This window comes from Ranitomeya variabilis, chromosome 4 (genome assembly GCF_051348905.1).
Source record: "Ranitomeya variabilis isolate aRanVar5 chromosome 4, aRanVar5.hap1, whole genome shotgun sequence".
Classification (NCBI taxonomy): Eukaryota; Metazoa; Chordata; class Amphibia; order Anura; family Dendrobatidae; genus Ranitomeya; species Ranitomeya variabilis.
The window spans coordinates 186,365,512-186,437,600 of record NC_135235.1 but is presented as its reverse complement, the minus strand read 5'-3'; the positions used below and the strand labels follow the sequence as shown (position 1 = coordinate 186,437,600).

Here is a 72,089-nt window from a genome sequence, read left to right as displayed (position 1 = left end):
ATATCGATGAAGCATCTGGCATCATAACTGGATAATCCTCCTGATGAACTGCTAAAGCGGGGAAACGCGTCGAGGAGACGTTAAACCGGCACACGCTAAGTCATCCTTTTGATATGAAATCATCTATTAGCATACCTTATACCCCTTATTGATAGGGGGGATATATTGTTAGATATGAGATCATTGTAACATCGGTTTTAAGGTTATATTGCCTTTGATTATGAGTTTATATGAAATACATTCTACATGCAATATATGCGGTGCGCGGGAAAGATAAGTAAAACCGGCACACGCTAAGTTATCCTCTGGGAAGAAATTACCCATTTGCACATTATATACCCCCTCCTACTTTTGGATGGGGGATACTTTATATATATTAAATATGGGACCATTCTAACACTGGTCACTAAGGCTTATTGTTTTGAGACCAGGAGGATACTGACATATGCAATATATGCGTTGTGCTGGGAACATTTATATGTATTTATGGGGGTGTTTTTGGAGATCTAGGTCTTTCTGTGTGTTTTTTTCTATTTATGTTTCACCACTACTCCCCACCTATATTGTTTTCTCACGTTTTATCTAAAGGGAAAGTGTAGGGGAGCAAGGGATAGCCTACGTTGAGCGGGGGCGCCAAAAAATCGCCTCTTAGGGTGCCAACCCCCGCAGCAAGGCAGATGTCAGTGGTAGTTGTACCTAGGATCTCAATAGGTCATTAGGATATTTGGTGACTTATTCATCTTGTTGTAAATTTTCGTTAATGGGTTGGGGTTTTATATATATCAATAATAAAAAATTGTTTTTAAGGGATTACATGTACGCAAAGTGAACAGGTACAAGCTAAGAGAGTCACTTCAATATGTAACTAACAAATTAAAGCTGCACTTTGAGACAATATAGCATGCAAGTATGGAATATATGAATTTGGAACTGCATTGCTGCTCTAGAAAAAAGTGAAAATGAAGATACTTAGCACATATATCGGCCAGTTCATGCATGCCTAACATCCATTGAAAAGGTGATCTTTTTTGCTGGGAATCTAACCAAATATGATTCCTCTATCGAGCTCATAGCCTACAATTGTATGGGTGGTAGGATCAAGATGTGATTAAAACCACCATGCACTAGTCCAATTTTTAACTAGGACAGACTATAAAAATCGCAGCATGTCTGAGTTTGATCCAATATTCAGAGGGCATTCAGCCATCCAAGTCAATGAGCCAATGGAAAACATCGGACCACACTCAGATGTCAGATTTTCACAGCTTCAATGTAGATGGAGAATTTTTTTTCTCCATCTATTCCACATCCAAGAGAATATGATCACATTATGGCTACGTTCACATTTGCGTTGTTGTGTGCTGCGTCGGCGACGCAACGCACAACGCACACAAAACGCATGCAAAACGCAGCAAAACGCAGCGTTTTGTGATGCATGCGTTCATATTTTTAGCGCAAAAGAATGCAACATGCTGCGTCCTATGCGCCCTGACGCTTGCACCAAAAAAATAAATGCGTCACAAAACGCAACACAACGCATGTCCATGCGCCCCCCATGTTAAATATAGGGGTGCATGACTCATGCGTCGCTGCGGCTGCGCCCGACGCAACGCAAATGTGAGCGTAGCCTATGATCATACTCTGATCAAGCTTTGATCAGAGTGTGATTAGCATAATCGACCCGACTATCTCGGATGGTTAGCCTAAAGCGAGCATTTTTAGCACTTGTACACAGATGTTTTACAATGCAAATTTGTACCTAGTCATAATCAGGATGTTATAGGCCTTAACTGTACCTCCATAGGCCTGATAAAGTCATACAGAACTTTTGTTGACAAATTTCATATGAATTAGATTGAAGTATATTGTGGCATGCTACTTTAGACTCTAAGGCCGTTGATTCATCACTTGCGTTTTTTTAAGTCACTTTTCTTTTTTGGCTTTTGTGATTTGTTGCCTTGTCTTGCACCTAATTGATAAAAATAAAGCACACGGTTCATGAATTTTGCACACAGTCAAAATTCTTTGTATTTTTGTCTTTAACCTACTGACGATCTTATTATACCCGAAAAGGGTTGCATCTCCCAAAATGACCCAAGAATTGCACAAATCTCTAAGTGTCCAAACTTTTGCATTGGTCCGTTTTGCTTTTTGTAATTTTTAAAATGTAAAATCTTGCCTGAAATACAAAGTACATTTGTCATCTTTACCTTTGTGTGCAATCTATAGTGTGAGTATGTAATATAGTGTGTGTGTATATGCAACATATAGTGTGTATGTAATATAGTGTGTGTGTGTATGTGCAACATATAGTGTGTGTATGCAATATAGAGTATGTTTGTCTGTGTTTGCAATATATAGTGTGTGTATGCAATGATGTTCGTCCTTCGTTTTCGAAGATGACCATGACTTCAGGGTTAGAAGAGAATTAGTAGTTATGGGTCCGGAGGTGGCTGATGAGTCCAATCCGGGCCCTGAAGGTTCGCCCACATACTTAAAAATAAGGAAGCTGATGTGGTCAGTACACCAGATTCTACTTGTGCCTTGCGTACAGCGCGCTTTCTTTTTGCGTCAAAGATTTTCCTATCTTTAGCTGCACGTGCTCCTGAGGTGATCCTGCCCCGCCAACCTGGACAATCCAGGGCAAGCTCTTCCCATTCAGTCAACACTTCCAGGTTTTTAAGAGACACCTTAAGGCAGTCTTTATAGCGCTTCTTCTGCCCCCCAGCTGCTCGCTTTCCTTGGCACAGATCTCCGTACAGCAGTTGTTTCGGTAGTCGGCTGTCAGGCATTCTGACCACATGTCCAGCCCACCTGGCTTGGACTTTCAGCAGGAGAGTGTAAACGCTGCAGAGCCCAGTTTGTTCCAGAATTGCCGTGTCCGGGACATTGTCTTGCCACTTGATGTGGAGGAGTCTGCGGAAGCAACTCATGTGCAAATAATTAAGCTGTTTAGCATGCCGGCTGTACACTGTCCAGGTCTCGCTAGCATAGAGAAGTGTGGTGGGCACCACCGCGCAGTAGACCTTCAGCTTGGTGGTAAGGCTGAGTCCCCTTCATTCCCAGACGTTCTTACGCAGTCTCCCGAAGGCGGCACTGGCTTTGGCGATTCTGTTATTAACCTCAGCGTCTATGGTTACTTCATACTGTGTATGCAATATATAGTTAGTGTGTGTATGCAATATGTAGTTAGTGTGTTTATGGAATCTATAGTTAGTGTGTATGCAATATATAGCGTTTGTGTCTGTGTTTTCAATATATAGTGTGTGTATGCAATATATAGTTTGTGTGTATGCAATTATAATGTGTGCATGCATACAGTGTGTGTGTGCAGTATATATATAGAGTGTGTGTATATAAGTCATGGCCAAAAGTGTTGGCACCCTTGAAATTATTCCAGAAAATGAAGTATTTCTCCCAGAGAATTATTGCAATTACACATGTTTTGTTATACACATGTTTATTTCCTTTGGGTGTATTGGAACAACACAAAATAAAAAAAGAAAAAAATTCAAATTAGACATAATTTCATGCAAAACCCCAATAGTGGGCCGGACAAAATTGTTGGGAGAAATATTTCATTTTCTGGAACAATTTCAAGGGTGTCAACACTTTTGACCATGGCTATTGCCCAGCCAGAGCCCTGACCTAAACCCAATTGAGCATCTGAGGAGAGACCAGAAAATGGCTGTCCACCAACGGTCACCATCCAACCTGACAGAACTGGAGAGGATCTGCAAGGAAGAATGACAGAGGATCCCCAAATCCAGGTATGAAAAACGTGTTGCATCATTCCCAAGAAAACTCATGGCTGTACTAGCTCAAAAGGGTGCTTCTACTCAATACTGAGCAAAGGGTCTGAATACTTATAATTAGTGTTGAGCATTTCGATACCGCAAGTATCGGGTATCGGCCGATATTTGCTGTATCGGAATTCCGATACCGAGTTCCGATATTTTTGTGATATCGGAAATCGGAATCAGAAGTTCCCAGTGTATGGTTCCCAGGGTCTGGAGGAGAGGAGACTCTCCTTCAGGCCCTGGGATCCATATTCATGTAAAAAATAAAGAGTAAAAATAAAAAATATGGATATACTCACCCCTCCGGCGGACCCTGGACCTTAGCGATGTAACCGGCAGCCTCCGTTCCTAAGAATGCAGTGAGTGTAGGACCTGCGATGACGTCGCTGCTTGTGATTGGTCGCGTGAGCGGTCACATGAGCGGTCACGCGACCAATCACAAGCCGCGACGTCATCGAAGGTCCTTCACTCTGCATTCTTAGGAACGGAGGCAGACGCTTGGACCGGTGAGAGGCAGGGGCCGTCCGAGGGGTGAGTATATCAATATTTTTTATTTTAATTCTTTATTTTATACATGAATATGGATCCCAGGGCCTGAAGGAGAGTTTCCTCTCCTTCAGACCCTGGGAACCATTACGATATTTTGTGTCCCATTGATATGCATTGGTATCAAGTATCGGTATCGGCGATATCCGATATTTTTTGGGTATCGGCCGATCCAATCCGATACCGATATCTTTGCATATCGGAAGGTATCGCTCAACACTACTTATGACCATGTGATATTTCAGTTTTTATTTTTTAATAAATTTGCAAAAATTACTACATTTGTTTTTTTCAGTCAAGATGGGGTGCAGAGTATACATTAATGAGAAAAAATGAACTTTTTTGAATTTACAAAATGGCTGCAATGAAACAAAGAGTGAAAAATTTAAAGGGGTCTGAATACTTTCAGTACCCACTGTATATATACACTGCTCAAAAAAAGAAAGGGAACACTAAAATCCCACATCCTATATATCACTGAATGAAATATTCCAGTTGTAAATCTTTATTCATTACATAGTGGAATGTGTTGAGAACAATAAAACCTAAAAATTATTAACGTAAATCACAACTAATATCCCACGGAGGTCTGGAGTTGGAATGATGCTCAAAATTCAAAAATTCCAAATCCAATTCAGTGGAAATGCCTTAAGACAAGGAAATGATGCTCAGTAGTGTGCGCGGCCTCCATGTGCCTGTATGACCTCCCTACAATGCCTGGGCATGCTCCTGATGAGGCGGTGGATGGTCTCCTGAGGGATCTCCTCCCAGACCTGGACTAAAGCATCCGCCAACCCCTGGACAGTCTGTGGTGCAATGTGACGGTGGATGGTGCAAGACTAGTGTTGAGCATTCCGATACCGCAAGTATCGGGTATCGGCCGATACTTGCGGGTATCGGAATTCCGATACCGAGATCCGATACTTTTGTGGTATCGGGTATCGGTATCGAAACAACATTAATGTGTAAAATAAAGAATTAAAATAAAAAATATTGCTATACTTACCTCTCCGACGCAGCCTGGACCTCACCGAGGGAACCGGCAGCGTTCTTTGCTTAAAATGCGCGCTTTTCCTTCCCTCCGTGACGTCACGGCTTGTGATTGGTCGTGTGCCGCCCATGTGGCCGCGACGCGACCAATCACAGCAAGCCGTGACGTAATTTTCAGGTCCTTCTAGGCATTCAGTATTTTAAAATTACGTGATTGGTCGCATCGCGGTCACATGGGCGACGCGACCAATCACAAGCCGTGACGTCACGGGAGGCAGGAAATAGGCATTCAGGACCTGAAATTACATCACGGCTTGCTGTGATTGGTCGCGTCGCGGTCACATGGGCGGCACGCAACCAATCACAAGCCGTGACGTAATTTTAAAAATGCGCGCGTTTCCTGCCTCCCGTGACATCACGGCTTGTGATTGGTCGCGTCGCGGTCACATGGGCGGCACGCAACCAATCACAAAGCCGGAACGTAATTTTAAAATACTGAATGCCTAGAAGGACCTGAAAATTACGTCACGGCTTGCTGTGATTGGTCGCGTCGCGGCCACATGGGCGGCACGCGACCAATCACAAGCCGTGACGTCACGGAAGGAAGGAAAAGCGCGCATTTTAAGCAAAGAACGCTGCCGGTTCCCTCGGTGAGGTCCAGGCTGCGTCGGAGAGGTGAGTATAGCAATATTTTTTATTTTAATTCTTTATTTTACACATTAATATGGTTCCCAGGGCCTGAAGGAGAGTTTCCTCTCCTTCAGACCCTGGGAACCATCAGGGATACCGTCCGATACTTGAGTCCCATTGACTTGTATTGGTATCGGGTATCGGTATCGGATTAGATCCGATACTTTGCCGGTATCGGCCGATACTTTCCGATACCGATACTTTCAAGTATCGGACGGTATTGCTCAACACTATGCAAGACATTATGTCCCAGATGTGCTCAATCAGATTCAGGTCTGGGGAATGGGCAGGCCAGTCCTTAGCTTCAATGCCTTCATCTTGCAGGAACTGCTGACACACTCCAGCCACATGAGGTCTGGCATTGTCCTACATTAGGAGGAACTCAGGGCCAACTGCACCAGCATATGGTCTCACAAGGGGTCTGAGGATCTCATCTCGTTACCTAATGGCAGTCAGGCTACCTCTGGCGAGCACATGGAGGGCTGTGCGGCCCTCCAAAGAAATGCCACCCCACACCATTACTGATCCACTGCCAATCTGGTCATGCTGAAGGATGTTGCAAGCAGAAGATCACTCTCCATGGCGTCTCTAGACTTTGTCTTGTCTGTCATGTCTGTCACATGTGCTCAGTGTGAACCTGCTTTCATCTGTGAAGAGCGCAAGGCGCCAGTGGCGAATTTGCCAATCCTAGTGTTCTGTGGCAAATGCCAAGCATCTTACATGGTGTTGGGCTGTGAGCACAACCCCCATCTGTGGACGTCAGGCACACAGGCCATCTTTATGGAGTCGGTTTCTAACCGTTTGTGCAGACACATGCACATTTGTGGCCTGCTGGAGGTCATTTTGCAGGGTTCTGGCAGTGCTCCTCCTGTTTCTCCTTGCATAAAGGCTGAGGTAGTGGTCTTGCTCCTGGGTTGTTGCCCTCCTACTGCCCCTCCACTTCTCCTGGTGTACTGGCCTGTCTCATGGTAGCGCCTCCAGCCTCTAAACACTACGCTGACAGACACAGCAAACCTTCTTGCCACACAACTCGCATTGATGTGCCATCCTGGATGAGCTGCACTACCTGAGCCATTTGTGTTGAGTGTAGAGTCCGTCTCATGCTACCACAAGTGTGAAAGCACAACCAACATTCAAAAGTGACCAAAACATCAGCCAGAAAGCATTGGTACTGAGATGTGGTCTGTGGTGCCCACCTGCAGAACCACTCTTTTATTGAATGTGTCTTCATAATTGCCAATAATTTCCATCTGTTGTCTATTCCATTTGCACAACAGCATGTTAAATTGATTGTCAAACAGTGTTGCTTCCTAAGTGGAAAGTTTGATTTCACAGAAGCTTGATTTACTTGTAGTTATATTCTGTTGTTTAAGTGTTCTCTTTATTTTTTTGAGCAGTGTATGTATGTATATACAGTATATATATATATATATATATATATATATATATATATATATATATATATATATACTAGATGTTTCCAGCCAGCTAACGCTCGGCACGCTCATTGCTACCTAATTAACGCTGCTGGTGATTAAGCTAAAGTAAATAATGACAACATTCAATAGCGCTTACACACGTGGTAAATTAACTTAAAATGAAGTTAATAACAATAGTGTGGTGATGTGTTGGGGGCGGGATTATGTGTGGTGATGTGGTGGGGGGCGGGATAATGTGTGGTAATGGGGTGGGGGGCGTGATTATGTGTGGTAATGGTGTGGGGGGGCGGGATTATGTGTGGTAATGGGGTGGGGGGGAGGGATTATGTGTGGTAATGGGGTGGGGGGGGCGGGATTATGTGTGGTAATCTGGTGTGGGTGTGGGATTATGTGTGGTAATGTGGTGGGGGGCGGGATTATGTGTGGTAATGTGGTGGGGGTGCGGGATTATGTGTGGTGATGTGGTGGGGGGCGGGATTATGTGTGGTAATGGGGTGGGGGGGCAGGATTATGTGTGGTAATGGGGTGGGGGGGCGGAATTATGTGTGGTAATCTGGTGTGGGGGTGGGATTATGTGTGGTAATGTGGTGGGGGGCGGGATTATGTGTGGTAATGTGGTGGGGGGCGGGATTATGTGTGGTAATGTGGTGGGGGTGCGGGATTATGTGTGGTGATGTGGTGGGGGGCGGGATTATGTGTGGTAATGTGGTGGTGGGCGGGATTATGTGTGGTAATGTGGTGGGGGCGGGATTATGTGTAGTAATGTGGTGGGGCGGGATTATGTGTGGTAATGTGGGGGGCAGGATTATGTGTGGTGATGGGGTGGGGGGGCGGGATTATGTGTGGTGATGGGCGGGATTATGTGTGGTGATGGGGTGGGGGGTGGGATTATGTGTGGTGATGGGGTGGGGGGCGGGCTTATGTGTAGTGATGTGGTGGGGGCGGGATTATGTGTGGTGATGTGGTGGGGGGGCAGGATTATGTGTGGTGATGGGGTGGGGGGGGCGGGATTATGTATGGTGATGTGTTGGGGGTGGGATTATGTGTGGTGATGTGTTGGGGGGCGGGATTATGTGGTGATGTGGTGGGAGGGCGGGATTATGTGTGGTGATGTGGTGGGCGGGCGGCATTATGTGTGGTGATGTGGTGGGCGGGCAGGATTATGTGTGGTGATGTGGTGGGGGCGGGATTATGTGTGTTGATGTGGGGGGGTGGGATTATGTGTGGTGATGGGGTTGGGGGGCGGGATTATGTGTGGTGATGGGGTTGGGGGGCGGGATTATGTGTGGTAATGTGGGGGCGCGGGATTGTGTGTAGTAATGTGGTGGGGTAGCGGGATTATGTGTGGTGATGTGGTGAGGGGGCGGGATTATGTTTGGTAATGGAGGGGGGGCGGGATTTTGTGTGGTGATATGTTGGGGGGCGGGATTGTGTGGTGATATGTTGGGGGGTGGGATTATGTGTGGTGATGTGTTGAAGGGGCGGGATTATGTGTGGTAATGTGGTGGGGGGGCAGGATTATGTGTGGTGATGTGGTGGGGGGGCGGGATTTGTGGGGGGTGGGATTGTGTGTGGTGATGTGGTGCGGATTGTGTGTGGTAATGTGGTGGGGGCGGGATTGTGTGTGGTAATGGGATGGGGGGCAGGATTATGTGTGGTGATGTGTTGGGGGGCGGGATTGTGTGGTGATATGTTGGGGGGCGGGATTATGTGTGGTGATGTGTTGAAGGGGCGGGATTATGTGTGGTGATGTGGTGGGGGGCGGGATTTGTGGGGGGTGGGATTGTGTGTGGTAATGTGGTGGGGGCGGGATTGTGTGTGGTAATGGGGTGGGGGGCAGGATTATATGTGGTGATGTTGTGGGGGGTGGAGCTACTGTGCAGGGGGCGGGATTAGCGAGTAATCACGATGCCTCTTATATATATAGATATATACCTATCTATATATATAGATATTGTATTTATAAATATATAAATAGTGTGTGTATATGATATATATATATATATACATATATATATTATTTATATTTTAGCACATGTAAAGCGCTATGGAATAAATGGCGCTATAAGAATAAATAATAATAATAATAATATATCATACACTGAGTCCTATGGATTTAAAGAACTCTCATTGAAATCTCAATTCACACTTATTTTTGTTTTACCAGATTTTTTATGTGCACTATTGCATTAATAAAGACACTAAAATCCGTAAGTATCTCTCTTTGGTTATATATATTTTTTTCCTTATAGCATTCCTAAAATCTTTACAGCACATCAGACCGAGTCCAAATATGTGTTTAGCAACGGGCGCCAAAATTCCTAAAGCCGCTCTGCTTATGGAAAAGCTGTCCCTGATAATATTGTTCATTGTTCCTTCTGCACTTGAAATATGCGAGTATCCAGCTGCCGCAATTGTGAGTACAATGTTTTCACAATGTTTGCTATCTGTCAGAAAACACACATTTTTTATGATAAAATTAAAGCAATTAATCAACTTTAAAAAATTGATGGTCAAATTTCCTGTTATAATTTTAATCTACTATATAATTGTCTAAGGGTCACTTCCGTCTTTCTGTCTGTCTGTCTTTCTGTCTGTCTGTCACGGAAATCCCAAGTCGCTGGTTGGTTGTGGCAAAACAGCCACGACCAATCAGCGACGGGCACAGTCCGGCGGCAAAATGGCCGCTCCTTACTCCCCGTAGTCAGTGCCCGCTCCATACTTACCTCCAGTTAGCGCTCACACAGGGTTAATGGCAGCGCTAACGGACCGCGTTATGCCGCGGTGTAACGCACTCCGTTAACGCTGCTATTAACCCTGTGTGACCAACTTTTTACTATTGATGCTGCCTATGCAGCATCAATAGTAAAAAGATCTAATGTTAAAAATAATAATAAAAAAAAATAGTTATATACTCACCGTCCGTCGGCCCCTCGGATCTAGAACAGGCCTTTCCCACTCCTCGGGACGCTCCGGTGACCACTCCATGCATTGCGATCTCGCGAGATGATGATGTAGCGGTCTTGCGAGACCGCTATGTCATCATCTCGCGAGACCGCAATGCACTCTTGAGACCGGAGCATGCGAGGAGCGTCAGTAACTGCTTCGCCTGGATCCAGGGGCCAACGGAAGGTGAGTATATAACTATTTTTTATTTTAATTATTTTTTTTAACAGTGATATGATGCCCACATTGCTATATACTACGTGGGCTGTGCAATATACTACATGGGCTGTGCAATATACTACATGGGCTGTGCAATATACTACGTGGCTGTGCAATATACTACATGGGCTGTGCAATATACTACGTGGGCTGTGCAATATAGTACGTGGGCTGTGCAATGTACTACATGGGCTGTGCAATATACTATGTGGCCTGTGCAATATACTACATGGGCTGTGCAATATACTACGTGAGCTGTGCAATATACTACGTGGGCTGTGCAATATACTACATGGCTGTGCTATATACTACGTGGGCTGTGCTATACACTACGTGGGCTGTGTTATACACTACGTGGGCTGTGTTATACACTATGTGGCCTGTGTTATACACTACATGGCCTGTGCTATATACTGCATGCGTGGGCTGTTATATACTACGTGGCTGTGTTACATCCTATGTGGGATGTTATACACTCTGTGAGCTGTGCTATATACTATATGGCTGTGCTATATACTCCGTGGGCTGTGTTATATACTACGTGGCTGTGCTATATACTCTGTGGGCTGTGCTATATACTACGTGGCTGTGCTATATACTATGTGGCTGTGCTATATACTACATGGCTGTGCTATATTCTACATGGCCAGCCGCGAACAATCAGTGACAGGCGCAGTCCGGCCGTGAATTGGCGTGGGATTTGAACCACGCTTCGCTAATTGGTCGCGGCTGGCCGAGTCCTGTGTATTCAATGTATTATTCTAAAATCTTCATAAATAAACTACATACATATTCTAGAATACCCGATGCGTTAGAATCGGGCTACCATTTAGTTAGACATAAAAGGAGTAGTAATGCATAGAAGCCAAACTTTCTCTAAACTGTACGCACAATTATTAGACGAGTATTTTGACCATATCATCATTTTTATGCAGATTTTCCAACTCCAACTCTGCTGTTTAAACCGGAATGCTTATTGGATGAAGCAGACCAGGTGGTGTGTATTTGTGTAATGAGGGGGTGTGGCCTAAGGACACAGCACCCTTTCAATCAGGGTGTGCAGAATTATTAGGCAGCTTGTTTTTCTAAGGCAAATGGGTAAAAAAAATATTTATCTGGCTCTGAAAAGTAATAATTGCTACAAGTCCTACAGATGGATGCAGCACTACTGAAATTGATATTGTTGTGTGATCACAGTGCCATCAAAAGTTTTGTTGTAAATAAACAACATGGTCCCAAAAACATATTGAGAAAAAAAGACGCCATTAACTGCCAAAGATTGAAGAAGAGGAAATATATGAGAAGCAACCATGAGGCCATTATCCTCCAGTGCTTTCATATTCTGGAACTGCAACCTCCCTGGAGGGCCCAGAAATCAAGGTGTTCAGTGCTCAGAGACATGGCCGAGGGAAGGGAGGCTTGATCCTGACCACCGCTGATTTAGATGCGTAAGTGGAAATGTCAAGACTCGGCCAAGATATGTCTGAAGACAGATTTGTAATGGTTTTATGGAAAAATGAGATGAGAGTGACCATTGACAGAAGACATGGACATGGCTGCCACCAGGAATTTCAGGGCCCCATACTGGCAAAATTTTCAGGCCCACTTGAGACTGTGCCCAGGCTTTACCCCAGTTCAGCCTCCACTCCAAACCTTCCACAGTCGTACTGCCCACACTTAGAAAAACTCCACTTCTGCACCATGTCCTCACCAATCACACATGAACAGTTCCCATCGAACACCAGACAGAGCCAGCAGCTTTTGTATTGGCCAAAAGATTTTTCAAGCCACTACCGTGACAAGGTAGACTCTTTTGGCAGGATCCTACTCTGCTCTAACCTATTAAACATTTCTAAAAATATCCAATACTTTTATTAGGTAATCTTTATTTATTTTTCTTTAAGGGAATGTGTCACATACATTTTTTTTAAATTACCAATAATACCACATAGGTACTCTATGACTAAGGGCACACTAGTGCCTGAAACGCGTCAGCGTGTTTCCTGCTAACGTGGAGATTTTATTTTTTGAATGTTGAATAAAGCCTTGAAGAAATGTTAAAACAGAGGTGCCTTCCTCCTTCATACATTTTTGTGGATTTCTCTGCGGGTCAGCAGCTTTTCACATGGCACTCTGCAAGATAAATAAGGCACGCAACAACCTAGTACGGTGAGATCACTCTTTTCTTGCATTTGATTAATAAAACCACATACATGGAACAACTACTACCACACCATGACCACACTTCTGCCTTCTCACTCTGTACCTCCATGCTCCCCCAATTCATTATATTTACATACCCCTCTCCACCCCAATTCATTATATTATGTCATCTCTCTCCCACTATTCATTATTTACTGGTCTCCCGCAACCCACAATTCATAATCATTTGTTCTCCCCCATGCTCAATACAGCATCATTTGCTCTCCCCCACACTCAATACATCATTTACTCTCCCCCACACTCAATTTGTTATTATTTGCTGTTTCCCACCTTCATCATGTTTTGCTGTCCCCCACCGTCCACCTCAATTCATCTGTTCATCAATTTTCTGTTACCCATCTCCCAGTCTCAATACATCATTTCTCCGTTCACAATTTATCATTATTTGCCCTCCCCACCCCACCCTCAATTCATCATTTGCTGTCCCACACTCCCAATTCATCATTATTTGCACTCCCCCACCTCAATACATCATCATTTACTGTTCTCCCTCAATTCATTATCATTTTTTCTCCCCACACATTTATTCATTCTATTAAAAAAAAGGTTTTCTTCCTTACCTCTCAGACGATCCGCTGCAGGCACAGTTCCATTTTTGGTGTCTTGGCGAGTGGCATGTTTACATGTCATTGCGTACAAGATGATTTCATCACGTAGGCATCATCAGTAGCATGTCACAGAAGAGATGGCTCTGCCATTCTAATTTGATGGCCATTCGGAACCATGAAAGTTCCCTGGGCCGAAATGGGCACCGCCCATGGCGGTCCACCGAGGCACAATACTTATTATACCCTGAGGACAGTGAGCAGAAGCAAAAGAGGAGCTAGGGCACACTCTGGGCCCCCTCTCTTTGCATCTGCTCACTGAGCTTTATATAACAGTAAGGGCAGTATTTCCCTGATGGTGGCCCTAGAGATGGATGGGCCTTGGCTGGATCAGTAATGGGCCCAGATCTCCACTTCAGCTTAGTCCTAAGCAAGGTAGAGGTAGAATACTGTTATGGGCTGATATTATTAAAGATATGACATATACGGACATACACTAGACCTGATCTTCACCCGTCTCTGCTCTCTATCTAACTTCACCACCTCCCCTCTCCCTCTATCCGACCACCATCTACTCACCTTCTCATCTCTGTCCTCCTCACCGGTCACCCATGTCCAGCAACATGCGCACCCCCGCAGAAATCTTGCACACCTAAACACCCACACACTCTCTGACTCCATCCTACCACTGGCATCTATATCCTCACTCCACGACACAGACACTGCCACTGCTTTCTACAATGCCACTCTCGCTTCAGCTATTGGCACGGTTGCCCCTCTCGTTCATGGCAGAGTGCGACGTATGAATAGACAACCCTGGCACAATAACACCACTAGAAAGCTCCAGCAAGTGTCCAGGGTTGCAGAGCGGCATTGGAAGAAAACACATTCGAAAGACGTCTTCATTGCATTCAAACAAGCAACACTCGCTTTTAAAACTGCTATCACCTCTGCTAAACAGGCCTACTTCACAACCCTCATATCTTCCCTATCCTATAACCTCAAAGTTATTCAAAACCTTTAACTCCCTTCTACGCCCCCCACTGCCCTTTTCAACCTCCCTCATCTCTGCTGAGGACTTTGCCACACACTTTAAAAATAAGATCGACCAAACAAGGCAAGTCTTCATTGTTCAACCACCACAACCTCTTTGTATACCAGACCAAAGCCCAAACCCCATAACGTCCCTATCCAACATCACTGAAGGGGGGCTTAATTTTCTCCTTTGCAAATCGCACCTCACCACCTGTACACTCGACCCCATCCCATCCCACCTCCTCCTCAACCTCACCACCACTCTTATCCCATCCCTAACCCACCTCTTCAACCCATCACTAACTTCTGGCACCTTCCCATCTGCTTTCAAACATGCCACAATCACTCCTATCCTTAAAAAGCAAACCCTCGATCCAACTGCTATGTCCAGCTATCGCCCAATATCACTGCTCCCATTCACTTCCAAACTACTGGAGCAGCACATCCACGCTGAACTTTCCTCCCACCTCTCATCTAACTTGCTCTTTGACAATCTACCATCTGGTTTCTGCCCCATCACTCAACTGAGACAGCCCTGAACAAAATTACTAACGACCTACTTACAGCCACAGCTAACGGACAATGCTCTGTACTCCTCCTTCTAGACCTGTCCTCTGCTTTCAACACAGTTGACCACTGCCTCCTACTACAGATCCTCTCCTCTTTTGGCATCAAAGACCTCACCCTATCCTGGATCTCCTCATACCTTTCCAACCGCACATTCAGCATCTCCCACTCCCACACTACCTCCTCATCCCACCCTCTCTCTGTTGGAGTCCCCCAAGGCTCTGTTCTTGGACCCCTACTCTTCTCAATCTATACACTTGGCCTAGGACAACTCATAAAGTCCCATGGATTCCAGTACCACCTTTATACTGATGACACTCAGATCTACCTTTCTGGCCCAGATGTCACCTCGCTGCTGTCCAGAATCCTGAAGTGTCTATCAGCCATATCCTTCTTCTCCTTTTGCTTCCTCAAACTCAATGTGGTCAAATCTGAACTCATCAGCTCTCCTCCATCTCATAGATTTTCTTACCTGACCTATCTATTGCAATTAGCGACATCATGCTTTTCCCCGTACTGGAAGACCGCTGCCTCGGAGTAACCCTTGACTCTGCCCTGTCCTTCAAACCACACATTCAAGCTCTTTCCACCTCCTGTCACCTCCAGCTCAAAAATATCTCCAGAATTCATCCTTTCCTCAACCGTCAATCTACTAAAATGCTTGTGCATGCCCTCATCATCTCTGGCCTTGACTACTGCAACATCTATTTCTGTGGCCTCCCTGCTAACACTCTTGCACCTCTCCAGTCCATCCTTAACTCTGCTGCCCGACTAATTCATCTCCTCACTACTCCTCCGCTTCCCCCCTCTGCAAATCTCTTCACTGGCTCTCATTCCCTCAGCTTATCCAGTTCAGATTACTAATACTAACCTACAAAGCCATCCATAACCTGTCTCCTCCTTATATCTCGGAACTAATGTCTCAATATCTTCCCTCACATAACCTCTGGCCCTCCCAAGACCTCCTTCTCTCCTCCACACTTATTCACTCCTCACCCAACCGCCTGCAAGACTTCTCCCGAATATCCCCATCCTCTGGAATTCTTTGCCCCAACACGTCCGACTATCAACCACATTCAGATCCTTCAGATGGAACCTTAAAACCCACCTCTTCAGGAAAGCTTACAGTATGCCCTGACCCCGCTGCCTCTTCATCACTACCGGAGCTACCGCCTCACCAACACCGGAGCTCCTGCAACCCTCAACCTATTGTCTCCTTCCCCACCATCCTGTAGAATGTAAGCCCGCAAGGGCAGGGTCCTCTCCCCTCTATATCAGTCTGTAATTGTTAGGTTGCTTACTGTAAGTGATATTTGTAATTTGTATGTAACCCCTTCTCATGTACAGCACCATGGAATTAATGGTGCTATATAAATAAATAATTATAATAATAAGCTAGTTGGACCTTTTTGGGTTGAAGATGGACTCAAAATCAACTTCCAAAACTGCAGCCAGTTTTAGAAGAAGCTTTCTTCAATCAGTAGTGCATCTTTCAGAAAAACCATGATTTTTATGCAGGACAGTGCTCCATCTCAGCATGGAAGGGTCCACTACTTGGCTGCAAGCACTGGCCTTAAGGATGAAAGAATAATGACACGGCTCCTTCCTCACCTGACTTATACGATATTGAGAATATGTGGGCTCTTCTTAAATGGGTGAGGGAAAAGAGACACGTCTATGAACAGCATCTGTGAGATTGGGATTGGTACTGCCCAAAAAGTTGATCATCAACAGATTAAGAAACTGCTGGACTCCGTGCATGGAGCTTATGACTGTTACTGAAATTAAGGGCGGCTATATTGGTCACTGATTTTTTTTAATAAATCAGAAATATATTATTCTACATTTTGAGTTGTTCGGTTATTATTCTCAATGTAACAGATGAAAATAAACAATTGAAATTGGAAAATTTGATAGTAATTCTACACACTTCTGCACACAGAGACATTTTCCTAAAAAAAGACAAAACTTCACTTTTACTTTCTAAATTGTTTGGGATTCAGGTCTAATAACGCTTTGGATTGACTGACAGCATTGTAGTTGTTCAATAATAAAATTAATCATCAAAAACAAAAATTGCCAAATAATTCTGCACACGGTGTGATAATATTTTTGGAATAAAAATTTATTGAAAATGACGCTAAAACAGTTTGTCATTTCTTAAAATAAAATTTGAAAGATAAATGAACAAATGTAATCAGTAATTTATTTCCATAAAAAACAATCATAGAAACAAAACAAAAAATAAACAGAAAAGTTTGAACTTCATGGACCTAGGTCTTTTTTCAACCCAATTGGAAGCGAAAATCATGTCACAGGTCCCAGTGTGTTGTGAATTCCGTTCTCGAACTCCCTCCTGTGGTCATGAATGGTACTTCGGTGAGTTCTGTCCGTGGACTCCCTCTGGTGGCTGTGAGTGGAGCTGCTGGTTCTGAGATTCCTTCTCCAGCTGCCCTCGTTTGGGGCTAGGCTGATTCTCTTTTTAACTCCACTCAGATCGTTACTCCATGCCAGCTGTCAATGTTCTAGTACTGGTTCAGATCTCTCCTGGATCTTTCTGAGGACCTGTCTACTCCAGCACAAGCTAAGTTCCTGCTTGTTCATTTGTTACATATGGTTTTTCTTGCTAAGTTCTAGTCCAGCTTGCTATCGTGAGACTACCTGGCTGGCTGGAAGCTCTGGGGGTGCAGATTGGCACCACCGCATCGTGAGTCGGTGCGGGGGTATTTTTTGCACACTCTGCGTGGTTTTTGTAGCTTTTGTGTTGACCGCAAAGATCCCTTTTCTATCCTCAATCTGTTTAGTTAGAGTGGCCTCTCTTTGCTAAAACCTATTTCATCCTGTGTTTGTGATTTCCTCTTATCTCACAGTCAATACTTGTGGGGGGGCTGCTTTTACCTTTGGGGAAATTTCTCTGAGGGAAGTAAGGCTTTGTTTCCTTTCTTTAGGGGTAGTTAGTTCTTAGGCTGTGAAGAGGCGTCTAGGCAGAGTCAGGCACGCTCCACGGCTGTTTCTAGTTGTGTTGATAGGAGTAGGGTTTGCGGTCAGCAGAGTTCCCATTTCCCCAGAGCTCGTCCTGATTCCGTGTTTAACTATCAGGTCATTCCTGGTGCACCTAACCACCAGGTCCATAACAGTACAGCTGGCCCACAAAGTGTTAATGCATTTCAATAGAGGGAAAAGAGAAGTTCTGAGACCTTTTTTTTTTTCTCTGCAGTGTGTTTTGCCTTTCTTTTCCCCTTAAATTCTGGGTGGTTCAGAACTTAGGTGTGGATATGGACATTCAAGGTTTGTCCTCTAGTGTAGATCAACTCGCTGCAAGGGTACAAAACATTCAAGATTATGTAGTTCAGAATCCTATGTTGGAGCCTAGAATTCCAATTCCTGATTTGTTTTCTGGGGATAGATCTAAATTTCAGAATTTCAAAAACAATTGTAAACTGTTTCTTGCTCTGAAACCCCGCTCTTCTGGTGACCCTATTCAGCAAGTAAGAATCATTATTTCTTTGTTGCGTGGTGACCCTCAAGACTGGGCATTCGCCCTGGCGCCAGGAGATCCTGCATTGCGTAATGTAGATGCATTTTTTCTGGTGCTGGGTTTGCTTTCTGATGAACCGAATTCTGTGGATCAGGCAGAGAAAATTTTGCTGGCTTTGTGTCAGGGTCAGGATGAAGCGGAGGTATATTGCCAGAAGTTCAGAAAGTGGTCTGTGCTTACTCAGTGGAATGAGTGTGCCCTGGCAGCAATTTTCAGAAAGGGTCTTTCTGAAGCCCTTAAGGATGTTATGGTGGGGTTCCCCACGCCTGCTGGTTTGAATGAATCAATGTCCTTGGCCATACAGATCGATCGGCGCTTACGTGAGCGCAAAACTGTGCACCATTTGGCGGTATCCTCTGAGCAGAGGCCTGAGCCTATGCAATGTGATAGGACTTTGACCAGAGCTGAACGGCAAGAACATAGACGTCAGAAGGGGCTGTGTTTTTACTGTGGTGACTCCACTCATGCTATCTCTGATTGTCATAAGCACACTAAGCGGTTCGCTAGGTCCGTCACCATTGGTACTGTACAGCCTAAATTTCTTCTGTCCGTTACTCTGATTTGCTCTTTGTCATCCTATTCTGTTATGGCATTTGTGGATTCAGGCGCTGCCCTGAATTTGATGGACTTGGAGTTTGCCAGGCGCTGTGGTTTTTTCTTGGAGCCCTTGCAGCATCCCATTCCTTTGAGGGGAATTGATGCTACGCCTTTGGCCAAGAATAAGCCTCAGTACTGGACCCAGTTGACTATGTGCATGGCTCCTGCGCATTAGGAGGATATTCACTTTTTGGTGTTGCATAATCTGCATGATGTGGTCGTGTTGGGTTTGCCATGGCTGCAGGTCCATAATCCAGTATTGGATTGGAAATCAATGTCGGTGTCCAGTTGGGGGTGTCAAGGGGTACATGGGGATGTTTCATTATTGTCAATTTCTTCCTCCACTCCTTCTGAAGTCCCTGAGTTTTTGTTGGATTACCGGGATGTATTTGATGAGCCCAAGTCTAGTACCCTACCTCCTCATAGGGATTGTGATTGTGCTATCAATTTGATTCCTGGTAGCAAGTTCCCTAAGGGACGACTTTTCAATTTGTCTGTGCCAGAACACGCCGCTATGCGGGGTTATATAAAGGAGTCCTTGGAGAAAGGGCATATTCGCCCGTCGTCGTCACCATTGGGAGCAGGGTTCTTTTTTGTGGCCAAGAAGGATGGTTCTCTGAGACCTTGTATAGATTACCGCCTTCTTAATAAAATCACGGTCAAATTTCAGTACCCTTTGCCTCAACTGTCTGATTTATTTGCTCGGATTAAGGGGGCTAGTTGGTTCACCAAGATAGACCTTCGAGGGGCGTATAATCTCGTGCGTATTAAACAGGGCTATGAATGGAAAACAGCATTTAATACGCCCGAGGGCCATTTTGAGTACCTGGTGATGCCATTCGGCCTTTCTAATGCTCCCTCTGTGTTTCAGTCCTTTATGCATGACATCTTCCGAAAGTATCTGGATAGATTCATGATCGTATATTTGGATGATATTTTGGTATTTTCGGATGATTGGGAGTCCCATGTGAAGCAGGTCAGAATGGTGTTCCAGGTCCTTCGTGCTAATTCCTTGTTTGTAAAGGGATCTAAGTGTCTCTTTGGAGTTCAGAAGGTTTCCTTTTTGGGCTTCATTTTTTCCCTGTCTACTATCGAGATGGATCCTGTTAAAGTCCAAGCTATTTATGATTGGACTCAGCCTACATCTGTGAAGAGCCTTCAGAAATTTCTGGGCTTTGCCAATTTTTACCGTCGCTTCATCGCTAATTTTTCTAGTGTTGTTAAACCATTGACTGATTTGACCAAGAAGGATGCTGATGTGGTGAATTGGTCCTCTGCGGCCGTTGAGGCTTTTCAGGAGTTGAAACGTCGTTTCTCTTCAGCTCCTGTGTTGTGTCAGCCAGATGTTTCGCTCCCTTTTCAGGTCGAGGTTGATGCTTCTGAAATTGGAGCAGGGGCTGTTTTGTCTCAGAGAAGTTCTGATTGCTCTGTAATGAAGCCATGCGCTTTCTTTTCGAGAAAGTTTTCTCCTGCTGAGCGTAATTATGATGTTGGCAATCGGGAGTTGTTGGCTATGAAGTGGGCATTCGAGGAGTGGGGACATTGGCTTGAAGGAGCCAAGCATCGCGTGGTGGTCTTGACAGATCACAAGAATCTGACTTATCTCGAGTCTGCCAAGCGGTTGAATCCTAGACAGGCTCGTTGGTCGCTGTTTTTCTCCCGTTTCAATTTTGTGGTTTCGTACCTTCCGGGTTCTAAGAATGTGAAGGCTGATGCCCTTTCAAGGAGTTTTGTGCCTGATTCTCCTGGGGTTCCTGAGCCGGCTGGTATTCTCAGAGAGGGGGTAGTTCTGTCTGCCATCTCCCCTGATTTGCGGCGGGTGCTGCAGGAGTTCCAGGCTGATAGACCTGACCGTTGTCCAGCGGAGAAACTGTTTGTCCCTGATAGATGGACTAATAGAGTTATCTCTGAGGTTCATTGTTCGGTGTTGGCTGGTCATCCTGGGATTTTTGGTACCAGAGATTTGGTGGCTAGGTCCTTTTGGTGGCCTTCCTTGTCGCGGGATGTGCGTGCTTTTGTGCAGTCCTGTGGGACTTGTGCTCGGGCTAAGCCCTGCTGTTCTCGTGCCAGTGGGTTACTTTTGCCCTTGCCAGTCCCGAAAAGGCCTTGGACGCATGTTTCCATGGATTTTATTTCAGATCTTCCTGTTTCTCAAAGGATGTCGGTCATCTGGGTGGTTTGCGATCGCTTCTCTAAAATGGTCCATTTGGTACCCTTGCCTAAATTGCCTTCTTCCTCTGATTTGGTTCCATTATTTTTCCAACATGTGGTTCGTTTGCATGGCATTCCGGAGAACATCGTGTCTGACAGAGGTTCCCAGTTTGTTTCAAGGTTTTGGCGGTCCTTTTGTGCTAAGATGGGCATTGATTTGTCTTTTTCTTCGACTTTCCATCCTCAGACAAATGGCCAAACCAAACGAACCAATCAGACTTTGGAAACTTATCTGAGATGCTTTGTTTCTGCGGATCAGGATGATTGGGTGACCTTCTTGCCATTAGCTGAGTTCGCCCTTAATAATCGGGCCAGTTCGGCTACTTTGGCTTCGCCTTTTTTTTGTAATTTTGGTTTTCATCCTCGTTTTTCTTCAGGGCAGGTTGAGCCTTCGGACTGTCCTGGTGTGGATTCTGTGGTGGACAGGTTGCAACAAATTTGGACTCATGTGGTGGACAATTTGACCTTGTCCCAAGAGAAGGCTCAACGTTTCGCTAACCGCCGTCGCCGTGTTGGTTGTCTGCTTCCCGCTCTGACTGAGTGCCGCCGTAAAGTGAAAGCAGATCACAGCGGTGACGTCACCGCTGTGCTCTGTACTGCCTTACGGCCGGGAGTCAGTCAGAGCGGGAAGCAGACGGCAAGGGACCTGAAGGACACCGGAATGTGAGTATGTACGGTTTTTTTTTTTTTTTACTTTTACGCTGGTAACCAGGGTAAACATCGGGTTACTAAGCGCGGCCCTGAGCTTAGTAACCCGATGTTTACCCTGGTTACAAGCGAACGCATCGCTGGATCGCTGTCACACACAACGATCCAGCGATGACAGCGGGAGATCCAGCGATGAAATAAAGTTCCAAACGATCTGCTACGACGTACGATTCTCAGCAGGGTCCCTGATCGCTGCTGCGTGTCAGACTCAGCGATATCGTATGGATATCGCTGGAACGTCACAGATCGTACCGTCGTAGCAATCAAAGTGCCACTGTGTGACAGTACCCTTACACCATGGCATAACACGGTGTAACGCAGTCCGTTAATGCCGCCATTAAGCCCTATGTCGGACGCATCGCCAGCACACGACCAAAATGGGCCGTCATTGAGTGACGGACCCTGGGACGCGGGCTGCAGTGTTTCCGAGTCGGTCACCGCTAACACAGATAGAGCATCTGCTAGCTCTATCTGCGCGCTAGCGCGATCACATTTCGGCACTTGCGTTAATGCAGCCCGTTTAACGTATGTGTTGAACGGGCTGCTTTAACGCAATGTGAACCCAGCCTTAGATGGTCGTCCGCTCCCACCAAAAGCAGATTCCACCAATTTTTATCTAAAGAATATGGATACTTTGAAGATAAACCATGATTTTCATTTTTATTTCATAATTCAATAATACACATGAAAATAGGAAACTTTTTAATACATCTTATCAGAGAACTCTGTTTCTTTCTCCCTTTCAACTGATCTTTCACTAGTCAGTAAAATTTATATTCACTGAAGACAGAGTTTCCTATCACTTAAAGGGAATCAGTCACCCCCTGGACGAATTTAAGCTATTACTATGGGCATGCAGGTAATAGAATGGTTAAACCAGCCTTACCTTATTGCCTTATGGCTGTGGTGTAGATGTTGAGAAAAGCATGTTTAGGCTGTGTGCACACAGTGCGTTTTTGATGCATTTTTTTAATTGGCACAAAAATGCTAGGGAATCCTTTTGCCTGGAAAGTCAATAAGAATCCTGAAGTTTTGTGCACATTTCTTCCAGGCTCTGGGGCATGGAAGAAATCCCTGCCTCCTCTCTTCATTATAAAAGCACGACTCTCCCATGTACGTCACACTGACCTGTGATGTGCTGAGGTGGTGCTGTAATCCCGCGCATGCGCTGTCTAATTGCATGGTTATTTGAACCTTATTCACCCTTTTATGGGTAGTGTCAATTACAATTAGCAAACTAACAATTACAGACTGATATAGAGGGGCGAGGACCCTGCCCTTGCGGGCTTATATTCTACAGGATGGTGGGGAAGGAGACAGTAGGTTAAGGGTTGCAGGAGCTCTGGTGTTGGTGAGGCGGTAGCTTCGCTAGTGGTGAGGAGGCAGCGGGGTCAGTGCAGGCTGTAGGCTTTCCTGAAGAGGTGGGTTTTCAGGTTCTGTCTGAAGGATCCGAATGTGGTTGATAGTCGGACGTGTTGGGGCAAAGAATTCCAGAGGATGGGGGAAGTCTTGGAGGTGTTTGGGTGAGGAGCGAATAAGTGTGGAGGAGAGAAGGAGGTTTTGGGAGGCCCGGAGATTGCGTGAGGGAAGATATCAGGAGATTAGTTCAGAGATATATGGAGGAGACAGGTTATGGATGGCTTTGTAGGTTAGTATTAGTAATTTGAACTGGATACGCTGAGGGAATGGGAGCCAGTGAAGATATTTGCATAGGGGGAAGCGGAGGAGTAGCGAGGAGAGATGACTTAGTCGGGCAGCAGAGTTAAAGATGGACTGGAGAGGTGCAAGGGTGTTAGCAGGGAGGCTACAGAAAAGGGTGTTGCAGTAGTCAAGGCGGGAGATGAGGGCATGCACAAACATTTTAGCAGATTGACGGTTGAGGAAAGGACGGATTCTGGAGATATTTTTGAGCTGGATTCGACAGGAGGTGGAAAGAGCTTGGATGTGTGGTTTGAAGGACAGGGCAGAGTCAAGGGTTACTCCGAGGCAGCAGACTTCCGGTACAGGGAAAAGCGTGATGTCGTTAATCGTGATAGATACGTCAGGTAAGGAAGATCTATGAGATGGAGGAAATATAATGAGTTCAGATTTGTCCACATTGAGTTTGAGGAAGGGAGAGGAGAAGAAGGTGGATATGGCTCATAGACACTCCAGGATTCTGGACAGCAGAGAGGTAACGTCTGGGCCAGAAAGGTAGATCTGAGTGTCATCAGCATAAAGGTGGTACTGGAATCCATGGGAATTTATGAGTTGTCCCAGGAAAACAAACCAAAAACAGGCAGAGATGCTTACCTGTCTAAATGAGCCTCAATACAATTGCACTGACAGGGTGCAGCGGACCCAAGTAAAATGGCAACTGTACAGGTGCAATACCAAATGAAACAGCCAGCCTTCAATCAGGGATTGGCCGTGTGGTACACCAATGCAAAAAATGAAGGCTGGCTGTTTCATTTCGTATTGCACCTGTGCAGTTGCCATTTTACTTGGGTCCGCTGCACCCTGTCAGTGCAATTGTATTGAGGCCCATTTAGACAGGTAAGCATCTCTGCCTGTTTTTGGTTTGTTTTCTTGAATATTGGAGGATTTTTTTCCTCTTTTTGTGGATTTCATGCTAGAGTTGGACTGGGAAACGTAAGGACCCTTGACGCGGGTTCCCAGCTTACATATTATGGCCAGAATATCAACCAATACCTTACATATATTGATATGTTTTTTTGCACGTTGTATTTTTTTCGGGGTGCAGTTGGGCCCAAATGGTTCTGTACACTGTGGCCTCTGTTCACACAGGATGCATTATAGTTAGCACTGGGCAGCCCGCCATAGGGCGTCATTAATAGGCTGTCTGCCTTTTTTTGGTTTGTTTTCTTGAATATTGGAGGATTTTTTCCTCTTTTTGTGGATTTCATGTTAGAGTTGTACAAGGCCAAGTGCATAGATTGAGAAAAGTAGGGGTCCTACAACAGAGCTTTGGGGGACTCCAACAGATAGAGGGTGGGATGAGAAGGTAGTGTGGGAGTGGGAGACGCTGAATGTGTGGTTGGAAAGGTAGATCCAGGATAGGGTGAGGTCTTTGATGCCAAAGGAGTAGTGGATCTGTAGTAGGAAGAAGTGGTCAACTGTGTTGAAAGCAGAGGACAGGTCTAGAAGGAGGAGTGCAGAGTATTGTCTGCTAGCTTTGGCTCTAAGTAGGTCATTAGTAATTTTGGTCAGGGCTGTCTCAGTTGAGTGATGGGGCGGAAACCAGATTGTAGATTGTCAAAGAGCAAGTTAGATGAGAGGTGGGAGGAAATTTCAGCGTGGATGTGCTGCTCCAGGAGTTTGGAAGCGAATGGGAGCAGCGATACTGGGCGATAGCTGGACATAGCAGTTGGATCGAGGGTTAGCTTTTTAAGGATAGGCGTGATTGTGGCATGTTTGAAAGCAGAAGGGAAGGTTCCAGAAGTTAGTGATAGGTTGAAGAGGTGGGTTAGGGATGGGACAAGAGTGGTGGCGAGGTTGGGGAGGAGGTGGGATGGGATGGGGTCGAGCGCACAGGTGAGTCTTCATTGATCTTCTGCACAGGCACATCTCTGCTACTGTGCAGTGACTCACCGCTGCCTGCACAGAAGATCAATGAAGGCTCTGCCCATAGAAGGGTGGATAAGGTTCACATAACCTCACGAGTGGAAGGCACATGTGCAGAATTGCAGCGGTACAACAGCACATCACAGGTCAGTGTGACACTGATGGATGGGGGATGCTGTTATAATGAAGAGAGAAGGCAGGGATTTCTTACAGGCACTGCACGCCCCGAAGCCTGGTAGAAATCATTACCATATAACATTAAAACTGCTTTTCTCAACATCCAGACAGCAGCTATGAGGCATGCAGGTAAGACTGGTTTAACCATTCTATTACCTTTATGCCCTTAGTAATAGCTTAAATTCATCCAGAGGGTGACAGATTCCCTTTAAATAGGAGATGACAGTTGGTGCTTTCAAAATTCTATGGAGGAGGGAGGAGCTAGAGGCCGACACAGACATTCTGCTGCAAGTTCTCCTGAAACCATAGTAACAGTCATCCACAGAACTTCATGAGCACCGACTGCCATCTCCTTCCTCAGTGATGGGAAAGTCTGTATTCACTGAAGTCAGATTTTGCTGTAAATTGAGATTTTTGAAAATGAATAATATTAGTTCAGGAGGAGAAAGAGGAAGATTTTTATAATAAGATATATTACACAATTTCTTATTTTCTAATTTTTTCTACTATTGATATATGGAAAAATAACCAAATAAAAATCTAGATTGTGAGCCCCATTGGGGACAGCGATGATAATGTGTGCAAACTGTAAAGCGCTGCGGAATATGTTAGCGCTATATAAAAAATAAAGATTTATTATTATTTATTTTTTATAAAACGATGGTTACTCTTTAAGTGTGATATAAGTGAACCGCGACTGGTTATTTGAGCTGGATTGTATGGAGTTGGGTAGATCGAACCTGGTCCAACTATCGTGCAGATCACAAGAAATTGAATAAAAAACATGCTGCTAATTTGTCCATTTTTGCAGACAACAGAGCAATGCTTTTTTATTAAGCTTGTAAGCGCTGTTTTGAAGCTAACCAGGATCGCTGTTATATCCTAACCATGGCCAGCTTCAGTGCAGTGCTTACCAACTAGGCAGCAGCAGTGGTCGATCTCCTAGACAGCAAGCTGCAAATAAAAGAAAAGGAGTAATAGCTCAAGAATGGCTGCAAATTTTAATAATCTCTACATTTCAAAAGTGCTTGTTATTTCAAGCACAATTTACATCTGTAAGGTTGTCTATTTTTTTCTTAAATGCATGTATTTCCAACTAAAAACTTTTTTTGCAATTCGATTCCATTAAAATGTTTGGACCATTTGGCTTTTACATGGTCTTTGGATCACTTCACATTCAGCTTTGAAGTGGTCTGTGGTCACAAATCAGCTGAGAGGACCACAGAAAAAGACGAATAAGACCATATTGACATGTTCAATATTTGGTCAGTATTTTACCTCAGTATTTGTAAGCCAAAACCAGGAGTGGGAGAAAAATATAGAGTGGTGACGTGTTTCTAATATATTTTTCCTCTGATTGTTCCACTCTTGGTTTTGGCTTACAAATACTGAGGTAAAATACTGACCAATACTGAGAGTGTGAACGTGGCCTAAGAGTTACAACCTCCCCTTTAGACTGTCATAACGGACTCACTGATGGATTTTCAGTTAACTAATTCTGCAGTCAGTATTAGACTGTATAAGGCCACCTTCACACATTCAGTATTTGGTCAGTATTTTACCTCAGTATTTGTAAGCCAAAACCAGGAGTGGAACAATCAGAGGAGAAGTATAATAGAGACACGTCAACACTTCTGTATTTATCACCTACTCCTGGTTTTGGCTTACACATACTGAGGTAAAATACTGACCAAATACTGAACGTGTGAACGGGGCCTAACACAGAGGCTATAGGAGACAATAGTTTTAATGAAACGCAATTAAAAAAAGAAACGCAATTAAAAAAATTATTTTTAGCCAAAAACATGCATTTAAGAAAAAAAAAAATTGTCCCCAGAGATAGAGAACCCCATATAGCTTTTTTAATGACCTAATTGACAAACTTTAAAAAAAAATTAATATAAACTTAACATATTTTCAGATAGTAATTCAAACATCCATTAATTAAAAGCGATCATGATCATGGAATCAATATCTTACATTTTTCTTTAAAATATAAGTAGGCTGGCAATGTACAATAAGCTGCCATTATGTATACATTGGAGTATCAGGTCCGTAGTTATAAGTTATAAGCTTGTTATAGATACTTCTTGTTTTTTCTCTCAGCTCATTGAACTTCTAGTTTTTCCGACATGACTGATAAAATAAAATAGCTGCCAATAACACTACCTCCAATATGCCAAAAAAATCATTATCCCTGTTATGTGGGGATTTAAAGACGGAAGTAGCTATGAATCCTGTGTTTTTGCTGGTCGGCCTTACAAAGAGGCCTATTTATTTTTATTACTGCCCTGAAATACTCATAACTTTTTAAACAAAGCATAAATGTGTTGTAAGGTAATGGCAATTTTATTGATCAGTAAAACCAGCCCACAATAATAGTAAAAAAAAGAACTTAAAACATCACACCAAAGTGTGACTCGCCAGCTGTTGTAAGACTACAACTCCCACCATGTCCTCACAGGCATAGGGCATGCTGAGAGTTGTACCTTTAGATGAGCTGGAGAGGATTGTGGAGCACTGACTTGACATTTATTTGACATGTTACATAATGACATTACAAAGAAACATCAGCAGACACAGACAGAAGAAACCCCTGTCGAAGAACAATGTCTGGGCTCTCTGTAGTCCACTAGCTCCTCATAATGCCCAAATCCACCTGCTTAGGAGGTTGATGTGACCCCTTTACCTCTTGTGCCCCTCTTGCACCAATGGGTATTTTCGTCTTGAGTTGAAATACCATGTCCAAAGAAGAATTCTGTGACTTCAAATTTTGGTGATGAACACCCTAGAATGGATAAGCCGATCAGCCAACCGTAGTATCTGAGGATCTTCCAATAGACCCAGCCTTTGACCCAATAATATGCTTGTAATACAGCAGAGCCCTAAAGCTTCATACACATTAGACTAATTTTGGCCTCCATCGATGGGTTTAGACAGCCCTATAATGTGTATGGGGGCACCGGTCAACTGACTGTTGGAAAAGATGTTGATCAGGCATGTCACATTTTGGACTGCCAATCGCTTTGTTTTCCCAGACATATGCCTCCACCAGACATGTCTCTCATTTGCTTTCTCATAGAGAACACAGAAGGTTTCAGCTGAGAACTTCTGTGTATGGGAGAGGCAACCAAGATGGCTGTTGGTCGAATGGACAGCTGAAGCATAATTCAGTCAACATCCATCTAATGTGTACTAAATGGCGCCCAGAGGACAACCCTATTTTGAGCTAACTTTGGAGACAATCATTTGCCACTTAGGCCTATTTCCATTTGATTAGAAATACCCTGGATATTTTGGTTGTGAACAGCCTCAATCAGAGTCATGTCCTCTGATTAACCCATTAAGACCCAATTGGGTGCTTTAATAAGCTCATCATTTTTAAGGATAAGCTGTCATTCAAAATATCTCCTGCTTTTTAAATAAAATAATAAACATTTTAATTATATGTTCGCATTGAGCAGGTTATATAGCATACATGCAGATTATTGAGCTTCCTTTAACAGTACCAGTCTAGGTGGCCCCTTAGATGCCAGTCACACATGCCCTCCAGGGTGTATGCCAGAGTTGCCCTCCATGGTGTCCCCACAGGTCCTAGTACAGTTAAGCACAAACTTCCTGTCATCGAAAAGGAGATCACCACATCCTCCAGCATTGGGACTGGGAATATGGACCAATTAGATTTTTTTTTTAAACTTGTAATAGTTTTATATAATTTTTTTTACTGAAGTGAGCTATATTAAAGAAGTAATACTGCTCGGGGCAAACAGGTGGATTCTGCAGGTGATTCAACCAGTCCAAACCTATAATTGTTAGAAGGTGATTTTTCTTCATAAGAATTCTTCATAGGAATTTATGATCCTCTGCCATCAGTTATCTCATTGCGGTTTTCTGCTGAAAGTCAATGTCCACTTTTCCCAGGATGCAACAATATATAATTATCAATGTGTCGCATACACAAAACTGGAGTGAGAACCAACAAAAAATGAGGATTTTAGCCTCATAAAGTGTAGTGATAACACTGATATACTGTGATTTTGGTGCCAATAATGTCTGAACGGTTTTGTGTTAGGTTTATGGTGCTGATTAAGAATATGGCTTGGCTTTTGACAGATTGGCTCCAGTTTCTGAGATATTCAATAATTAATTAATTATAGTAAAATAAATTCTGGGTTCAAAAAGTCTCTTTTGTAGCATTGCAAGCCTACAAATTGAAATACAAAATAGTTAAATTGGATATTTCATTGCCTAAAATGCTGTTAAAGAGTCAAAAGACCAAAAGCTATTACATTTGTTATCACACACAAGATGCATTGAGGGAGTGCATTATTTTCATGTATGAATTATCTCAAACACTAGAACCAATTCAGCAAAATTAATGGAATATTTGAATTCAGCGCCCTCAGAATACCCTCAATGCATTGAAAAACCTTGATACCTGGAAAAAAAATTTTTTGTAGACCTGTGGTCGTCCTCTGAGCACATATAAAGCCTAAACTGAGCAAACATTAAACTTAAAGGGAACCTATCACCCCGTTTTTTTCGGTATGAGATAAAAATACTGTTAAATAGGGCCTGAGCTGTGCATTACAATAGTGTAGTTTGTGGACCCCGATTCCCCACCTATGCTGCCGAAATACGTTACCAAAGTAGTCATTTTCGCCTGTCAATCAGGCTGGTCAGGTCGGATGGGCGTGGCTTCTTCCCCCAGATATTGCGTAGTTTTCCGTTGGTGGCGTAGTGGTGTGCGCATGTCCAAGGTCCCCAATCCTGCACGGGGGGGTGAAAATAGCAGCGATGTCCGTTATTCCATTGGTGGTCGGTGGGCGCGGCCATCTTCCTTTGGCCGCGCGTGCGCAGAAGCGGCGCTCTGCTGGCCGCGGCTTCAGGAAAATGGCCGCCGCGATCTCCATCTGCGCACGCGCGGCATCCCGCGGCCATTTTCCTGAAGCCGCGGCCAGCAGAGCGCCGCTTCTGCGCACGCGCGGCCAAAGGAAGATGGCCGCGCCCACCGACCACCAATGGAATAACGGACATCGCTGCTATTTTCACCCCCCCGTGCAGGATTGGGGACCTTGGACATGCGCACACCACTACGCCACCAACGGAAAACTACGCAATATCTGGGGGAAGAAGCCACGCCCATCCGACCTGACCAGCCTGATTGACAGGCGAAAATGACTACTTTGGTAACGTATTTCGGCAGCATAGGTGGGGAATCGGGGTCCACAAACTACACTATTGTAATGCACAGCTCAGGCCATATTTAACAGTATTTTTATCTCATACCGAAAAAAACGGGGTGATAGGTTCCCTTTAAAGGGGTTGTGCAGGCATATAATACTAGTGAACTATCCTCAGCATCCAACACCTCAACCAATCATCTGAGGTTGGCCAGATGTAGTGAAGTCACAGCTTACTATGAAGTAACTCTCGAGATTGCCCATAGCGGTATCTTCAGCCCGGCATATTGGACACCTCTGGATTTTCTACACCTTGTGATATCATGACATTGTGTGAGGTGTAGTCAGTTGGCTTCATGCATCATGACATACCTAGCACTGCGACGTCACACCTAGTAAACACCAAAGGAGCTTGAGATACTAGGCTAAGGATGCTGGCCGCTGAAGTGAAGACTATCCTCTTTTTTCTAGAATCTAAATTTAAATAAAAATCAATAGGCTTATTAGACCTATTCAACAAGGGAATTTACTGGTGTATATGTTGAGCATGGAACCCAAACGTGGCCTAACGTTACCTAACAAAAATTAGTTCTATATGTAATACACTCTTATTGAATTTTGTTCTGTTTTTATCTAATGTAAAGAAACCTTTGATATCAATATCCAGTTGTAATCATTAGACGCATGCTTTGAAATAAAGAAGCTTTCATTACTGGGCCCACCAAACTTGCTTTCTTCTATAAGAGGTGTAAATGATCTCATTTAATTGCTGATGGGTGTTGGAGTCCTTTTGACTCTTATGAAGTAAAAAAAAAAACACCTTGATCAGTTTATTCAGGTTTTTAATTAACATATTCCAATGATCCTCAAAGGTAGTCTTTAAAAGATCAAATGTATGGGTCAAACAAAGACCTTGTTGACTGGGAAAACCATTTCAGGACATTGAATATGTTAGCAGCTCAACATATACACTCCTCAACATTGAAATTGCAATACCAAGAAGAAAAAGCCGTGGAGTTATGGAAATCACAAGATCAAAAGACATGATAATGATATGAAAATGATGAAAAAAAATGGAAACAAAATGTTCAAAACATCTCGACTTATACAGTATCCAGTGTGTGATCGACACATACAGAAATCCCCGCACTTACAGCCTTGGCTGTTATCAGTGACATTATCAATAGTTGTCTGAGGAATATTCTTCCATGTTGAATGCAATTGGCCAAAGCATCAAGATCTGCTGCTGGCAGCTTCCTGTATAATTACTGATCACTAACATTTCAGATGTGCTCAATGAGAGAAAAGACTGAAGATGCTGCAGCCATGGTAGCACATTTAGGCCATGTAAGCTGCTCACAGTAACATAAGCAACATGAAGTCTGATGTTGTCCTGTTGAAAAACAGCTCCTGGACAGCTACCATACATTATGCCACCCAACTCCAGAATTCCAGAAGTAGGACTGGTGTGAGATTCCCTCATGAAGACCTCTTCATGGGCCTGCCCACATGATCTTGTTAAATTATGTCTCATAGTGAACCTTTCTGGACTGCAAGTGAACGTATACATCACATAACAAGACAAAGGCATCAAAGTGTGTCTACACAAACCATTAGAAGTCATTTGGCAAAATGGCAAAAATGACATAGAAGGCTGGAATGGAGTTCTATCCTCCTCTGGGAAGAATCCGCTTTTGTCTTAGACACCATGATAGCTGACTATCAGGCTGGAGATCACGTGGACAACACTATGAAGTGGCCCATGAGCCATTTTTCAACACAAAAACACAGGGCTTCGTGTTTGTTGTGGGCAGCCCGTGTGGCCTAAACGTGTTACCATAGCCTGCAGAGTTTCCGGACCTGTCTCCCATCCAGCACATCTGACTCATACTTGATTCTGAATAAATCAAGATGTTTTGAAAATGTTATTTGCATTTTTTTTCATCATTTGCATACCATTAATGGATAGCAATATGGCAGCCTCCCTGTCTCCGATCCCTCTACTGAAATAATCAATGCATTTGGTGTTCTGAATATTTAAGAGTCTGTTTACATGAGCCAAGTTGAGACACTGAACAACCTCTGATCCCCTGCTTGTTTATCGGTCAGCAGTCATTTAATGAGATATTTATGCAGTCAGGAATTTCTTCAGATGTGCACTAAACGATCAGTAACAGATCAATCAATGCACATAGGCCACCATGGTTCTGAGAAGTACAAATCCTGTTTTCACAAAATAATGTGCTGCCGAGAGCAATGATCTTTTGTTTAGCACAAAAGATTATTTCACCCAATGAACACATTTTTCTCATTCGTCGGGTGATCAACGGCCTGGTTAGACTACAAGATCATTATTAAAGGGAACCTGTCACCTGAATTTGGCGGGACCAGTTTTGGGTCATATGGGCGGGGTTTTTGAGTGTTTGATTCACCCTTTCATTACCCGCTGGCTGCATGCTGGCCGCAATATTGGATTGAAGTTCATTCTCTGTCCTCCGGAGTACACGCCAGCGCAAGGCAATCTTGCCTTAGGGTACCGTCACACAGTGGCATTTTTATCGCTACGACGGCACGATTCGTGACGTTCTAGCGATATCGTTACGATCTCGCAGTGTCTGACACGCTACTGCGATCAGACACCCTGCTGAGAATCGTACGTTGTAGCAGATCGTTTGAAACTTTCTTTTGTCGCTGGATCTCCCGCTGTCATCGCTGGATCGTTGTGTGTGACAGCGATCCAGCGATGCATTCTCTGGTAACCAGGGTAAACATCGGGTTACTAAGCGCAGGGCCGCGCTTAGTAACCTGATGTTTACCGTGGTTACCAGCGTTAAAGTAAAAAAAAACAAACAGTACATACTGACCATCTGATGTCCGTCAGGTCCCTTGCCGTCTGCTTCCCGCTCTGTCTGTCTGCCGGCCGGAAAGTGAGAGCAGATCACAGCGGTGACGTCACTGCTGCGCTCTGCTCTCACTGTACGGCTGCACTCAGTCAGAGCAGGAAGCAGACGGCAAGGGACCTGACGGACATCAGATGGTCAGTATGTACTGTTTGTTTTTTTTTACTTTAACGCTGGTAACCACGGTAAACATCGGGTTACTAAGCGCGGCCCTGCGCTTAGTAACCCGATGTTTACCCTGGTTACCAGCGAACCTCGGCATCGTTGGTCGCTGGAGAGCGGTCTGTGTGACAGCTCCCCAGCGACCACACAACGACTTACCAACGATCACGGCCAGGTCGTATCGCAGGTCGTGATCGTTGGTAAATCGTATAGTGAGACGGTACCCTTACACAGGTGTGTACTCTGGAGGACAGAGAATGAACTTCAATCCAATATTGCGGCCAGCATGCAGCCAGCGGGTAAGGAAAGGGTGAATCAAACACCCGAAAACCCCGCCCATATGACCCAAAACTGGTCCCGCCAAATTCAGGTGACAGGTTCCCTTTAAATGAAATCTACAGGGTGTTTCCAGGCCCATAAACGGTGACTTTGTAAACTAGGGGTTTGCACTACTGTAATACACTGGCATTACAGAGAGTGGTTGTTTCATCAGTAGTTTGCCCCTGTGTTACCTCCTTTAGTATGGGGGTCTGCTGCACCCTGTTTGTGCATTTTCCTTTGTGACCTTGGTTGTAAATACCATTGCCTTTTTGCTATGTGTATGAAACGAGCTTTCAACAGCGACAATCATGCAATGTGACTGGATCTTAAACGGAATCTGTCAATGGGATCACTCCTCCTAAGCCATCTACATAGGCATGTAGGTCATAGGAAGGTGATTAAAATGATACCTTGATATCTGTGATCCGATATATTATTCCAGAGAAATCCATGTTTTTCCTAAGATGTAAATAAGCTGTTAGGATCTATGGGCCGGACATAGATCTCCGAGACTCCTCCTCCAGAGATTATTTTAAACAAACGGGGTAGTTCCCAGTGTGAGACATATAATGACTGACAGTCTACTCTCCTGATCTACATATCTCACACTGATAAATAATCTCTGGAGACCTGTTTTCAGGTTCATAGATCCTAACAGCTCATTTACATGTAATAGAAAAACATGGATTTCTCTGTAATAAAACATCAGATTGAAGATATCGAGGTATAATTTTATTCAACTTCCCATGACCTACAGGTGCATCTCACAAAATTAGAATATCATCAAAAAGTTAATTTATTTCAGTTCTTCAATACAAAAGTGAAACTCATATATTATATAGAGCCATTACAAACAGAGTGATGTATATCAATGGTTTATTTTTGTTAATGTTGATGATTATGGCTTACAGCCAATGAAAACCCAAAAGTCATTATCTCAGTAAATTAGAATACTTTATAACACCAGCTTGAAAAAAAATGATTTTAACATCCGAAATGTTGGCCTACTGAAATGTTTGTTCAGTAAGTGCACTCAATACTTGGTCGGGGCTCCTTTTGCATCAATTACTTCATCAATGCGTCGTGGCATGGAGGCAATCAGCAAGTGGCACTGCTGAGGTGTTATACTTCACACCAGACCTTGCAAATTAAGGTCCCAGAGTCTGGAGGAAGAGTGGAGAGGCCACAATCCAAGCTGCTTGAGGTCTAGTGTGAAGTATCCACAATCAATGATGGTTTGTGGAGCCATGTGATCTGCTGGTGTAGGTCCACTGAGTTTTATCAAGATCAAAGTCAGCGCAGCCGTCTACCAGGAAATTTTAGAGCACTTCATGCCCCCCCCCCCCCCGCCGACAAGCTTTTTGGAGATGGAAATTTCTTTCTTCAGCAGGACTTGGCACCTGTCCACACTGGCAAAAGTACCAATACTGTACCTGGTTTAAACACAGCAGTATCACTGTGCTTGATTGACCAGCAAAGTCGCCTGACCTTAACCCCATAGAGAATCTATGGGGTATTGTCAGGAGGAAGATGAGAGACACCAGACCCAACAATGCTGAATGCTGCTATCAAAGCAACCTGGGCTTCCATAACCCCTCAGCAGTGCCACAGGCTGATCGCCTCCATGCCACGCCGCATTGATGCAGCAATTGATGCAAAAGGAGCTCGGACCAAGTATTGAGTGCATTTACTGAACATACATGTCAGTAGGCCAACATTTCAGATTTTAAAACAATTTTTCAAGCTGATGTTCTAAAGTATTCTAAATTACTCAGATAATAACTTTTGGGTTTTCATTTGCTGTAAGCCATAATCATCAACATTAACAGAAATAAACACTTGAAATAGATCACTCTGTTTGTAATGACTCTATATAATATATGAGTTTCATTTTTTGTATTGAAGAACTGAAATAAATGAACTTTTTGATGATATTCTAATTTTGTGAGATGCACCTGTAGACGGCTTAGGAGGGTTGATCCTACTGAGAGATTCCCAAGTGTCAAGTTAATAAACGAAGCACCAAAACTGTTGTGTGTGAACAAGGCCATTCAGCCTTCAATAAGAAACAGACCGAAACATTTATTTATTTTCCATTTATGGAATAAATCTTTCCTACAGAATAGGAAAATACAAATGCTTGCAAACAAATGCTCATCTGCATCGTCCGAAAAAATGTGACCTTGCCCGGCATCGCGGCAGACATCCTCACTTCCTGAATTCTGCTTCCAGTGATTGCTTGTCTAAGAAGAGCAGTTAAAAAAAAAGTGAAGATGGGAGGGAGGATTTTTTTTCCTCTTCTAATCCCCTTAGCAGTTCAAACTTTCCTTCTTCTTCATCCACCCCTCCCTGCGCATATTTATCCCTTTCTCACTTCAAACAGACCCTTCTGTCTCATTGTTTGCACCTTGGAGGTTTTTCTTTTTTCCTTCATATCACACTGTTTTTTGTTGACAAAGCTTTCCCCTCTCTTGGGGGATGGAAAGGAAAGCAATTGGTGAAAGAGATTTGGAAGGCTTCTCTTTTATGCTGTGAACACCTCCCTCCCCCATCTCGTCCCATTCCTGCATATGTATATCACCTCATCTCTTTTTCACTAATTTTAGGTCACATTACACCCTCACTGTATGAGCTATCAGCATGGAGCACTTGCAAGTGATACTTTAGACTGTGTGTGCCACCCAAGGCTATTCCAGCTTTTGAATTCCACAATGAAAGAGCCACTCAATCATATACCTTTAATCACGAAGCTTTTCTTTACAATGCATCCACAGACACTAAAAAGACATAAAAAGCAGCGAGCTGTGAAAAAAGAAAGTTACAAATAAGGTCAAATAAATACAACAAACAAACAAAAGGCTGATGCAAAATGGAAACTGAAATTTTCAATTTTAAGTGGATCCGTTTAAAAAAAAAAAAAAGAAAAAGGTATCCAGTTTGTCTTCCTTTTCGCGTCCCTTTTATTTTGTTTGGAATGCATCCGTTTTTACTCTAGAGTTTTGTTCATCCACAGTGCTAAAAATGCGGATGCGTTAAGAAATCTCTTATAAACCATTTCCTATAGATTTCAATGTAAAAAAATCGGATCCAGTTTCTATCTGTTTGTAGAGTAGTCTACGGCCTTGATTTTTATCAAAATCACTTTTCTTTGTCTTGTTGTGTGCGCTAATTTTGCACCAAAAAATTATCTTGAATTTGACACAAAATCGAAAATTCTTCGTTTTTGTCTTTAACCATTTTTTTTTTTTGTGAATTTACAAAATCAAAAGTCGCAAAACTTTTGGAAAGTTGCAAGTTTGTCTAAACTGCACCAGAAACCGTAATCTAGGCAAGGACAGCAGGGAGATGCATTAAAAAAAATAAATGTGACATTTGGAAAAAAAAAGTCACATTTTTTGAATCCGTTTAAAATGTGTGGATGAACAAAGTTGTAGAAAAAAAAATTAAAAAAGACATAAAAAAATAAAGACAACTTAAAATGTACTGCAAAACACACAACACTTGCCACGATTAAGATTGTTGTTTTTCACCCCGGTATTGATGAGAGGATGGGTAGAGTCTTACAAGACTCCTTATTCTTTAAGTGGTGTACGCCTCTGTGTGCCCTTGCCACAAATCTTGCTTGCGTAAGATTTGTGGCATAAGAAATGCCACCGTTCATCAGTAACTTGTTACACCACCATCCCGCCTCAATTTTGATCACTTTCTTTGAGCTGGGCAAAAATGGCGTGGAAACACCAGAAGGTGCAGTTTTTTGGCACAGCCTTGCGTTGTGCAAAGCTTTCTAGCATAAAAGCTTTGATGCAATAGATGAGTCCCGTGCAGCACTCTGTTGTCTGTGTACACTTGGTGCAATGTTATGATCCCAATGGCAAGGATCTCAGAGATTACAGCAAAAGTCTGCAAACATAAATACCAGCTCATAGGGACGTGGTAACTAGGCTGACCATATACCTGATCCTAGCACAAACACTAACAGTAGCCGGGGAACATGCCTACGTTGATCCTAGACGTCTCGCGCCAGCCGGAGAACTAACTAACCCTATCAGGGAAAATAAGACCTCTCTTGCCTCCAGAGAAAAGACCCCAAAGTAATACAAGCCCCCAACAAATAATAACGGTGAGGTAAGAAGAAAAGACAAACGTAAGAATGAACTAGATTTTAGCAAAGAGAGGCCCACTGACTAATAGCAGAAAATAGTAAGATGACTTATATGATCAGCAAAAAACCCTGCAAAATATCCACGCTGAATATCCAAGAACCCCCAAACCGACTAACGGTGAGGGGGGAGAATATCAGCCCCCTAGAGCTTCCAGCAATATCAGGAATCACATATTGTACAAGCTGGACAAAAATATGAACAAAGAAAAATAACAAAAAAAATAAGAAAGCAGGACTTAGCTTATCCTGCAAAGAACCAGGACCTGAAGACAGGAGCAAACAGAAATGACTGATTACAACGATGCCAGGCACTGGACTGAGAATCCAGGAAGTTTAAATAGCAACACCCCAGGCCTAACGAAGCAGGTGAGTACCAACCTGGTAAAAGACAATCCAAGTGCCAAATCACTAGTGACCACAAGAGGGAGCCAAGAAGTATAGTTCACAACAGTACCCCCCCTTTAAGGAGGGGTCACCGAACCCTCACCAAGACCACCAGGGCGACCAGGATGAGCAGCGTGGAAGGCACTAACCAAATCGGCCGCATGAACATCAGAGGCGGCCACCCAGGAATTATCCTCCTGACCATAGCCCTTCCATTTGACCAAATACTGAAGCCTCCGTCTAGAGAGATGAGAATCCAAGATCTTCTCTACCACGTACTCCAACTCGCCCTCAACCAACACCGGAGCAGGAGGCTCAACAGCAGGAACCACAGGCACAACGTACCGCCGCAACAAAGACCTATGGAACACGTTGTGAATTGCAAACGACACCAGAAGATCCAAACGAAAAGAAACCGGGTTAAGAACTTCCAAAATTTTATAAGGACCAATAAAGCGAGGCTTAAACTTAGGAGAGGAAACCTTCAGAGGGACATACCGAGAAGACAACCAAACCAAATCCCCAACACGAAGTCGGGGGCCCACACCGCGGCGGCGGTTGGCAAAACGCTGAGCCTTCTCCTGTGACAACTTCAAGTTGTCCACCACATGATTCCAAATCCGCTGCAACCTATCCACCACAGAATCCACCCCAGGACAGTCAGAAGACTCAACATGACCCGAGGAGAAACGAGTATGAAAACCAGAGTTGCAGAAGAATGGCGAAACCAAAGTAGCGGAACTAGCCCGATTATTAAGGGCAAACTCCGCCAATGGCAAGAAGGTCACCCAATCATCCTGGTCCGCAGAAACAAAACATCTCAAATAAGCCTCCAGTGTCTGATTAGTTCGCTCCGTTTGACCATTAGTCTGAGGATGGAAGGCAGATGAAAACGACAAATCAATGCCCATTCTAGCACAAAAAGATCGCCAGAATCTGGACACAAACTGGGACCCTCTGTCGGACACGATATTCTCCGGAATGCCGTGTAAACGAACCACATTCTGAAAAAACAAAGGAACCAGATCGGAAGAGGAAGGCAACTTAGGCAAGGGTACCAAATGGACCATCTTGGAAAAACGATCACACACCACCCAGATGACAGACATTCCCTGAGACACCGGAAGATCAGAAATTAAATCCATGGAAATGTGTGTCCAAGGCCTCTTCGGGACGGGCAAGGGCAGAAGCAACCCGCTAGCACGAGAACAACAAGGCTTAGCCCGAGCACAAGTCCCACAGGACTGCACAAATGACCGCACATCCTGTGACAAGGAAGGCCACCAAAAGGACCTAGCCACCAAATCTCGGGTACCAAAAATTCCCGGATGCCCTGCCAACACCGAGGAATGAACCTCGGAAATGACTTTGCTGGTCCATTTATCAGGAACAAACAGTCTGTCGGGTGGACAAGAGTCAGGTCTACCAGCCTGAAATCTCTGCAACACACGTCGCAAATCAGGAGATATGGCCGACACGATTACTCCCTCTTTAAGAATATCAGCTGGCTCCGAGACTCCAGGAGAGTCAGGCACAAAGCTCCTAGAAAGAGCATCAGCCTTAACATTCTTCGAACCAGGCAGGTACGAGACCACAAAGTCAAAACGAGAGAAAAACAATGACCAACGAGCCTGTCTAGGATTCAGGCGCTTAGCAGACTCGAGATACATCAGATTTTTGTGATCAGTCAAGACCACCACACGATGCTTAGCACCCTCGAGCCAATGACGCCACTCTTCAAATGCCCACTTCATGGCCAACAACTCCCGATTACCAACATCATAGTTCCGCTCAGCAGGCGAAAACTTCCTAGAGAAAAAGGCACATGGTCTCATCACAGAGCAACCAGAGCCTCTCTGCGACAAAACAGCCCCAGCACCGATCTCAGAAGCATCCACTTCAACCTGAAAGGGAAGTGAGACATCAGGCTGGCACAAAACAGGCGCCGAAGTAAACCGGCGCTTCAGCTCCTGGAAGGCCTCCACGGCTGCAGGGGCCCAATTAGCCACATCAGAACCTTTCTTGGTCATATCCGTCAAAGGTTTAACAACGCTAGAAAAATTAGCGATAAAGCGACGGTAGAAATTAGCAAACCCCAAGAACTTCTGAAGACTCTTAACAGACGTGGGCTGAGTCCAATCATGAATAGCTCGGACCTTGACTGGGTCCATCTCCACAGCAGAAGGGGAGAAAATAAAACCCAAAAAGGAAACCTTCTGCACTCCAAAGAGACACTTTGAGCCCTTCACAAACAAAGCATTATCACGCAAAACCTGAAACACCATCCTGACCTGCTTTACATGAGAATCCCAATCATCCGAGAAAACCAGAATATCATCCAGATAAACAGTCATAAATTTATCCAGATACTTCCGGAAGATATCATGCATAAAGGACTGAAACACTGAAGGAGCATTAGAGAGCCCAAAGGGCATCACCAAGTATTCAAAATGACCTTCGGGCGTATTGAATGCAGTTTTCCATTCATCTCCCTGCCTAATGCGCACAAGGTTGTACGCACCACGAAGATCTATCTTGGTGAACCACTTGGCACCCTTAATCCGAGCAAACAAGTCTGACAATAGTGGCAAAGGATACTGAAACTTAACAGTGATTTTATTCAGAAGCCGATAGTCTATACAAGGTCTCAAAGACCCGTCCTTCTTGGCCACAAAAAAGAATCCTGCACCAAGAGGGGAAGAGGATGGACGAATATGCCCCTTCTCCAAAGACTCCTTGACATAAGAACGCATCGCGGCATGCTCGGGTACAGACAAATTAAATAATCGTCCCTTAGGAAATTTACTGCCAGGAATTAAATCTATAGCGCAGTCACAGTCCCTATGAGGAGGAAGATCACTGGACCTGGACTCACTGAATACATCCTGATAGTCACACAAATACTCAGGAACCTCTGAAGGAGTAGAAGTAGCAATAGACACCGGCGGAGAATCGCAATGAATCCCCTGACAACCCCAACTCGACACAGACATAGCCTTCCAATCCAAAACAGGATTATGGGTCTGTAACCATGGCAGACCTAGCACGACCAAATCACTCATTTTATGCAGAACAAGAAAACGAATCACCTCCCGATGTTCAGGAGTCATGCACATGGTCACTTGTGTCCAAAACTGCGGTTTATTTTCCGCCAGTGGCGTAGCATCAATTCCTCTGAGAGGAATAGGAATTTTTAAAGGCTCCAGGACAAAACCGCAGCGCTTGGCAAACGACAAGTCCATAAGACTCAGGGCAGCACCTGAATCCACAAACGCCATAACAGGGTAGGAAGACAATGAACAAATTAAAGTCACAGACAAAATAAATTTAGGCTGCAAATTACCAATGGAGACAGGACTGACAACCTTGGTTAGGCGTTTAGAGCATGCTGATATAACATGTGTAGAATCACCACAGTAAAAACACAGCCCATTCTGTCATCTATGATTTTGTCGTTCGGTTCTAGTCAGGATTCTATCACATTGCATTGCTGGATCGGGGTTTCTATCACATTGCATTGAAACAGGTGTCTGTTCAGACAACACCGCCAGAGGATTAGCGGATTTGCGCTCCCGCAAACGCCGATCAATCTGAATAGCCAGCACCATAGAATCATTCAGACTTGTAGGAATTGTGAAACCCACCATCACATTCTTAATGGCTTCAGAAAGGCCATTTCTGAAATTTGCGGCCGGAGCACATTCATTCCATTGAGTAAGCACGGACCATTTCCGAAATTTTTGGCAATACACTTCGGCTTCATCCTGGCCCTGAGAGATAGCCAGTAGAGCTTTTTCTGCCTGAATTTCAAGATTAGGCTCCTCATAAAGCAATCCGAGCGCCAGAAAAAACGCATCGACATCCGCCAATGCCGGATCTCCTGGCGCTAACGAGAAAGCCCAATCCTGAGGGTCGCCACGCAAAAAGGAGATAACAATTTTAACTTGCTGAGCTGAATCTCCAGACGAACGAGGTTTCAAAGATAGAAACAATTTACAATTATTCCTAAAATTCCTAAATTTAAATCGATCTCCAGAGAACAGCTCAGGAATAGGTATCTTAGGCTCAGACATAGGACTGCTAACAACAAAATCCTGAATGCTCTGCACTCGTGCAGCAAGCTGATCCACACTAGTAATCAAGGTCTGAACATTCATGTCTGCAGCAAAGCTTACAGCCACTCTGAGAAAAAGGGGAAGGAAGAAAGAGGAGAAAAAAAAACTCAGAACTCCTTTTCTTTTAATCCCACTTCTGCAATGCATTAACTATTTTAGGCCTGGCATACTGTTATGATCCCAATGGCAAGGATCTCAGAGATTACAGCAAAAGTCTGCAAACATAAATACCAGCTCATAGGGACGTGGTAACTAGGCTGACCATATACCTGATCCTAGCACAAACACTAACAGTAGCCGGGGAACGTGCCTACGTTGATCCTAGACGTCTCGCGCCAGCCGGAGAACTAACTAACCCTATCAGGTAAAATAAGACCTCTCTTGCCTCCAGAGAAAAGACCCCAAAGTAATACAAGCCCCCAACAAATAATAACGGTGAGGTAAGAAGAAAAGACAAACGTAAGAATGAACTAGATTTTAGCAAAGAGAGGCCCACTGACTAATAGCAGAAAATAGTAAGATGACTTATATGGTCAGCAAAAAACCCTGCAAAATATCCACGCTGAATATCCAAGAACCCCCAAACCGACTAACGGTGAGGGGGGAGAATATCAGCCCCCTAGAGCTTCCAGCAATATCAGGAATCACATATTGTACAAGCTGGACAAAAATATGAACAAAGAAAAATAACAAAAAAAATAAGAAAGCAGGACTTAGCTTATCTTGCAAAGAACCAGGACCTGAAGACAGGAGCAAACAGAAATGACTGATTACAACGATGCCAGGCACTGGACTGAGAATCCAGGAAGTTTAAATAGCAACACCCCAGGCCTAACGAAGCAGGTGAGTACCAACCTGGTAAAAGACAATCCAAGTGCCAAATCACTAGTGACCACAAGAGGGAGCCAAGAAGTATAGTTCACAACAGTGCAACCCTCCACAAGGAATAGAGAGGTATACCCTTTACAATAGGAAGAAATCCAGGAACCAAGGCACCAGACATCCTCCTTTCTGTCCCGTGCAGCATTTTAATTTCTGTGCATACTTGGTGTAACCCTCCACAAGAAATAGAGAGGTATACTCTTCACAACATGGAGAAATCCAGGAACCAGGGCACCAGACGTCCTCCTTTTGGTAACTTTATTAGTAAAGAAAAATCACAATGTTTCGGCCACGCAGGGCCTTTATCAAGCCACATCTCTCTTTTTATGGCTTGATAAAGGACCTGCATGGCCAAAACGTTGTGATTTTTCTGTACTAAAAAAATTACCAAAAGGAGGAAGTCTGGTGCCCTGGTTCCTGGATTTATTTATATGGCTACCACATTGTAGAGGGCTGCACCAAGTGTGCACAGACAGCAGAAAAAGGGATGTCTGGTGCCCTTGTTTCTGGATTTCTCTATATGGCAACCACCTTGTGGAGGGTTGCACCAAATGTGCACAGACAATAGAGTGGTGCATGGGACAAGAAGGAGGATGTCTGGTTCCCTTGTTCCTGGATTTCTCTATATGGCTACCACCTTGTGGGGGGTTACACCAAGTGTGCATGGACAACAGAGTGGTGCACGGGACCAAAAGGAGGATGTCCGGTGCCCTGGTTCCTGGATTTCTCTATATGGCTACCACATTGTGGAGGGTTGCACCAAGTGTGCACAGACAATAGAATGGTGCACGGGACCAGAAGGAGGACGTCTGGTACCCTGGTTCCTGGATTTCTCTATATGGCTACCACCTTGTGGGGGGTTACACCAAGTGTGCATGGACAACAGAGTGGTGCACGGGACCAAAAGGAGGACGTCTGGTGCCCTGGTTCCTGGATTTCTCTATATGGCTACCACTCTGTACAGTACTTTTGTGACATTTGGATTGATGGCGGATGGGAATTCAAGAACCACAAGGACAAATTGGGGCAAACTGCTGGGGGCGAAATGTACCTGGGGGCGAAATGTACCCGGGGGCGAACTGCTGGGGGTGAAACATCCAAAAAATGAATAGCAGCTGGAATGTAGGAAAATGGAAGTCATTTTATGTCACTTTTGGTGACATAAAACTTTTTTCCATTTTCATGATCCCAATATAGATCCAGAAATTATTACTGTACATGTGAACAGAGCCCTAGTGAATGAGAATTTCTAAATCTCCATATACTGTATGCAGTGAATACAATGAATAGGGCTTTGGCTTGGGGTATGGCGGGACGTTGTGCTTTTTTGCCTTGTAACTTCAATGGGGAAAATGCATGCACCACAATATATACAGAACATCTAAAAACTTGCTAAAGAAAGAAACATAAATAAGCCAAACATTGATAAGAAATGCGCAAATGTGCTTCTTTTGTTGCCGTAATTGAAAATGAGACCCCCTGATCAAAGGATCTTCCCCCCAAACCACAACCACTACCATCCAATTCTGCCCAAGTGCATTTCAAAGCAGCACTTATTAGTCCCAGCAGTGGTCTAATATTGATTAAAAAAAAGTTTAAAAACAGCTCTTACCATATGCAAATTGCTTGTCTGTAGTCAAGGAGATTTTTTTTGTAGGATTCCCTGTAAAAAGCTTCTACTGTATATGGCTCCACATGACATTTGAGGGCTACAAAGCTACTGTAGGCCCTTTATATGTCTATGGGGGCAGTATTACAGCTCTGTATAGCTAGAAGCTCCAAGTATGGACATGTACATAGGGCCTAAGGTTAGCATCGATTTGACTTCGCTCATAAAAAATTAAGACATTTCGCACAAATGTGAGAATGTAGAATAAAAGATTTTACAGATAACATTAGCACTTCACGCTATACAGAACTGATACAGAATAATATTTACATTTAGGCACTTACCGCTGATGTATTGTCTCATGAGAGTCAATTTCTGCTGTTTGGTCTCCATCTGGTCAGACCTTCATGTCAACATCTCCCAGCCACGACTTGCCTTGTCACGATGATCGTCGCAGCCCTAAAAATAACAGGGTCACAAATATTGTATACATACATGTCTCCCCACACTACGCCCCTGAATGCAGATATGTAGCCCACCATTAATAAAGTATTAGCCACCCACCAATCAAATTATAAAGTGATAAGCAGCACTGTGTCCCCATTACCTACAATCTCTGCCACCCAATAATATAAATTATTCAGCCTGTGACTCTCCCCAATTAACTGTAAGGCTATGTGCACACAGAAAATATGCAAGGTTTTACAGTACAAGCGACGTGGATGCGATCCCCGAAGTCTCATGCACACGTTGCTTATTTGTTCCTTGCAGATTTGCAGCAGATTAAAATCTGCATTATGTCAACTTATGCAGCATATTTCACCCATACTAATAAGTAGGGGAAAATACATAACAAAAGCATGGCAATAATGTGAAAAAAATGTATGCATTTTACACAGTGTTCTTCCTGTCAACACATTAGGATATGCAGCAGAATTTTCTCCTGCAAATTCTGAGCATTTGCACATAGCCTTAGTCCCTGTCCTGTGTCCCCTCCATTCATTATACTTATATAGCATCATAATGAATTTGGGGGATGGGAGAAGATGCTATCAGGTACTGAGCATCCTCCACCACCTTCCAATTCATTACAAGTCCCTGACAGCATCTTCTCCCACCTTTCAATTCGTTATAAAGTGTCCTTTGCACCCCATCCACTCCCAAATAAAATTTAAGTCCCTGATAGTGTTGTAAAGAATTGTAAGATGGAGGAGGATGCTATCAGGGACTTGGCACCCTCCTCCGCCACCCAATTCATTTTACATCCATATCAAATTTCCTCCTCCCCCTCCCCTTGTTCATAAGTCTATTATAAGTCCCCCTTACTCCCATCCCAATTCCCCATCCCCCTCATTGTCACCTTCCCCACCTCCATAATTGTCATGTTCCGCAAGCCCATCATTGTCCTCTTCCCCACCCTCATCATTGTTCTATTCCTCACCCCACTCATTGTCCTCTTCCCCACCCCACTCATTGTCCTCTCCTCCATCCCATCATTCTTCTCGTGCACCCCCTCATTGTCCTCTCCACCACCCCATCATTGCTCTCTCCACCACCCCATCATTGTTCTCCCCCACATTCATCGTTGTTCTTCCCCTCACCTGTCCTCTCCCCCACCACACCTCAGTGTCCTCTCCCCCACCACACCTCAGTGTCCTCTCCACCCTATCATTGTTCTCCCCCACCCTCATCATTGTTCTTCCCCAACATACTTCAGTGTCCACTCGCCACCTCTCCTCTGTGTCCTCTCCACCACCCCATCATTGTTCCCCCCACCACACCTGTTTCCTCTCCCACATCACACTACAGTGTCTCCTCCACTATTCTCATCATTGTTGTCCCCTACCCTCATCATTGTTGTCCCCCACCCTACCTTAGCATCCTCTCCACCAGCCTCATCATTGTTGTCTATCAGCCTCAACATTGTTGTCCACCAACCTCATCATTGTTGTCCCTCACCCTCATCTTTGTTCTCACCCACCTCACCTTAGTATCCTCTCCCATACCACACCTCAATATCCTCTCCACCAGCCTCATCATTATTCTTCACATCTTCATCATTGTTCTCTCCTACCACCTCATACTGTAATTGTACTCAACCACAACCTCTGTGTCCTCTCTGCAGTGTATTGCCTAAACAAAAAAAAAATATACAACACCATTCAGCTCTCCGTCCGTCCCCCCGCAGCATCGTCGTCGCCGGCAGCTTTCTCTCTGACACAGGCGCTCACTGCTTGTTGACATCATCAAGTTACGCACGGCTGTGTCAAGAAAAAGTAGGCGCAGGGTAGGAAGCAGAGGACGAATCCCTACAGCTCTGCTCTGTTGAGATTTTCTCCTGTATGCACAGAGCTGCAGGGATCGCTCCCTGCCCGCTGCACATGAGGGCAATCTGGTGTTTTGCCCTACGTAGCCTTGGGCTCCAAGAAACAGACCAGATTGCCCTCAGTATTAGCTACCCTTCAGTGGCTCCCCCTCTAATTCTGGGTCCCGGTGCAGTTGCACCGACTGCATCAGCACCGCCCCTGTATTTGATACATTTTAATAAAATGAAAAATTTTCTCTACCAAAAACAAACAAATTTTTTTAGTTTTTAAAAAAAATCCAGGTAACAGTATATGATATCATCACAATTATTCTGCTCAGTCCTGAAGGTCTAAAATAGTCTTTAAGGTGTTAATGGAAGACGTCTCTGATGCTTATTTAATATCAGCCACCAGGTTTGGTAATTCTGTTTCACTATGTATACAGTAGGGAAAATAAATATTTGATAAACTGCCAATTTTGACTACTGCAACATCCTTTTCTGCGGCATCCCTGCTAACACGCTTGCACCTTTCCAGTCCATCCTTAACTCTGCTGCCCGACTAATCCATCTCTCTCCTCGCTACTCCTCCACTTCCCCCCTCTGCAAATCTCTTCACTGGCTCCCATTCCCTCAGCGTATCCAGTTCAAATTACTAATACTGACCTACAAAGCCATCAATAACCTGTCTCCTCCATATATCTCTGAACTAGTCTCCCGATATCTTCCCTCACGTAATTTCTGGTCCTCCCAAGATCTCCTTCTCTCCTCCACACTTATTCGCTCCTCATCCAACCGCCTCCAAGACTTCTCCAGAATATCCCCCATCCTCTGGAATTCTCTGCTCCAAGACGTCCGACTATCAACCACATTCGGATCCTTCAGACGGAACCTGAAAACCCATCTCTTCAGGAAAGCCTACAGCCTGCACTGACCCCTCTGCCTCCTCATCACTACCGGAGATACTGCCTCACCAACACCAGAGCTCCTGCAACCCTCAACCTATTGTCTCCTTCCCCATAATCCTGTAGAATGTAAGCCCGCAAGGGCAGGGTCCTCGCCCCTCTGTATCAGTCTGTCATTGTTAGTTTGTTTACTGTAAAGGCCCCGTCTCACATAGCGATTTACCAACGATCACGACCAGCGATACGACCTGGCCGTGATCGTTGGTAAGTCGCTGTGTGGTCGCTGGGGAGCTGTCACACAGACAGCTCTCTCCAGCGACCAACGATCAGGGGAACAACTTCGGCATCGTTGAAACTGTCTTCAACGATGCCGAAGTCCCCCTGCAGCACCCGGGTAACCAGGGTAAACATCGGGTTACTAAGCGCAGGGCCGCGCTTAGTAACCCGATGTTTACCCTGGTTACCAAAAAAAACAAACAGTACATACTCACCATCTGTTGCCCGTCAGGTCCCTTGCCGTCTGCTTCCTGCTCTGACTGAGCCGCCGTACAGTGAGAGCAGAGCGCAGCGGTGACGTCACTGCTGTGATCTGCTCTCACTTTCCGGCCGGCAGTCAGTCAGAGCAGGAAGCAGACGCCAAGGGACCTGACGGGCAACAGATGGTGAGTATGTACTGTTTTTTTTTTTTTACATTTATGCTGGTAACCACGGTAAACATCGGGTTACTAAGCGCGGCCCTGCGCTTAGTAACCCGATGTTTACCGTGGTTACCAGTGAAGACATCGCTGGATCGGTGTCACACACACCGATTCAGCGATGTCAGCGGGACCTCAACGACCAAAAAAAGGTCCAGGCCATTCCGACACGACCAGCGATCTCGCAGCAGGGGCCTGATCGCTGGTACGTGTCACACATAGCGAGATCGCTACTGAGGTCGCTGTTGCGTCACAAAACTAGTGACTCAGCAGCGATCTCGCAAGCGATCTCGCTATGTGAGACGGGGCCTTAAGTGATATCTGTAACTTGTATGTAACCCATTCTCATGTACAGCACCATGGAATCAATGGTGCTATATAAATAAATAATAATAATAATACATTTTGTAAGTTTTCCCACCTACAAAGAACAGAGAAGTCTGTAATTTTTACCGTAGGTACACTTCAACTGTGAGAAAAAGAATCTAAAAAAAAAACCATGGGACTCCATGCAAGATCTTGCCTTGAGGGGTAAGGATGATTCTGAGAAAGTTCAGGAATCAGCCCAGAACTACATGGGAGGACCTGGTCAATGACCTGAAGAGAGATGGGACCACAGTCTTAAACATTAGCATTAGTAAAACACTATGCCGTCATAAATCTGCAGGACACACAAGGTTCCTGTGACGGCACACACACTCGCTGTTATGACAGACACACAGATAGTGCCCAGGGAATGGACACTAATGGAAATGAGTGGGGAGATGGCAGTAACAAACAGAAGCATGTGACTGCTGCTGAGAACATGCTGCACTAGACAGGACCTGACACATGTGACCAGTGGGGGAGTGGCTGGGAGGAGCTAACCTCTGTGCAAGGGAAGGTAAAAATGTTAGCAAGAGCCAATGGAGCTGGGAGAGAGGGAGCAAGAGAGGTCAGACAAGCCGGGTTTGATAGCTAGAGGGTAACGTAGTATCTGAGGGCATAGACTGAGAGATGGTCAAATACAAACCAAAGTCAGTAAACCGGGCAGGCACGCAGTAACCAAGGGGTAACCAGAGATCAGAACCAGAGAATAGCAGAGATACAACAGAATCGGAGCACAGGCACAAAATCAAGGACAAGACGGATCATAAACAGGGCAAGCACACGGGAACGAATGGTATACACAAGAGTAGCAAGGTCAGCTGCTCAGCTGAGGACAGAACTATCCCCGACAAAAACCCAACAGAAGGGCAGGTTAATATAGGCCTCCCCAGGCCGAGGGAGGCCAGCAAGGTTAACTTCATAGAGCCCAAGATGGGAAAAAGGAATTCCCAACCAGAGTCATGACAGTTCCCCTGCTCATGCCAGCACATGTCCAGGCCTATTTGAAGTTTGTCAATGACCAGTTTTCCAGAGGAGGCATGGCAGAAGGTCACGTGGTCAGATAAGGCCAGAATAGAACCTTTGGTATCAATATCACTTGCTGTGTTGGGAGGAAGAGTAAGGATGAGTACAACCCAAAAACACGGTCCCAACCGTGAAGCATGGTGGAGGAAACATCCTACTTTGGTTTGCTTTTCTGCAAAGGGGACAGAATGGCTGCACTGTATTGAAAGGAGGATAGATGGGGTTATGTATCATGAGATTTTGGCCAACAACCTCCTTCCCTCAGTAAGAGCATAGAAGATGGGTCATGGCTGGGTCCTCCAGCATGACAATGACTTGAAACACACAGCCAGGGCAACTAAAGAGTGGCTCCATCAGAAGCATTTCAAGGTTCTGGAGTGGCCTAGCCTGTCTCCAGACTTGAACCCAATAGAAAATCTTTGGAAGCAGCTACAACTCAATGTTTTCCAGTGGCAGCCCCAAAACCTGGAACATCTGGAGAAGATCTGTATGGAGGAGTGGGCCAAAATCTTGCTGCAGTGTGTGCAAATTTGATTAAGAACTTCAGGAAACATCTGATCTCTGTAATTGCAAACAAACGTTTCTGTACAAAATACCAAGTTTTGTTTTTCTATTGTATCAAACACTTTTGTCATGTAATAAAATGCAAATTAATTATGAAAAATCAATCAATGTGATTTTTTTAAAGATTCTGTTGTCTCTCACAGTTGAAGTGTACCTACAGTGGGGGAAATAAGTATTTGATCCCTTGCTGATTTTGTAAGTTTGCCCACTGACAAAGACATGAACAATCTATAATTTTAAGGGTAGGTTAATTTTAACAATTAGAGATAGAATATCAAAAATAAAATCCAGACAATCACATTGTACAAATTATATAATTTTATTTGCATTTTGCAGTAAGAAATAAGTATTTGTTTCCCTACCAACCATTAAGAGTTCTGGCTCTTAAGGTACCGTTACACTAAACGACTTACCAACGATCACGACCAGCGATGCGACTGTTTGTAAGTCGTTGTGTGGTCGCTGGGGAGCTGTCACACAAACAGCTCTCTCCAGCGACCAACGATCAAGGGAACGACTTCGGCATCGTTGAAACTGTCTTCAACGATGCCGAAGTCCCCCTGCAGCACCCGGGTAACCAGGGTAAACATCGGGTTACTAAGGGCAGGGCCGCGCTTAGTAACCCGATATTTACCCTGGTTACCATTGTAAAAGTAAAAAAAAAAACACTACATACTCACATTCTGATGTCTGTCACGTCCCCCGCCGGCGGCTTCCCTGCACTGAATGTGTCAGCGCCGGCCGGCCATAAAGCAGAATTCCTAGAAGAGAATTTAGGACCTGAGGGATGACGTCGCGGCTTGTGATTGGTCGCGTGGCGGTCACATGAGCGGCACGCGACCAATCAGAAGCCGTGACGCCATGGAAGGTGCTGAACGCGCTCATTTTAAACAAAGAAGGCTGCCGGTTACCAGCGGTGATGTCCAGGGGCCTCCGGACAGGTGAGTATATCAATATTTTTTATTTTAAATTTTTTATTTTACACATTCATATGGATCCCAGGGCCTGAAGGAGAGTTTCCTCTCCTTCAGACCCTGGGAACCATACACTGTAAACTTCCGATTCCGATTCCCGATACCACAAAAGTATCGGATCTCGGTATCGGAATTCCGATACCGCAAGTATCGGCCGATACCCGATACTTGCGGTATCGGAATGCTCAACACTATTGGTAACACTTTACGCTGTAAAGGTTTAAAATCCTGCAGTGTCCGCAAGGTTGCCCTGCTCAAAAAGGCACATGTGTAAGCCCGTCTGAAGTTTGCCAATGAACACCGGGATGATTCTGTGAGTGATTGGGAGAAGGTGCTGTGGTCAGATGAGACAAAAATTGAGGTCTTTGGCAATAACTCAACTCGCCATGTTTGGAGGAAGAGAAATGCTAAACACCACAAAAAGAGGAAAATATCCAATATTCAAGAGAAACCAAAAACAGGCAGAGATGCTTACCTGCCCAACTGGGCCTCAATACAAATGCACTTTGGTGCATTGGACCCAAGTAAAATGGCAACTGCACAGGTGCAATAGAACCAAATGAGACAGCCAGCCTTCAATCAGGGATTGGCTGTGTGGCTGCCCAGTACTAACTATAATGCATCCCGTGTGAACAGAGGCCACAGTTTACAGTACCATTTGGGACAAACTGCACCCTGAAAAAAATATATAAAGTGCACAAAAACATATCAATATATGTAAGGTATTGGTAGATATTCTGGCCATATAATGCATGGGATGCATTATAGTTAGCACTGGGCAGCCCACCATAGGGCGTCATTAATAGGCTGAGAATCAGATGCTCTGCATTCCCTGTGTGAACATTGCCACATACAGATTATATTTTTTTGCACTAGTGTGCCACACGGCCAATCCCTGATTGAAGGCTGGCTGTCTCATTTGGTATTATTGCACCTGTGCAGTTGCCATTTTACTTGGGTCTGTGGTACCCTGTTAGTGCATTTGTTTTGAGGCCCAGTTAGACAGGTAAGCATCTCTGCCTGTTTTTGGTTTTTCATGAAAATAGGAAGAGAAATGCTGCCTATGACCCAAAAAACACTGTCCCCACTGTCAAGCATGGAGGTGGAAACATTATGTTTTGTGGGTGTTTCTCTGCTAAGGACACATGACTACTTCACCACATCAATGGTAGAATGGATGGTGCCAGGTACCGTAAAATCCTGACTAACAACCTCCTGCCCTCCTGCAGGACATTAAAAATGGGTCGTGGCTGGGTCTTCCAGCAAGACAATGACCCAAAACATACAGCCAATGCAACGAAGGAGTGGCTCAAAAAGAAGCACATTAAGGTCATGGAGTGGCCTAGCCAGTCTCCAGACCTTAATCCCATAGAAAACTTATGGAGGGAGTTGAAGCTCTCAGTTGCCAAGTGACAGCCTCAAACTCTTAATGATTTAGAGATGATCTGCAAAGAGGAGTGGACCAAAATTCCTCCTGACATGTGCGCAAACCTCATCATCAACTACAAAAAACGTCTGACTGCTGTGCTTACCAACAAGTGTTTTGCCACAAAGTATTAAGTCTTGTTTGCCAGAGGGATCAAATACTTATTTTTCACTGCAAAATGAAAATAAATTTATATAATTTATACAATGTGATTTTCTGGATTTTATTTTTGATATTCTATCTCTCAATGTTAAAATGAACCTACCCTTAAAATTATAGACTGTTCATGTCTTTGTCAGTGGGCAAACTTTCAAAATCAGCAAGGGATCAAATACCTTTTTCCCCACTGTATATGTACATGTTTTTTTTCAGTAGGCATTAATAGAAGTGCAGTGAAATTAGTTGTCACCTTAGAATTAAAAACCTCTTGACCAACTTTCGGTTTGTCAACAGATTCAAGTCACAACCAAGTGACAATTGACAAATAATGTTAATTTAATGTGGACAAACAATATGGAGGAAGTTCCTGTTGCCACTTGTCCATTTCTCAAAATCACTCTAACTTCTTATTTGCTAGATACATGTGTGGTGACTGTGTGATTGTCCCTAACATTTGCTCTTTTGGAAGAACATCAGCCATGCTTATTTTTCTAGAAAGATTTTCTTAATCTCCCAGAAATGAGAGAAAATGAGCTTGCATGAATAACTGACTTAAAGGAGTTACTCGGACAACCACTTTTCAATCCCTAATTTTCTCCCTTGTAAAATAATAACAGCTGTACTCACCTCCAGTGACTGTGCCACTCCAGCGGTATCAGCAATGGCTCTCCAGGGGATCGCGTCACATTGTTATGTCACGTGATTTCAGTAGCCAATCAGCACTGACTTCACTCTCCTCTCCAATGAATGTAGCTGACATCCAGAGAAACTGAGAGAGCAGCCACAGCACTGATGTCAGATTTGACAAGGAGAGTGAAGCCAAGTGCTGATTGGCCACAGGTCATGTCACACAATCCCTGGGAGAGCCAGTGCCGAAACCGCTGGCACTGGAGGTGAGTATAGGTGTTATAATTTTACAAGGGAGAAACATAGGGATCAAAAAGTGGTTGTCCGAATAATAGAAACCCTTTTAAACCTACATGTCATGGGGAGAATGCAGTTGATAACTGGTATCTGAGAACCTTCTTTTGTCATGGATGGCCTTAGGTTTCTATACAGATTAGAGTAATCTTGGCTGAGCCCCCTAATATTGACGAGTTCAGATGACAGTCTAATATGTAAGGGAGCCCCCGATAGATGTTTAGGGCAATAAAGATTCAGAATGAACAATTTTGGACTGACAATTATTTTGTTCTATAAGAAATAAGTCACCACCAGAGATATCCAGTAGTGGCTGTCTCATAGAGAGCACAGGAGCGCTGTGTATGGTTTAGTTGGGCAGGATACCTGGTGGTCAAACGATCGGCTGAACCATAGTTTGGCTGATATCTATCTTTATGTGTGGAGGGCTACAAGCCCTCCATAGTCACTAGACTAATTTCAGCTGCATGGTTTGGCAGGCATTTTAATGTGTGTGTGGGCGCAACGGGAGATGCCGGTTGGGCATGTCCGATTTCAGACTGCCGATTGCTTTGTTCTCCCAGAGATAAGCCCTGTTCTCATAGAAAACATAGGAGCGGTCTGCTAAATGAGCCCTCCTTTATATAGTGGAGTTAGTCGTGAAGGCTGTCGGCCGAACAATTGTCTGAAGCATCATTTGGCCAAAAGCCACCTAATATGCATGGGGGCTTTTATGGTCAACCATTCTTTACTGGTTTTCTGATCTCATGCTGGTGGGATTGTGCTGGAGAAATTATTACACGCACTTCAAAGATCTCTTTGTCTTAAAGAGGGCTCTAGTGTTTCCTTTTCCTCTACAAACATGTGTTCCACTGCCAGGTTTTTTGCAGAATACATCACACAAAAACATTGCTCGTGGAGATACACTTGGTAGGGATTTTTTTTCTCTTAAATTTAGCTTGAAGTCAGATTGTTAAGTAGATTAATCCCACACTTCCAGAGTAATGCAGCATATGGGTATACTGTGCATTCCAGGCTCAATGCCAGAACGTTCTGTTAAGTAAAATTAAAATTAGGACGATGTAATCAATTAGCGTGTTCATCATTCAGTGCATGGGCCAGGTGCGACCCTTCAAGGCTTTCCTGAATTCCTCCGAGGACCATTATGACCTCTGTTATTTGACATAATATTTTAGTACAATCCATCTTGAAAAATTGTTAAAATGTATATTACACTATCCATGGAGAAAATTCTGTGGCCAGGTTGCCGGTTCTTGACAAAGAATCTGCTACATGGACATCAATTTCTGATGCCATGTTATCCTAAAAGCCTCCTGAGGAACCACAAGATGGAGGGGAAATGTGCTAAGGCAAAATATAGCAAGAGACTCAGATGAGTAAATGCCATATGGTGATGCTTGCTTTTATTCTGTAGTTTTGAGTTATGTCATTTTTGTTATGCTTAACATGGCCAGCTCTTAGCCAATCACTTTTCAGAAAATCTTGATTAATTGTATGACCTTACATTGAATCCCTGGTATCCTCTATTATTATCAGATATTTTGAGGGTTTTCTAGGATCAGACAGGGCAAGCCGTTGCTGCGCAGGGGTGCCACTGACATATCTAATAGGGTGCCAACCTCTATGGTTAGACAGGGCTAACTTAAAGGGTTTGACAGGGAAATGCATAGCCTTCACTTGAAGGCATAGTGTATTTCCAGGAAGGGACCCAGGATGGGGGACATACATACCAGATAGAGGCCCAGGATGAGGTCACATGTAGTAGGATGGGAGAGAAATATGCCAAGATACATATATATATATATATATATATCTATATATATAATTGTCTAAGGGTTTTTCCGTCTGTCTGTCTGTCTGTCTGTCTGTCTGTCTGTCTGTCCTGGAAATCCCGCGTCTCTGATTGGTCGAGGCCGCCAGGCCTCGACCAATCAGCGACGGGCACAGCATGGCGACGATGATGTCATAATGGAAATCCCGCGTCTCTGATTGGTCGAGGCCACCAGGCCTCGACCAATCAGCGACGGGCACAGTATCGACGTAGATGTCATAATGGTTGCCATGGCGATGATGAATTCATAAAGGTTGCCTCGACCAATCAGCGACGGGCACAGTCTGCCGCGAATTCTGGAATCATCATTGTCCATATACTACGGGGACATGCATATTCTAGAATACCCGATGCGTTAGAATCGGGCCACAGTCGCACAGTCTGCCGCGAATTCGCCTCGACCAATCAGCGACGGGCACAGTATCGACGTAGATGTCATAATGGTTGCCATGGCGACGACGATGTCATAAAGGTTGCCTTGACCAATCAGCGACGGGCACAGTCTGCCGCGAATTCTGGAATCATCATTGTCCATATACTACGGGGACATGCATATTCTAGAATACCCGATACGTTAGAATCGGGCCACAATCTAGTATATATATAATTGTCTAAGGGTTTTTCTGTCTGTCTGTCTGTCCCGTTTATTCATTCGCTGATTGGTCAAGGCCGCCTGGGCCTCGACCAATCAGCGACGGGCATAGCATGGCGACGATGATGTCATAATGGAAATCCCGCGTCTCTGATTGGTCGAGGCCGCCAGGCCTCGACCAATCAGCGACGGGCACAGTATCGACGTAGATGTCATAATGGTTGCCATGGCGACGATGATGTCAAAAAGGTTGCCTCGACCAATCAGCGACGGGCACAGTCGGAATCATCATTGTCCATATACTACGGGGACATGCATATTCTAGAATACCCGATGCGTTAGAATCGGGCCACAATCTAGTATATATATATACACTCACCGGCCACTTTATTAGGTACACCATGCTAGTAACGGGTTGGACCCCCTTTTGCCTTCAGAACTGCCTCAATTCTTCGTGGCATAGATTCAACAAGGTGCTGGAAGCATTCCTCAGAGATTTTGGTCCATATTGACATGATGGCATCACACAGTTGCCGCAGATTTGTCGGCTGCACATCCCAAAGATGCTCCATACAAGGCAGGATGGATCCATGCTTTCATGTTGTTTACGCCAAATTCTGACCCTACCATCCGAATGTCGCAGCAGAAATCGAGACTCATCAGACCAAGCAACGTTTTTCCAATCTTCTACTGTCCAATTTCGATGAGCTTGTACAAATTGTAGCCTCAGTTTCCTGTTCTTAGCTGAAAGGAGTGGTACCCGGTGTGGTCTTCTGCTGCTGTAGCCCATCTGTCTCAAAGTTCGACGCACTGTGCGTTCAGAGATGCTCTTAGGCCTACCTTGGTTGTAACGGGTGGCGATTTGAGTCACTGTTGCCTTTCTATCAGCTCGAACCAGTCTGCCCATTCTCCTCTGACCTCTGGCATCAACAAGGCATTTCCGCCCACAGAACTGCCGCTCACTGGATTTTTTTTCTTTTTCGGACCATTCTCTGTAAACCCTAGAGATGGTTGTGCGTGAAAATCCCAGTAGATCAGCAGTTTCTGAAATACTCAGACCAGCCCTTCTGGCACCAACAACCATGCCACGTTCAAAGGCACTCAAATCACCTTTCTTCCCCATACTAATGCTCGGTTTGAACTGCAGGAGATTGTCTTGACCATGTCTACATGCCTAAATGCACTGAGTTGCCGCCATGTGATTGGCTGATTAGAAATTAAGTGTTAACAAGAAGTTGGACAGGTGTACCTAATAAAGTGGCCGGTGAGTGTATATCAGGATGAGGGACATGTATTCCAGGACGGGGGACATATCTACCGGGAAGGAACCCAAGGTGGGAGACATATATATGACAAGAAGAGGACCAAGATGAGAGCCTCAACCAGGTAGGCCCATGTGGAGGCTGAGGGCATATATACCAGAGTGGGAGATATAAATACCAGGTTGGAACCCAGGGTGGAGGGGCATATTTACTAGAAAGGTACCCAGGATGGTAGATATATAAGGTGACCAGGATGGGGGACATAACTACATAATGATGTGGTTGGGGTAACACATATGTCCTTATAGGATTTATAACACTACAAGGGCCCATACATCTGACCAACATTCAAGGTGGGGGTCCCAGATCCAAATTTGCACCAGGGCCCATCAGACTCTAGTTACACCACTGTTTATGGACCTAAGGTTTAGAAGAACTGCATCACTCAGGTGGCTCCTCAGTTGGTCCTACACTGAGTTAGGGTACCTTTACACAGTGCAATTTTGATCGCTACGACGGCACGATTCGTGACGTTGCAGCGTCGTATGATTATCGCTCCAGCGTCGTAGACTGCGGTCACACGTTGCAATACACAGCGCTGGAGCGATAATTTCATGACGTATTTGCGATGTAGAAGCCGTTGGCTACTGTGCGCACATCGTATACAACCTGTGTCACACCATGCAATCATGCCGCCACAGCGGGACACTAGACGACGAAAGAAAATTTCAAACGATCTGCTACGACGTACGATTCTCAGCGGGGATCCGGATCGCAGTAGCGTGTCAGACACAACGATATCGTAAATGCATCGCTGGAACGTCACAAATCGTGCCGTCGTAGCGATCAAAATTGCACTGTGTAAAGGTACCCTTACTGTATTGCACTTCAGTAACAGCTGGAGATTTAGTTTTTTCCAGCCCACAATAGATAAGAGAGCTATGGATAAAGAGCACCTCTTATCTGCTCAGAAGACTTTGATACAATCAGCTATGAGACCAAGAGCATTAGGCCCACTCCTTAATATATGTTCTTGATTCTGAGTACATATAATATGACAGCTGGGTGCTATATTTGAAAAGGGAAGGAACACTTGAATGAATCCATGTAATGGCTATAATCTAAACACATTTTGTTGCAAGGTTTACATACTTGCTAGGGAGGGGTGACTCAGTGATAAAGAAACTGCTTTGAAATGCGAGAATGTGAGTCAAGCTTTATATCTTCATAGCTTGGCTTCCCGTGCCTGAGGCACCAAACTGTATTGTACAGATCTTCAGGTCAATGATTTATCCTGCCTAGACCACAGAATGAATAAACAAATCAGTGCCTGTCATTGTATATATCCAGATGAACAAAAGATACTGTACACTGCAGAAGGAAAAGTTAAAGGGATATAATGCTGAAACGTGACTTACATTAAAAACATTTTTGTTATGCTGTTCTTGCTGTATAAATAAAGAGCACTTTGCTGTGAAGAATGCGTTCTTCAGACGTGACTGTGGAGTAAATTCCACATGATTTATTCCACTATTCAAAGAATGATCTGTCCACTAGGGGCACTATTAACCCCTTTGACCCTTTGAAGTGCAATATCACCTTTTGGAATGCTGCATTTCATAAATAATTATCTAACCAAATATGTGACTCAGAATTTACCATGAGACTGTGTTATGGAAGGAACTTTGTAATTTAATTTTTCACATTTGGATGCTAAAGTGTATTGTGGTATAGAGACCAGCTGGCCCCTGCTCTGGTCAGCGCTGGCCAATCAGAAGCTATCAGTTGACGTCGGCATGCCTATCATGGTCAGCTAGTGGCAGTGACTTCATGCGCCGCTCATGGCTGGCAAATCAAAGTCAGGCTATAAATACAGTAGATAGATAGATAGATAGATAGATAGATAGATATGGATCGCCCCCAGAGTAGGGCAATGGGGTACTCGGCACTGGGTCCCTCAGTACTCGATGGGGAATGTCACGGTGACCCAACCCGGCCCGTGGCCCTATGAGGGGCGTCCAATAAAAGGGGGGAAAACAGTTTATATGAAGAATGTTCGTGTCGCCACCTGTGGTACTCGGTCAGGGTGACCGACGCTGCTTAGGGGTCCACTGGGGTGATGGAATGGCAGCTAGATGGTATACCTTCCCACAGGTGAAGTATGTCCCCAGGGCTTCCCAGAAGTGTAGATGGTGATGGTGGACGATGTAAGGCGCAGTGAATAATGAGGACACAAAGGTTGCAGTCTCTTTACCTTTTACTGAAGACTTCAGCATCCACAGTCCAGAGTACCGATCACAGGGCAGGCAGAGTCCGGCCGGTCCGAAGGCAAAATCCAGAGTTCTCTTATCCAGGTGGAAATCAGTAGCCTTCCTACTAGCGCCTGTGTGTTGTAGTACCTCCCTGCTGAGCACCACGGGATAGTCCTCACAACCTTTGTAGATGTTCTAGATGTTATTTCTTCCTCTCTGTCCCCCAGATTGTATGGATAGGACATACCCATATGACTGATGGCCTGAGGCTTGTTTATAGGGACCCTAGAGACGCCCCGACCCCCACAATTTGCCACTGTGTCTTCTTAGGTTTTAAGGTTGGGCAGCCAACTTGGAATTGACTGTCCTGCCGGTCTTTGAAGTAATGCGTAGAGTCAATTACTCCCTCAGTGTTCCGGCCACCGGCTACGCGCCTCAGAAGGAGGCAGCCTCTTACAGGACAGAACTCCTTCTGGTGTTGTCTCCTTGTGCTGTGACTTCGTTTCTCACTCCCTGCAACACAATTCTTTCTTGTCCTTCCTTAGGATACTGCTGCATGTGGGGCAGGCTCAGCTCCATATCTTTCTGTCTCGTGCTAGGCCTCTGTCAGGATCCCACCCTTGACAAGGGCCTTCTGTCTGCAGCTCAGATGTTCCTCCTTTTCCCCTGTCTGCCTGACAGGTCCTTTCTGGGTCAAACCCAGGCAGCTTCTGACTCACTTTCTATCCATCCCACCAGTTTTACCCTAATGTGAGGAGTGTCCTAATAGATAGAGACAAGGCTCCCCCTGGTGGACTGGAGTGTGAAGTGTGGTGTCTGTTTTGTGATACCTGGAAAGATGAACTCCTTCAGTACCATCAGACGTAATATCACTCCCCCTGGTGGAAGAGTGACATTACTGCAACGACCAGGACTCTGGGGCGCTGCATTCCCCCCGTTAAATCCAGTACTCCGGGACTGGGAAAAGAAAACAACAATTACAGGTTATCAGAAGACATGCAAAATTTTCAAATGCTATAAAACAAGTTAATTTAACAGTGCTTCCCTTTATGGGAGGTGAGGACACTTGAACGTTGCAAAACAAGAACATATATACATTGTGAATGCGTGACTTTAAATAACAATTATTAACTAATTAACTATGAATGACTAAGTGCAAGTACAAAACAGTATCTTTCCTTTAAATGTGAGTACCCTCTAAGGGCATACTATAAAACTACAAAGTGCAAATTAACAATTTCCTTATTCTTCTTTCACTTTCACGGATGCAGGACTATCTGTCTACCCCTCACGGGCCTGCTGCATTTTTCCTTTAGTCTACTTCTACAGAACCTAGCAATTACTTTAACTTCAATTTTATTCACAGTACATCATTAAACATTTCACTCTCAACATTTATCAAATATTTTACTATTCTTGGCTACATACTATCACTATGTAAAACATTATGGCTATCTAACTTTTTAAGGCAACATTATCATGTTTTGGCTAAGTGCAACAAGTAAACATTCCCTTTAAGAGGAAATCTCAAGTCTCTTCTCAGGTAGTGCAAAAAATTAACAAGTCAGTTATCAACTTTAAGCAAGAACTTTCACGCTGTAATCAGGAACAGTCTCTTCAAAAAGTTCTTCTTGTAAAACCAGTAGAGAGCACCCTTAAGAAGGTGCAAACTATGTACAGGAACAGTTTGTGACCATGCACAGTTCATGATTCTGCAGTTCTTTGGTGTAAAACAATGATAAAACTTGAAACAATAGGGATCCCGGGTAGGGTTGAGTGAAACGGGTCGGCAATTTTCAGAAGTCGCCGACTTTTGGCAAAATCGGGTTTCATGAAACTCGACCCGACCCCTGTGTGGGGTCGGCCATGAAGTCGGCGATCTTCTGAATCTGGAATCGGAATTCCGATACCGATTCCCGATATGTTTAAGATATCGGGAATTGGTATCGGAATTCAGATTTAAGTGTAAAATAAAGAATTAAAATAAAAAATATCGCTATACTTACCCTCTGATGCGCCCTGGTACTAAGCGGGAACCTTCCTTCCTTAGAATCAGCCTTCCAGGACCTTGCGGTGACGTCGCGGTGACGTCGCGGCTTGTGATTGGTCGCGCGGCCGCCCATGTGACCGCTCGCGCGACCAATCACAAGCCGCGACGTCACCGTGACGTCACCGAAGGTCCTGGAAGGGCTGATTCTTAGGAAGGAAGGCTGCCGGAAAGAAGCAGGGCGCGTCCGAGTGTGAGTATATACCTAATAGGAATATACTCACCCTCGGCTTCTTTCCGGCAGCCTTCCAATCAGCCCTTCCAGGACCTTCGGTGACGTCATGGTGACGTTGCAGCTTGTGATTGGTCGCGCGAGCGGTCACATGGGCGGCCGCGCGACCAATCACAAGCCGCGACGTCACCGCGACGTCACCGCAAGGTCCTGGAAGGCTGATTCTAAGGAAGGAAGGTTCCCGCTTAGTACCAGGGCGCATCAGAGGGTAAGTATGGCGATATTTTTTATTTTAATTCTTTATTTTACACTTAAATATGGATCCCAGGGCCTGAAGGAGAGTTTCCGCTCATTCAGACCCTGGGAACCATTGGAAACCCAATGCACTGCATTGGGTTTCGAGTTTCGGCCGACCCCGACCCCGACTTTTTTATAGGATCGGCCGATTTCACTCGACCCGACTTTTGAAAAAGTCGCGTTTCGTGAAACCCGACCCGATCCTATAAATGTAAAGGTCGCTCAACCCTAATCCCGGGTAAACAAAGGGATCCCTTTAAGGGTTAACACAGGACGTGTTTTAAAGCAGAGAAAACAGGAACAGTTTTAAAAGAACTATATACATTTTTCGGTTTTCCGAGGTTTATTCTCATAGTAGGTTGCAAGGCATCAGTCGGTAGCGAACACTTCCTGGCCTGGGAAGACTTGAGTTCGCATTCTCATCTCTTGCGGTGTCAGTGTCACTGATCGGTTTCTCAGGTTTGGTCAAGTCATTAGGAATCTGGGTTCGAATGTCAGTTTTGGTTGTGGGTTCAATAGTAGAAATGATACACACTGTAGTAGTAGTGTTGGGACTCGTCAGTTCAGAAGTAGTCTTAGTCGGGGCAGCAGGTGGCGCTACAGAGGGTTCACATCGCCTTACGTTCCTAGCGTACCAACCTTGTCCACTCCGGTGGCGGGTGTAGGTCACATGGTCACCTCTGCACAAGTTTCGGTTATCATATCCGTCGAGGGACTGGGCCGTCACGTTATAGCTGGTAACGAAGACTTCAGTCGGTAGTCCCGGCTCCTGTATAAAGCCCCAACCCCTTTTCAGGTGAAAGGCTAATACCGTTCCTTGTTTAACCGAGCTCTTATTACTGCGTTTGGTTGTTAGCTTCTGTACTTAAGGTGGGTCATTTTGTTCTGTTTCTTTTCGGTTTTTCCAATGTAAAATTAGGCATTGTTTGTATTGCTCCCAGGTAAGCACGGCAATATAGGCACCTTCTTGCTTGGACCCGTCTGGTTTAGTCTTTGGAGCGTCCCATCTGAAAATCACCCCTTGGGAACTTACGTCCAGCGGTTCTCCCATAGTTGTTGGCAGTGGGGGCAGTACTCCTTCCATGGTGTCAAGGGCTACTACAACGAGCTCGGCGGCGGAAGATCGGTCACAGTCGGGACGGAGAGCGGTCACTGGAGCAGGATCGGTCGGTGGGGCAGAATCGCTTTCCGTACCTGCGTCTGATGTGGTTCCAATGATGTCGATCTGCTCCACTGATGAGGATGCTGGAGTCTGCTGCTGCTCGGACCGCGGTTCTTCTGGTACAATCTTCCTGCACAGCTCCGACTTCCATTTCTTCACTGCTGTCGGCTCTGCGTTCGGGATTGGGTGACTCGGCTCCTCCGCCCACGGATCCAAGAGGTCCGGATCCTCCAGCGGCGGTGAGTTCAGGTCTGCATCCGGTCGCCTGAGATGGTCCTGGGTCACTTCGTCGTCATTCAGGTACCCACTGGTCGCCATCTCTGCTCCTAGATCTTCAGCAACACACACACGCTGCTCCTCCATTTTCTGGGGGTGGAGCCCCTTGGCTCCTGGGCACGTCATCTCCTCGTAGCAGTAGTCGGAGGGGGCGGTCGTCACTTTTGGCGCTGCTTTGGTAGTCTCCTCCCATGTTGGCACGCCCTCCTTCTTCTCCTGTGCTCCTCGAGGCGCGGTAATGGCGGCGGTTTTGGCGGGAATTTTGGCGGCAAATGGCAATACACAGTCTTCAAGCAAATCACAGTTCCAATACAGTTCTTAGGCACACATGACCCGATTTTCAGGCTTAAGTAGATCCTGTTCGTGAAGCCAAAAAAGGATCGCCCCCAGAGTAGGGCAATGGGGTACTCGGTACCGGGTCCCTCAGTACTCGATGGGGAATGTCACGGTGACCCGACCCGGCCCGTGGCCCTATGAGGGGCGTCCAATAAAAGGAGGCAAACAGTTTATATGAAGAATGTTTGTGACGCCACCTGTGGTACTCGGTCAGGGTGACCAACACTGCTTAGGGGTCCGCTGGGGTGATGGAATGGCAGCTAGATGGTATACTTTCCCACAGGTGAAGTGTGTCCCCAGGGCTTCCCAGAAGTGTAGATGGTGATGGTGGACGATGTAAGGTGCAGTGAATAACGAGGACACAAAGGTTGCAGTCTCTTTACCTTTTACTGAAGACTTCAGCATCCACAGTCCAGAGTACCGATCACAGGGCAGGCAGAGTCCGGCCGGTCCGAAGGCAAAATCCAGAGTTCTCTTGTCCAGGTGGAAATCAGTAGCCTTCCTACTAGCGCCTGTGTGTTGTAGTACCTCCCTCCTGAGCACCACAGGATAGTCCTCACAACCTTTGTAGATGTTCTAGATGTTATTTCTTCCTCTCTGTCCCCCAGATGGTATGGATAGGACATACCCGTATGACTGATTGCCTGAGGCTTGTTTATAGGGACCATAGAGATGCCCCGACCCCACAATTTGCCACTGTGTCTTCTTAGGTTTTAAGGTTGGGCAGCCAACTTGGAATTGACTGTCCTGCCGGTCTTAGAAGTAATGCATAGAGTCAATTACTCCCTCGGTGTTCCGGCCACCGGCTACGCGCCTCAGAAGGAGGCAGCCTCTTACAGGACAGAACTCCTTCTGGTGTTGTCTCCTTGTGCTGTGACTTCGTTTCTCACTCCCTGCAACACAATTCTTTCTTGTCCTTCCTTAGGATACTGCTGCATGTGGGGCAGGCTCAGCTCCATATCTTTCTGTCTCGTGCTAGGCCTCTGTCAGGATCCCACCCCTGACAAGGGCCTCCTGTCTGCAGCTCAGATGTTCCTCCTTTTCCCCTGTCTGCCTGACAGGTCCTCTCTGGGTCAAACCCAGGCAGCTTCTGACTCACTTTCTATCCAGCCCACCAGTTTTACCCTAATGTGAGGAGTGTCCAAATAGATAGAGACAAGAATCCCCCTGGTGGACTGGATTGTGAAGTGTGGTGTCTGTTTTGTGATACCTGGAAAGATGAACTCCTTCAGTACCATCAGACGTAATATCACTCCCCCTGGTGGAAGAGTGACATTACTGCAACGACCGGGACTCTGGGGCGCTGCAGATAGATAGATAGATAGATAGATAGATAGATAGATAGATAGTAGATAGATATTCTAATGTGTTGAAAATGAGCAGCAAAACAGACATTATACCAGGAAGGGGCCAAGGATGGGGACATAATACAAGAAGGGGCCCAGGGTAGGGGTCAGTATACCAGGAGGAGGCCCAAAATGTTTGTATTTACACCTGGAAGGGGCCCAGGATGGAAAGTATTATGCCAGGAAAGGGCTCAAGATGAGGGTCAATAGTCCAAGATGTGGGACATTATATCAGGAAGGAGCCCAGGATGGGAGATATTGTTATAGAATGGGGTACATTACACCAGGAAAGGGCCCAGGATGGAGAACATTATTCCAGGAAGTGGACCAAGATGGGGGTCAGTAGTCTAGGATGTGGGACATTATATCAGGAAGGAGACCAGGATGGGGTATATTGTTAGAGAATGAGGTACGTTATACCAGGAAGGGGCCAATGATGGGGGATATTATACCAGGATCGAGTAGGTATATTGTTACAGAAAGGGTCCATCATGGGGACAGTATTACAGTAAAGGGCCCAGAACAGGGGACATTATAGCAAGAAGGCGCCCAGGATGGGAGACATTATTACTATTAGGGGCTCAGGATGAGGCATACTATACCATGAAGGGGTCCAGGATGGGATTATTATTATTTATTATTATAGCGCCATTTATTCCATGGCACTTTACATGTGAGGAGGGTTATACATAATAAAAACAAGTACAATAATCTTGAACAATACAAGTCACAACTGGTACAGGAGGAGAGAGGACCCTGCCCGCAAGGGCTCAAAATCTACAAGGGATGGGTGAGGATACAGTAGGTGAGGATAGAGCTGGTCGTGCAGCCGTTTGGTTGATCGGTGGTTACTGCAGGTTGCAGGCTTGTCGGAAGAGTTAGGTCTTCAGGTTCTTTTTGAAGGTTTCAATGGTAGGCGAGAGTCTGATATGTTGTGGTAGAGGGTTCCAGAGTAGGGGTGATGCGCGAGAGAAATCTTGTATGCGATTGTGGGAAGAGGAGATAAGAGGGGAGTAGAGAAGGAGATCTTGTGAAGATCGGAGGTTGCATGCAGGAAAGTACCGGGAGACCAGGTCACAGATGTATGGAGGAGACAGGTTGTGGATGGCTTTGTATGTCATGGTTAGGCTTTTGTACTGGAGTCTCTGGGTAATGGGGAGCCAGTGAAGGGATTGACAGAGGGGAGAGGCCGGAGAATAGCGGTGGGACAGGTGGATTAGTCAGGCAGCTGAGTTTAGAATAGATTGGAGGAGTGCGAGAGTGTTAGAGGGGAGGCCACAGAGCAGGAGGTTACAGTAGTCAAGGCAGGAGATGATGAGGGCATGGACTAGGGTTTTTGCAGATTCTTGGTTTAGGAATGTACGGATCCGTGAAATATTTTTGAGTTTAAGGCGGCAGGAAGTGGAAAAGGCTTGGATATGCGGTTTGAAGAAGAGATCAGTGTCAAGGATTACCCCGAGACAGCGAGCTTGTGGGACTGGGGAGAGTGGGCATCCGTTTACTGTAATGGATAGGTTCGTTGGGGGGTCGCGTGAGATGGGGGAAAGATGATGAATTCTGTTCTGTACATGTTAAGTTTTAGAAATCTAGAGGTGAAGAAGGATGAAATAGCGGATAGACATTGAGGGATTATGGTTAGTAGGGTGCTGATATCTGGTCCAGAGATGTAGATCTGTGTATCGTTAGCACAGAGATGATACTGAAAACCGTGAGATTCTATGAGCCATCCCAGGCCAAAAGTGTAAATGGACTCCGACAGATAGGTGGCGAGGTGAGGAGGTGGTGTGTGAGTGTGAGACGCTGAATGTCCGGTCAGTTAGGTATGATGAGATCCAGGATAGGGCCAAATCTGTGATGCCAAGGGATGAGAGGGTCCGCAGCAACAGGGAATGGTCCACTGTGTGAAAGGCAGAAGACAGGTCCAGGAGGAGGATAGAGTAGTGTTGCTAGCTCTTGGCGGTTAATAGGTCATTGGTGACCTTAGTTAGGGTAGTTTCAGTGAAGTGCTGTGACCGGAAGCCTGATTGTAAGCGGTTGAAGAGGGAGCAGGAAGATAGATGTGAGGACAGTTCAAGATGGGATGGGGCATTATATATGCATCAGTATGCACTCTTATATAAAGAAAGCTGTAAGGCTGGTTTCACACTTGCGTTTTGATCTGCAGCGTTTTTAAAAAAACGCATGTGGTGAAAAAACGCATGTAAACGCGGCAAAACGCCGCGTTTTTTAGACGCATGCGTTTTTGCATGCAGAAAAAAAACCACGGCGTTTTGCGGCATTTACATGCGTTTTTTCCTGCGTTTGCGTTTTTTAAACGCATGCTGAGAAGTGTGTGACAGCTGCCAATCATCAAAATCAACTAGAAAACCCACTAAAAACAGAAATAGCTAGGGTTAGGGTTAGGGTTAGGGTTAGGATCCCTAGTAACCCTAGGGATACTAACCCTAACCCTAAACCTAACCCTAACCCTAACCCTAGGGATCCTAACCCTAACCCTAGGGATCCTAACCCTAACCCTAACCCTAAGGGTTAGGATCGTAACCCTAACCCTAAGGGTTAGTGTTAGGATCCCTAGGGTTAGGGTTAGGGTTTTCTTGTTTTTTCTTGTGTTTAGGGTTAGGGTTAGGGTTAGGGTTTTCTTGTTTTTTCTTGTGTTTAGGGTTAAGGTTAGGGTTTTCTTGATTTTTCTTGTGTTTTTCTATAAAAACGCATGCGTTTTTAATGCAAGCAAATGCATGTGCTTAAAAACGCATGCGTTTACATAGACAGCAATGCATTTTTTTGCCGCGAATAAACGCATGCGTTTTTTTGCGGCAAAAAAACGCCGCTAAAAATTACTACAGGTTGCATTTCTGCAAATGAACGCACGCGTCAAAAAACGCATGCCTTGCCGAAAACGCGTCAAAACGCACGCTAAAAAATGCATGCGTTTTTTAATGTTAAGTATAGAAAAAAAACCGCATGCGTTTTTTTTTTCCAAAAACGCTGCAGATCAAAACGCAAGTGTGAAACCAGCCTAAGTCACTGATAAGACTGCCCAATGGACCACAAAAACACAAGACCATTAAAGCACAAGATATACTGAATCTTTTCTCACAAAATTACATATCAATCTTCTCAGCACCTCCTGCTATATATCCTGCTTTGTCATAGTGATAGGTTCCTTTAAATTTCAAAACAAATCTGTTGCATAATTTATGTAGATGGAAGTAGAGTGACCAAGGTGATTATTATGGGGTCTCTCTTAGTATTGTTTTGTATTCTTTTTGGAATGGAACAAAAAGACTTCTCCCACACCAAAAATAGAAACATGGGAGATAAATTGGAACAATCAGTACTGGTCATTACACAATGTACAGAGCTATGGTGTTGTGCTCTGTACCTTGGTTAAACCCGGCCACTGTTAGGGCAAATGTCAGCTGATCAGGAGGGGTGTCAATTGTCTGACTCCCATCGATGTCAACTTTTTGACCTATTACATAAATGTGTCAATGTGTTAAGTCCTGTGCAACCTCTTTAAATTGTATTGTTAACAACATAAAAATAATGGGAAATAATGCCAGATTTACATTTTATCCAAGCTCCTCAAAAAAAAAAAATATAAGGTTAGTCAATCAGTTAAATCTACCCTAAAATGGTACTATTAAAAATGTTAAAAACAAGTGCTCATTTTGATTACAGTAAAGAAAAAATAAAAAGTTCTTGGAATGTGGCAACTAAAATAAATACTTTCCCTAAGATTTGTGATTATACTGAGCAAAGGTAGTAAAAAGTAAAAAAAAATATATTCAGATTTGTGTAATCGTAAAGATAGAATGTTAGTTATGCTGCAGAGTGAAAGGTGTAAAAGTAAAAAAATAACATTTAACTAATTCACCCTAAAACCTGTCTTCACTTTCCTGACCAGGCTAAATTTTATTAACGGATACCAGTGATTCTAAGATTATTTTTTCATGACATATTGTACTTTATGATAGTGGTAAATTTAGGTCCAAGTTGTTTGCTTTTAGGTTTGGAAATATCCAAATTTTTTAGAGAATTTGGGAAATTTCGCTATTTTCAAACTTTCAATTTTTACATCCTTAAACCAGATAGTCGGGCTGTACAAAATAATTTTTAAATAACATTTTCAATATGTCTACTTTACTTGAGCATCATTTTTTAAATATATTTTTTTATCAGCAATTTCTCATTTCCCACCAAAATTTACAAAACCAATTATTTTAGGGACCACATCAGGTTTGAAGTGAGTTTGAAATGCTGAAAAGACAGAAAATACCCCAAATTGTACCCTTTAAAGTGCTCAAAACCACATTCAAGAAGTTTATTATTTATTTATTATTAGGTGCTTCACAGAAATTAAGCAATGGGGAAGGAAAAAATTAACATTTTAATTTGTCCCACAAAAATGTTCATTTAACCCCAAATTTTGCATTTTACAAGGGAAACAGGAGAACATGAACCATAGAATTTGTTGTGCAATTTCTCCATATGTGAGGGAGAACTACTGTGAAAGTGCACGGCAGGGCTCAGAAGGGAAGGCATTTTGGAGCACAAAATTGCCTGGAGTAGATAGCGGACGCCATTTCGCATTTGCAGAGCCCTTGATGTGCCTACACAGTGGAAATACTCCACAAATGACATAATTTTGGAAACTACAACCCTAAAAGAATGTTTTTAGAGGTGTGGTGAGCAACTTGAACCCTCAGGTGCTTCGCAGAATTTTAAAATGTTGAGCTGTGAAAATGAAAAGATGCATTTTTCCCACAAACATGTTGCTTTATCTCCAAATATTTCATTTTCACAATGATGACAGGAGAAAATGGACCATACAATTTGTCATGCAATTTCTCTTGAGTACACTGATACCCCAAATATGATGAAGAACTATTGTTTCGGCGCACGGCAGGGCTCGAAAGGGAAGGAGCACAATTTTGGCTGGAATAGACTGCGGACGCTATGTCACTTTTAAAGAGCCCTTGACATGCCAAATCAGCAAAAACATGCACAAGCAACACTATTTTGGAAACTACATCACTTGAATAATTCATCAGGGATTGCAGTGAGCATTTTTAACCCTCAGGCGATTTACAGAATTGTATAACATTGGGCTGAGTCAATGAAAAATTACAATTTTTTCCACTAAAATATTGTTTTGGCCTCCAGTTTTCAATTTTTAAAAGCTCAGAAGGGAAGTAGTCCCATATTATATACTGCATGTTTTGCTGGACTAGTTTGCGGGTGCCATGTCACATTGGCAGAACCCCTGAGGTGCCAGAACAGCAGAACATCCTCAAAAGTGATCTCATTTTGCAAACTACACCTCTCAATGAATACATCTAAGGATGCAGTGATCATATTTACACCATGAATGTGTCACAGAATTTTGTACCATTGCTATTTGACTCTTGGAGAACAAATTATCATAGAATAGTGATGATTTGACTCCATGGGTTTTTGAAAGAAACAAGCAGTAGTGAATGTTGCTGAGTGAAAATTGCAAATCTACAACTGTAGTGCCAGTACATTGTAGTGCCAGTACGTTGTAGTGCCCAGTACGTTGTAGTGCCCAGTAATTTGCAATGCCTGTACATTATGTCCAGCTTGTTCTTCTGGAGATATGCACCAGTAAATTTAGCTGGTTCTCATCACTACAGAAATT

General features: G+C 44.5%; 1 long non-coding RNA gene across 2 annotated transcripts; it reads right to left on the bottom strand.

Moving 5' to 3' along the window:
- Window positions 1-36,462: 36,462 nt before the first annotated feature.
- Window positions 36,463-47,642, bottom strand: LOC143768573 (uncharacterized). 2 transcript variants are annotated; one of them, XR_013213952.1, is made up of 4 exons: window positions 47,500-47,642; window positions 45,858-45,972; window positions 37,098-37,163; window positions 36,463-36,604 (listed from the first exon to the last, which is right to left on the bottom strand). It is a non-coding gene; the product is annotated as an uncharacterized LOC143768573 (long non-coding RNA). The 2 variants fall into 2 exon arrangements; XR_013213953.1 differs by having other exon boundaries at window positions 37,098-37,138.
- Between the last annotated feature and the right edge of the window lie 24,447 nt (window positions 47,643-72,089).